The sequence below is a fragment of the Pagrus major genome, chromosome 3, assembly GCF_040436345.1.
Source record: "Pagrus major chromosome 3, Pma_NU_1.0".
Classification (NCBI taxonomy): domain Eukaryota; kingdom Metazoa; phylum Chordata; class Actinopteri; order Spariformes; family Sparidae; genus Pagrus; species Pagrus major.
This window is the reverse complement of record NC_133217.1, coordinates 17,755,736-17,827,824: the sequence shown is the minus strand read 5'-3', so window position 1 is coordinate 17,827,824 and position 72,089 is coordinate 17,755,736. Positions and strand designations below refer to the sequence as shown.

Sequence of the window (72,089 nt, the reverse complement as noted above, 5' to 3'; positions counted from 1 at the left end):
AATCAGGAGTGAAATGATTTAAACACCAAATAGCCACAATTTAGTTTTAAATGTCAGTTGTGAGACATGTTGACTTTGTGAAAATGAGAATTTCAATATATTCTATTGGATTTCCACAAGATTACATCATGTTTTATCATTATAAGGCTATGAAAAGCCACATATCTTGTGTTAATAAAGGGGGAGGAGGTTAGCCATACTTCGATATGAAGTAGCTACTCATTTGTTGTCTGTTAGCACTTAACATAGCCCATAGTGGACTATGAGCACCACATCAATTTATTTTGTAGGCAGTTTTGTTGAGTCAATGGATATTTCTCCACTCTCATATGTGTGAGTCATTATTTGATTATGTTATTATGTGATTACTGTGTTCATTATACGCAGCAAACTTGGTGTGAGCTCTATAATGGAATATGAACTCCAGTGTGGTTGCTGTGGGACTGGTTGTTTTATAGGGCTTTTCCACTCGCTCTCTCCGTTCTCCCTCCGTGTCTCTCTGCCTCGCTCGCTCATCGAGTCAAGGCGGGAGTTTACAGGAACAGCAGGCAGGCAGGGCCTTCTCACACCGCGGAACGACACAGGAATGTATTGTATGCGTTAGAAAGACAGGACAGCTGGGGCAAAATAGTGCACCAAGTTCCCCAAACCAGGCCTGCGCCAGTGAAAACGCATTATATTTACTAGCCCGTGAAAAGGCAATCAAAATGAACTATTACACGTTGTTTTGCGTGGCGTTATGCTGTACGTTACGTGTCGTTTTGTGCTGTAAAACAAGAGTCACATACACGCACACACAAGTGAACCGCGGAGGAATCCTTAAGGTTGCCAGTGAGTGCTGCGGCACTGAAAGCACACACAGTAAATTGAGGCTCCGGCTTCGTGGAAAACCCGGACTGGAGTTTGATTTTAATCTGAGGCAAAAACACATTTTAAAAGTGGAAAAACAGAAGAGGAAGGTATGATAGTGCTTTACCCTGCTTAACAAATAAATTATACCAAAGTGTGACTGTTAAATCTGTCATATTTCAACACATTTGACTGTTTTTAGCCCCTGTTTGCTAATGAAGTGCCTGTGCATTGGAGGGAGCGGTTGCTGTACTATGACCTCTATCTAGACTTGACTATCTGTGGCTCAACGGTGAGAGCGCCAGACACCAGCTACACAGGGAGTGGAACTGGTTATACTGGTGGTCAGTAAATGGGGACATCCTTGTGTCAAGAACGGTCCGTTAGCAGTCCACAAAATGCCCTCAGAAATAAAAATGGAGAGGTTTTTTTCTTGTCTGGATTCAGCATACGATGCAGCCCTGAAGCCTCTGCACCAGGGCAGACATGTTGAAATGCTGTGGGAAAGTTAGCAAGACGTTAGCCTCCATGCAGTCTACACATGTTTTGGCTAGTTTCTTCTTAAAAATATGTTGTGATAAATAGTCCTACCAACAGATATCTGGGCTACGTGTTAGCTAATCTTTAAGAAAAAATATATTTTTAAAAATAGCCTATAATAAACATTTATTCCTATAACTTCATGTAGTGCTTCAGATGTTTCTATACCAAACTGCATTGGAAAAAGTCTGAATTTAAAGTGAACATAATTTTCTTTAAATGTGTGAAAAAACCTTTTAAAATATCAGTACAGTCCTTGCACTAAAACATATAGTTATTCCTAATGATAAGATACCCTGTGTTATTTATTTGGAAATGCTTGTTTTATATTTCGAGTGCATGTTTATCACGCTGCCTTTACATAACAAATGCTACTGCGATTGGTGTCGCCTTTGCCCTTCATTTGTATCGTATTCTTTTTGCTACATTATGCTGCTGCAGCAATCTACTTTCATAAAAAGTATTTTACGGGCAAACAGAAGTGATAGTCATTAATTTTGCATGGTATAAACAAGTTTATATGGATGCCGCGCTGCTCTGGCAGGCATTCAACAAAATCACAGCCAGTTTGGCGAAAGAGCACGTTCAAGGCCAGTTTAGATCTACTGTATCTAGACGGTGGCCCTCATCCTGTACAATCTCTCCAGTCTGTCTGCCCTGGAATGCCGCCACTGACAGCGATTCTTCCCTGGAACAACAGGGAATTATTTGGAAAGGGTGGCAAAATCAACACACCGTCTGTCGATTATCCCCCTGCTATTCTGGGTCCTTTGGCTCCGCTGTGTGTTCAGAGCATCAAAGGCCCGTCAGAGATGTCGGCCTAAAGGGAGGCGATGCAGAGTTTAATCAAACATTTGGGTGCCTCTGTGTTCAGTGTCATGTGCCACCGTCTCAAAGAAATGACATATTAAGAAAAACAATGGGGAGAAATCACCCCCTTTGGCGCGAGGAGACTTGAAATCTATGAACATGTGCCTGTTCCAACTTTTTTTTTTTTTTTTTTAAGGCACAGGAATCTACATTGAGATGCATTTGGTTGAAATGCAACCAAGGACATTGTTGGGTGCACTTAAAAGGGACCAAATCCTCTCATCCATTTCTGCATCATAGAAAGCCATAATTACTGTTACCCCTGGGAAGAATTGTGATGCCAAGCCCAGAAAACATACTATTTTGGTTACATTATTTTCTAGATCACATTAAATGCTCCCGATGGCCCAGCACTTGTTATCAAGTGTCACACTGATACAGCATGTTACATGACATTTGATAAAGGATCTGGAGGAAATGTTAGTGCTGTTTTGATTCGGACTCCATCACTCAGTGTGTTTGTTTTGGGGGCTGTATGCCTCTGCCTGGCCTGATAATACCCTTTCTCTACCCAGGCCCTTTCTTGACTGTCACGTCTGGTTGACACAAAGTGCTGCCACACGGATGGGGGTTCACCCATCCCTTGAAAGCCCAGCTGTCAGTGGTTACATAATAGCAGAGCCTTGTTGGGCTCGCCGGACTGCTTTGTGCGCCTGTCACTGAATGTGATTGTGGGTAAGATTAAGCGGCGGGTGAGAAGCCACAGTTAAGGGGTTCCTACCTGGTCTCCAGCAGAGACGACAGAACAAACAGAATCAGAGGTTTTGGAGAGCGCTTTAATGTGGCTCAGCAAGAATCGTATCCCTTTTTCACAGCTCACATTGTGTCGATGAACAGTGCTTCTTGCTTACATGCTTGATGTTTTATGTATTGCCTAAGCGAAGACCTGCAAGGGAGAAGCTCAGCTGCATGGGTGGCTGATGAACTGAGCATCTAGAAGTGATATATTTAAACAAATGACATTAACCAAATGCTATTTTTACATGGATTTTGAGCTCCATTGCACCGATTCAGAAACCGAAGGCTGTGCTGAATTTCTGTTGCCCACAGCCACAATCAATAACTGCTTATGAAATATCATGTAATGTAATGAATTCACCCAAAAGGAAAAAGAAAACACATCTGAAATCCAGACTCAATAGCTGTGCAGCCAGGACAAGGACATGCACGTGATTCCAGTAAACATGATTTAATAATAAATGTGTTATTGAGCTTGAAACCATAAAAATCATGGATAGTGGGTGGGGGTATACGGGGGAGTTGCCAATTTATTGTAGAGAGACCTGATTTCCCCTGGGTCTATGTTGTTAATTCAGTGTATTATAGCACTGTTTATCCAAAGAGGGGGCAGGAGCCGCTTTAAAAGGGGTACCATCCTCTCTGAGAAGTCAGTCAGAAAGAAGACCCAGGACCGGTGATTTCTCCTGGACTGAATCCTCCTATAACTGCTCCATCAGCGGGTGAACCGTCATCCCTCAGGCCGCTTGATGAGACTCGGCTTCCTCTTCTCTCCATCGTCCTCTTCCTGCCAGTCCAGACCAGCTTTTTCCTCTCTCCGCTGCTTATAACAGAGCCAAGCCTTACATTAAATCTGTGTTTCTGCATAACCGGCCTTGTATGTTTTTTTTCTCTCTCTCAGTCTGCTGGGCCCTCTTCTGTCTCTCTCCTCTTTGCCTTGCAGTGGAACTAGCGCAAGCCAAGCCTCGCAGTGCCTCCCTATCAGCGCTTTCTGCACAACCTGAATTCTTCCAACACAACAGCAAATAAACAGTGTTGCAAAAAGGAAAGGGTGTGTGGGGGGGTGCCGTGTACAGCACGACAGTGCCATTTAAAACTGTGGCTATGGAAACCCCTCTGTCTTCCCCCTTAATATGTGTTTACGTTGCTGGGTTTGACTGACAGATAAAGGCTCACTGGGGGAAGAGCCTCTTTTAAAATGCATTGTCTTCAGCACCTCCTCCCTCCTCTTTTATTTTCTCTTAAAATAGGCCTCTCTGGCAGGTTAAAATGAGGCAGAATAAATTACTTTAGCTATATTTTACCCTTCTTTCCCTACTGTCTTGATTTGTACAGTTGCAGGACAGAAATTGCTCTCCTCAGTGCCTGAAATTAAACCTTGCTGTTGTCCCTGACTATGTTCCTAGAGCCCTTTTTATTGTAACAGTCTCAATGAGGATTGCGTATGTGGCGCCTGCTATCAAACGAGGGATATCGCAGGCATTCGGCCAAATCCTTCAGTAAGAAGGTTGATGGTGAAGACACTGAAGCAATAATGTCTGTTTAATGTAGTTTTATGTGCAATAGTGAGTATAAAAGTGAATCAACAATAAATATAGGTTATACTTATTCGCCCATTCACTGATGCTGTGAATCCATGTGATTAAAGCTGTTATTACTTATTGATTTTTCTTATGAGAATCCAATACAAACAGACAGCACAGGCTAAAGGAGACCACAACACATATGTTCCTCAATATTTTGCACCTTTTCTACATGTTTTGAATTGATCCTCATTCTTGCGCGTCTCGTCTCACGGAGAGACTGAGAGCTTTTTAATGAATCACTTTCAGTTTGTAATGCTTCTGTAACCTAATGCTAAGTTGTGTTTGGGCCAGTTGTCTGGAGGAGACAAGCCATACTACAGAGACACATGCCAAACAAAACCCTTGGTTGGCACTATGATGTGGGCATCATGCCTTTGCCAGCCTTCACTCTGTAGGGCCTGTGCCAACCTTTTATAAATGCCCTATTTGGCAAGAGCTGTGCCCAGCAGTGTCTCTTAAGGTTCTGGTTCAAATACCCTCTTCAAATGTGAACCTGATCCAAATCCTAAACGATCCAAATGATGCGTTCCAAATTGTAAGCTCTCATATCATATTCAGAGGAAACCGTGGATTATGTTTTATCAACTCGACTGGCAACAGATGGAGAAAAACTGGAAAGTCATATGCACAGCCTCGTTCTTCTTTATTGTCACACATTATAGTAGATTTTGTTCGTTAATCTCAGCATCCTCCTCCCTCTCTCCACGCATGGAGAAAAAGGTGGCAGCTGCAGCACATCAGTGTTCATGGTTTGTTTTCTTGGAGGTGTGTCACTCACGAAATCACCGCAAAAGAGTAATTACTGCTAAATGTCCTCTCTTTCATCTGCATTTCAATGCAAAGATTTGGAGATCCGACCCCCAGCCGGTACCACCCTTGTCTTCAACCTTACCCCGCAGCCTCAGGACGATAATCAGCCCCAAAGAATGGTTTCTGCCCTCAAAAGCCTTGTAGTCCCCTATCTCACAGGCTCCCCACAGAGTCAAGATAAAGTTTTGTTTTCACAGTTGACTGGTGGGTGGTGCTGGAGCCCCTCCGCCCCCCCACCCGCTGTCCTAGCGTGGATGCAAAAGGTCATTCCTGAAGTGTGCCGCCCCACATGGAGACAATTCCCATCACAACGGAGGGGCCCTTATATCGTCATCATGCCCGTATAGGTGCATTCACTTGGAGGCCCTGTCTCCCTAGATAGCTGCCTTCCCATCAAACCCATTCTGTCTCGATGCTGTCACCTTACAAAGATTATGTTTATATGCCAAACTCAACCCAAACCCATTTTACCACATCTTGTTTGAGTTCATCCCCCTTCAAAAAGAATTCTCTTGCTGTTTCAACATCGACTGCACCAGCTATCTCATATCAAACTGCTATGCTAATATATTCCCCTTTTTTTTCCAATTTCGCTTCATCGTTGCCCTTTGTAAGTTAAGGCACTCATGCTTGAAACAGCGCAAACATCAGCCCCCATAAGAGGGAAGAGTTCAGGCACAACAAAAGGCGCATCTGTAAACAATAGGCTAAAAGAGTGGGACAAGAAAATGATTCAGCTGGTAACAGCTGAAATACATCCAATTTCAATACATGAGAAGATTGGTCTCTTGAGCATCTCAGGGGCCCAGGGAGTGAATTACATCAGCCGTTTTTCAATATAATGCGTTGTACCAACACTCTGATATTACGCATAGAAAATGGTTTCTCCATAAAATGCTCCTTTGGTTTCTACACAGACTCTATTTTCTGTCCTGGATAAGTACAGCTGCTTGCAATTCTTTTTTTCACATCCATTCATTCGCGTCCAATTCATCTTCTCAGCCTGCCACAGTTCATATTGATATATGCTCAGGGGCTGTTCTGTAACAGGTAACTTAATCACTCCATCTTCAACATGTCAATTTCGTCCATCTCTCTGCCGGCCCACTCTGCTGTTCATCATGTCTACATTACAGTTAGCTATTTCACCTCAAAACAAACGCAGGTCCCCCGACTGCCACCATTGATTGCAAACCTATGGCTTCTGAATCACAAATTCAAACATGCATATTTGGTTCAATTATGGTTTTAAATATTCATAGCCTAGTCTATCGTTCTATCTTGGGTGTATTGCATGAGCAGGGGCCCAGTCTATCATCCACACATAAAAAAGGAGGGCAGTACCATAAACAACAGAATATCGCTTTTTATTTTCCCCCTGGATGGATACATTCTTTATTAACTAGTGATGCACAGCAGCTTAAGTTATTTTTGAAAGCATTTTGAAGAAATAAAATGCTTCTTATTTGGACTGTTGTATTTGAACACTAAACCATTCCACTATTATAATTTCACAATGTCAATTCCTGACGTTTTATAGGGCTAGGTAAGTTATGTGATTGGCTGCCCTATTTGTCTTGATTGACAAGACTTTGAAAAGAAAAGTGGCGTCATGAAAAATAAAAATATAGAAAAAGTAGTTGTGCAAACTTTGGAAAAGGGACATATATTCATTCGATTCATCGATGATTAAGGTTTATATGATATATTTCTGTTAATTCAGACTATTATTTATTTCATTATTTCTTATTTATTCATTTTGTCTGCCTTATGCAAAGTGATACTTTTGCAAACCTCTGAGTGAAGCCTCTGTAACACCACCATTTAAATCAGCTATATTTTGCTGGATAATCAATGAGAATTACGATCATTGGATTTGCCCACAGCAGTGAATTAAATCCAAATCAGCTGTGTCAAAATCCACTTTGGTCAACTTTGTCATGTAAAATTGTACTGATGGGTAACAGCAATCTGTCTCAACAGCGCTGACCTATAGAGTGCTGCAGGGATGACGTAGGCCTATTTTTGTAGGCTAACCCTGAAGCTAGCATTGCCCTGGTTCCCTCTGCAAAAAGCCTATGGGATTTTTGTGTTGGATTTTGGATTATTGCAGAATATACGCTCTGTGGCAAACACAAGTTTATGATACCTACATGTTTTATTTAATTTAATTTAATTTTTGAATTTCTGTCTTTATTTTTTTATTACTTTTGAAGCCTAAATGAAGCCGCCAGAAGTGAAAAGCTAACGTTAGGCTATAAATGAACTTAATAGCCTGGCGGTCGCATGACTTCGTCACCAATGCTAAACATCTAACAATGCTATAGTATGAACACTTTACAAACTGATCAATCTACACGTTGTAAAGTTAAAGTAGTAGAGTTAGAATATTTTGTAACTTTAGTCCACCTGTAAAGATGGACTAGTTTAGGAACTAGCTGAGGGAACAGGAAGTGCTAAAACTGGTTACTTATTTCCAGGATTTAGGATTCCTGTGGCAAATGGAGAACAGAGAGTCCAAAATGACGAAAGTTATCATCGCTTAGGCTTTGAGCCAGATTTCTGTACAACTGTGCATCTAATACATCTTTCGGATAACTCTGTGAACTTATTGTCTCATTGGCGACGGAGCAAGCTAGTTCACAATTTAAAGGTTAGGTAGCTCAGAGAGCTTTCTTTACCCTGAGAAGAAAATACCTAGGGTGAATAAACAGCAGAAAACAAAGAGAGCTTAGCTTAGACAGCTGCTGGCTGACTAATGCTAGCATGTTCCCAGCTTGCTAGCATGTTAGCTTGCCAGCAGCCATCTGCTTTGCGGACATATGGAGGGCTTCGTCTTTTTCTCGTGTGATTGACCCTAAAGACTTCTACAGAAATGACAAGAATATAGGTTTACAGACGATTTCTAGTTGTAAACCTGAGTGTGTTTTTGACTAGCTCTGCTTATGTTTTTCCCTGTAAGACCACTGCAAAGTATTTTTCTCCTCTTTATTTTGGCCCTACCGCGCAGCTGAAATGCTGACAAGATGCTCTGTGTGATTTATAGGGATGGGACTGTTTGTCAGTCGTGTAGAAGCTCACATACTGGGCTCTGTGACCCACAATGGAGCAGTTCCCAGTATGCTCATAGTGATGAGTTCCTTTACTAGAGATGATTCCCTGCACGGTTTCCTTTCATCCCGCCTGAAAAGAGAGTGAGCACTTCTCTGTCCTTGCAGGGTGGACACCGTAATTTTGAGTGCTCTTAACCTTGCCTGGCTTTGTTGAGATCAGGGGTCCTTCCTTCACTTCACTGGAACACACTGCGAGAAATTGGAGTGTTTAGAATTCAGCGGCGGCGCCCGTGTGACTGTGTGGATCTCATGAATTCAGAGATTTCCCCCCCCAAAAAATGCCCCCTAGCAAATTATCACCCCCCACACAAAAATGGTAGATAAAAGTACCCCAGTGTAACCTGAGTAAGTCCTATCAGCTTTGATTTGAAAGCCTGTCGTGGGTCATTGAGGTCCCCCAGTCTATTTTCACCTGAGGAACAGAGAGGATTTCACTGCTTGGGAGAGAATAATACAAGGAGAGAGGAGCAACTGATTGAATGTCTGCTAAGCAGTTCAGGGTGAGCTGTGGCTCCTGAAAAGTTTGATCCCATTTGATCAAATCAGGTAAGAACAATGGCTGAAAGATTAATCTGAAGTATGACCTTATAAGGCAGCAGAATAATTCCACAAGTGCTTTTTAATATCTTTTCATCTATCAGAGCTGTATGTTTGGATTAAATGTATACTGAGGCCCCGAAGAGAGACTGTGGTCTTTTAAAGCTAATATGAAACTGATTGTCCACATCTATTAAAGAACCCTGGAGGAAACCATGCCAGGCTTTATAGTGCACATTCCTTATCCCTGCGCTGTTTACAAAGTGGTGGGTGTGTGTTTGTCAGGTGTAAGTTTAAGCGGCAGGTTCCACACACAGCGTCTGGGAACGAGCCGGATGCCCATTGCACTTCGCAAAGTGGCACTTCCTTCCTCTACACACTCCAGACTATGCGTTGAACTGCTGCCTGGCAACCATCTGGACAGGGCCCAAGTGTTGTGATTGTGTGTGTGTTGTTTTAGTGTGTGTATAGCCAGGACAACGTCACCGCGGGATTACCGCCGATGTTTGCCGCAGGTATGCATTAATGACGGACTCTTGACGGCCATAAATTCCCAGTGTGTACATTATTGTCAGGTGCGAGCTGTGTTTGGCTGTTGCACACGTGGGTGTGTGCAGTGCGTCCGTGTGTGTGTGTGTGTGTGTGTGTGTGTGTGTCTCCGAATTCAACTCCACTCTTGTTAGGAAATTCCACGCCACATTATTGGGTTGTCTTGGTGATTGTATGGCTCCATTCCCAGACTGGATCCCAAGGGATTAAAGTAAAAGAAAAACTCCTGAATGATCAGTCATCAGTTAACTCGCTCAACAAGAGTGACACTTTTACTGTTCAAAGCTGAGATTAATTGAAGAAAGTTACTACATTAAAAATGCATATTTAAGAATATCAAAGGCTTACATAAATTAACAAAAATAGAATATTTTAGCTGAGATAAGTTGGTAAAATATTTATGACCCTAGCCTGTCCACTGAAATTTCTGTTTTGCCTTTATAACTAGATTTGATGACATGAATAATGAACTTCCTCTAACTCTTTGCATCTTTAAAAGTGGATTTTCACCACAGCTTTCATTGTTACTCTCTTTTCCCTCCTACTAATCAGCCCCTGATATCAATGTAATAATGATTACAAGAGAAAAGGCCCAATGGATGAAGTCCAAGCTGCTGCCTTTGTGACAGCCGGGGAAGCCGTGGCGTCAGGCCGGAGGTGATGCATCACGGTCATCCTCGCAGGGAGGCGGTGGCAGGGCACAAGTAAACACTCTTAAATCATCATCCTGGGACAGATGGGGGGTGTCACATGACCCCCCCTGCCATCCCCTCTGCCTGTCACTCTACACACACTGTCAACAGTCAGAGCAAAGAGACAAATGTGACACAGTCCAGACATTCTAGCATTTTAAACTAAATTCTGATTTTCTTATTTTATTTGAGCAGATTGAACAGCACAGATTATCTGGTAATGTGAGGGGTTTACAGATCCAGCCTTAGAGGTGCACTATGTGGTTCTGGGATAGAAATTTTAATCAGAAGGGAAAGAACTTCATTTACTTTTGTTTTTATGCCAAAACAAATTAAATAATATTTTGTTGGACCCTGCCACCTTTTTAGCTTCAAACAGTGTTCTGGGGACCTTATTTTCCTCTGAGAACAGAACATTACCCCATTAATATTGAAAATATTCAAATTTTGAGTTTTTTCTTCAAGTAATTTCTTCTCCAAAACTACATAGGGCCCCTTTAAGCCTCCGGAACTGCTCACAGACTGACTGGGGCCGCCCGATAATATCATACATGTTTGATATTTATGATTTAAAGTCTGGATTTGGATTGAATCCCTGAGCAGCTGCTTTCTAGCAATGGTAAATAATTCTAGCTCTTGTGGCTAACGTTAGCTAGCATACTACTGCTGACAGAAACATAAAATCTCACCTCCAGTTCTCGCTAGAGAATAGAAAACCTTTGTTGATGGCGCCTCCCCACTCATACAGACTAGTTTAACATTCTGCTTTTGTTTTTTCCCACTGCAACGCGTTACTACAGCAAGTTGTTGCACCACGCAAATCTCGAATTTGGTTTATGTCTGCTTCCCCATGAGATCACATGAGAGAGATCATGTTTGAGCCCAGCTTCAGTTACCATAGGTACGAACCCAGAAGTTGAAGCCGCGCCCCGCTGCTGCACAGAGCAGTGTTCACTGTTTATTCAAAGTGTAGGGTATTACTATTGAACGTGCCTCATGTCCAAATTGCACCAAATTTGGCACTGCACTTCCTTGTGTCCTCAGCAACAAACCTGCCAGGTATGAAGTAGATTGGATTAGCGGTTCTCGAGCTATGCGAATAACATACAGACAGACAGACCGATCCTTGCTTTATAGCTAGTTGACGCTCAGTTGACAAAAGACAAGACATGGGGCACAACATAAAGAGATCATGTGGGAAATGTGAATCTTACGCTATATGAGCCACGCAAGATTATGCACAGACAGCCAAGGGTTTTCGTGTTAACACCTTTTCGTCAAGTCATTCTATGTCTGTGGGTGGTAACAGCTGTAGAACAGTGACTTCACTTAAACTAGATGCTTCTGTCTGATTCAACTTCTGTATTTCAGAATAAAGACTACTTTCCAAGTCATATCAATTCCAACCACCATAGTGTCCCTATTAATTCTGTGTTAAGGAGGTCCTCATGCCTGCTGTGGTGCTTGTCTGGACAGGCAACATGGCATTTTAGAGAACACCATATCCTTGTAAAACAAGAATCACATAAATAAATGCATGACACTTAGCTGCACAGGAGGTCTTTAGCATCATGTTGTTGCTCTCCCACAGAGATTTAACATACCATATGATCTTAGAGCTTTTAAGTCACTTTGCAGCTGCACAGAGCCACACAGACAGGCTGAACAACAGATAAATATTTTTCAAGGTGAGTGCTGAAAATACAGCACATTTTTGAAGACACTTCTAAAATAAGACCAGGGAAGCAGAGCACAGAAAGCAGATTATAGTGCTCTTTTTAAACATATGAAACAGGGAAGAAGAAAGACTGCACCCCCTGATAATAAACAGCAAGTTTATGCTAAAAAGAAAAAGAAGCTCCCTACCCCCTCCTCCCTTACAGCCTAGTCTCTGCGCTTTCTGCTAACACATACACACACGCGCGCACACACACACACACCTCCCTTAGCCTATATAAGCAGACAGCAGCTGAGCTGACCCCCTCCACCCTGCATACTCTCTCTTTATTAAACATACAAAAGCTGTATTTGCAGCTCTAAAATACATGTGGATATTTTTGTTGGTTTCTGAGTAAAAGTTCAAGTAAAAGAGGATCTCTTTTTCCACGGACAGAGTGAGCAATGTGAGCAGAAAGCCCCGCATTGTAGAGAGAAAGGGCTGAGCAGAGCAGAGAGCTGCTGCTTCCCATCCCCCACATTCACATAGCAAAGTTCTGCTGCTTTTGCAAGCGGCGATGCTGCGTTCACGTGCTCCACCCGAGGCTCGTGAACGCACAATGTCGCAGCACTCTGGTTAGAAAGAATACACTTTATACCGTTACATAAGTGGGGATATGTTTTCACAGCTTGCTACTTATTTTTTTTGTGAATCTCAGATAAATTACAAGCAGATAATATGTGTATTACATTGCCCTAGATAAGAAAATTAAAAATCAAACATATAAAAGAACAAAATAGCACACTATCTTTCCGTATGAGCCCATAAACACAATACTTTAAATGCCTATATGATGTTATTTCCTCTTATTAGTCAAGAACTGGGTGACTATGGTGTTGAATTACTAAAAGAGAAGATATTTAATACTTTAATTATAATAATAATACCACATTTTCACATGATCTTATTTGAAACATGTCAGTTTTGACTATAACACTATTTTACTGCCCTACATCCATATAGTTATCTATATTCTTTATAATCTTCATTATTCCATGATTGCTTCCTGTTAAAGTAGATAATACCCCTGTATACCAATGTGTCTGGTGTCATTTATGCGTTTTGTGTATATATAACAGCGCTTTCACACACTGTAATGGATGTAGGGGTAATAAGGGAGGCTGTGGTAGGACATGTCAGACTTTCCTTCGACATTCAATCCTTTAATTTCGCACTGCACGAGTCGTTCATTTCGATCTCAAGGCGTGATTCCGAAAATTCCGACAGCACGGAAAGGCAGCATGAAGGCTGCTGCTGCTAGGAGAGCGCGAGGCAGGCAGGCAGAGAGCACGAAGAAAGGGGGTGGGGAGAGAGAGAGAGAGTGGTGGAGAGACATAGGATGTCTGTTCTTATTAATTGTATAGGGCGACTGTATGGTTTTCACCAAATCTCTTCTCGCTCTCGTGTGTGTTGGCGTGAGATTTGACTTTTTTAACAGATAACATGTGATGTGCTGTATTTCACTGGCCTATACACTGTCACTTTTCCACCACCACTGTTTCTCTTTTTGTATCTTCACTTCCTGCTCTGTGACTGGCTCCCTCCATCCCCCATCCTTCTTCCTTTTCTATCCTCTCTCTCACTCTCTTTCAATCTCTCTCTCCCTCTCGCTCACACACACACACACACACACACATGCAAACACGCATACGCTGCACACACACACACACACGCACAGGTTGTGATTTCATGCTTTCCTCTACTTTCCCCTGCTGTACTCACTTCTCTCATTTGCCGCCGCCGACACAAGGAAGCAGTATGGAGGCAGTCACTTCGACCCATTAGGCCACTCAAACAGAAGAAGCCTATTTTGTTCCACTCCTTTAACGAGCTAATAAGATAAAGTGCACGGAATGAACGTAACAAAGAGCAACACACAGCTCATGCATGAAGCAATTTTTCTAATCAGAATGGTTGAATAGTTAGGGTTGACTTCAAGGCAGAGCAACATGGTAAAGGAAAGGGCATCTTAATTGTTTAATACTGGAAAAGCTTTTGAATTCATATTTGTGCTTAAGTTAAATATGCCAGACTGGTCATTGTTGAGGGAAGGGATGTAAAGCTACTGAAATACTGTTCAGCCTACTTATTAGCACAGCAACATTTTTAGTTTATAGAATAGCAAATAGCATCAATAGGATGTACTAGCATTCAAGCAGACATTATAGACACTAACCCTGTATAGCTGTGTAGGTCCTCCAAATACAATAATGTAACTGATAAAGAGCACGTTTTGTAAAATAAATGAAAGAAAATATATATCTTCGACTCTTAAAACTCCCCTTTACTTACTATGTCAGACAGCCCACTGCTGTGAATCACCATTAGCATAAGCTTTTCACCTATATGCAACACTTAATTAGTCTCAGAATGACCAGTGTTTTATGCTAACAAACAGTGCTTCTCGAACACGTCGACATTTTTATGTATGAGCTCAGTTTAAAGCGCATTAGACCCACAATAATGGCTCTTCTTGGGTATAAACAATGTTGTTATTAGACAGTCAGCCCAGTCCGGATCCAGTTTTCTCTGTGGATTCCGCTCCGGGTTTTCATTTTCTCGCGACAGCTCGGTAAGATGGCTGTGTCTCGCGGAGCCTCGTGCTGGTTTGGTTGATTTCTAGCTCGCGCTCTCGTTCTGTAACAGAAGCCCCCCCTCCAACACACACACACTCACTAGTGTCGGTGAAATTCATTTCCCTGGCTCTGTATTTATATATTTTTTCTTTCACAAACTTTCCCCTCTCTGTTTTAACTTTAAACGGAGTCGCGGTGGATTACCGGATACCGGTCCGGGCGGAGGGCAAAGGGGGGAATGAACCTGGACGACGGGTACGTTGTTATAAATATAATTGTATTTATATTCAATGGTTATTCGGAGTTTGATTGTGAGTGAGTCGCCGTGCTGAGAGAGAGAGGTAGAGAAAGAGTGGGGGAGAGAGAGAGAGGGATATCATGGCCGCTCAGGTTGCCAGCGTCGCCACTCTCAACACTAGCCCGCCATCCGAACTCAAAAAGCCGGATCGGGACCCACAGGAGGAGTCGGTACCGGGAGAGAAACAGCATGAAAATAAGGAACCGGGACCTGACGGCGGATCTCCTGGCCAGAAGGAGCTGCAGGACGGGACCGATGCTGGAAATGCTGGGGGAGGAGGGGATCCTGACATGAAGAACGGCAACGGGAATTTGCCCAGGGTAAATAATAATAGCAGTAATCAGAATGATTCAGGCGGGCCCGAAGGGAATAACCATCCCGGGATGGGACACCACCACCCGGGCCCCTTTCCTCCACCTCCTTACGGTTACAACCAGCACTACAGCCGGGCCCCTTTTCATCAACATGGCGGACAACAAAGCCCTGGCATGGCAGCTGCATCGGGGCCGGGCATGATGGACCCTTACCCCCCTAATTCACACGAACACGGCTACCCTAACCATTATAACAACTACAGCCCGTTCCAGAACAGGACTTCTTATCAGGGCCAAGGATACGGGGCCATGAATTCCCCGCGTAACAACCAGCCTCCGGCGGCTGGGGGGCAGCCAGGCAAGCAACAGCCAGCAGGAGGAACCACAGCTATGGCTGCCTCTTACAATAATCAGAGGTATAACATGGGAAACCAACAACCTACGTCTACGCCAACTTTAAATCAGCTTTTGACATCCCCAAGCTCTGCCAGGAGCTACCCGAGTTACCCCCAAGGAGACTATAACAATCAGGAAGGGGCCAATAAGGGACCAGGAGATATGGGCAGCAGTCAGTATGGTGGGGTCCATCCGGGTTGGCAACAAAGGACCCACCATCCGCCTCCCATGAGCCCGGGAAACACTGGACAGCCTCCAAACAGAAATCAGGTAAACTCCACTTACTGCTCTGACACACTTTGACATAGTTAAAGTCAGTCACTAGCTCAGAGAAAGCACTGTAGAGTTGTATATTGCATTGGACCAGCCATTGTCTATGTAGCAAGAGCTCTAAAATGGCTGCCTCTCTCTTTCTCCCAATACCACCCCCTGCAATAGTGTTTAGACTGAGAAAGAAGCCGCATATTCCGTTAGAAACAACTTTCTGAGTCGTGGGTATTAGTGTGTGTCCCTGCTGGGTACAGGGCAAGAGTTTGACTAAGTAGAGCAAGAGTTTGTCAGGAGAAAGTGTGTGTGCGTGCACAGGGAGATAAGGTGATATTTCTTCGCAGTGCTCCTTCAGCCTCATTGTAGATTTAAGAGCTGTAACCTCTGTTATCTGTGCGAGAATCCGCGGACAGAGAGCTCCTTTTTGGTGTCGTGCTCCCACCGGTGCTATCAAAGTTGTGTCAGAGGCTGTCAGGGCAATAAACAAGATGCAAATGACAGCGATAGCCGTTAAATAAAATTTGCATAATCATTAAGAAAAGAGCCCGCTGTCGGTTAAAAAGCCGCTTGCACAGTCAAGTGGAGATGTGTCTCACAGTCCAGTGAATGGCAACAATTACATCCGCTAAGTGTTTGCTCGGATCAAAGTGTGATTGTGACCGCGATTGATTCATCTTGACGGAGGGTTTCATTCATTGTGGGTTCGGTTCGACTCCGTTCGCCTCTTTTTTTCGGTCTGCGTTTCTCCTCCATGTGCCGCCTTGTAAACACGGCCCCGCTGGTTGGAGTTGGCAAAGTGCAGATTGCCTTTGCTTTGGGATTTGAATTATGGAGGTAAAATCCTGCTGTCAGAGCCAGGAGACAGTTGGTCTTAGGTTGACATGCGAGCCGAGATCTGATTGGCTCCCCATCCCTCTGCTCTCGGCCATTTATAATTGCATCTAATGGAAGGCTGCAGAAAAACAGCCCCCTCTGCCCGCTTCTATCCTCCATCGTGTCAGGACATCGTAGTCCCAGTGTCTTTTTTTGTCTTTTTATTCATTTTTAACAATTTTTCACGTTGTCTGAAAATATGTATATTTTTTTATAAATAAAAATATTTCAGAATCCTCTCTCATATTAACAGAAATACACAAGAAACCATAATATTAATTTAAAAAGCCCATCTTTCTCATTGTTTTTATTTATTGAAAGCATTTTAAGAACACAGTTTGTTCACTTCCTCCCGCTGCAGTAATTTGCATGATGACTGTACTCCTGTAGCTCCAGCAATGTTTTGATTTGTTTCATCAAACCTTAAGGAGCTCACATGTGCTGAGTCACATTTCCACTGTCATTTTTAGCTGCTGACCTCAGAGGTGCACCTGAAGTTTTTTTTCTTTTCTTTTTTTTTTTTTCCTAGCTCTTGGGTACACTGTGTGCACTGGCTGTTCAAGTGGGCTGACTCTGGTACAGCAGATAGAGTAGGTGTGGTCATGTAGCCCCGTTGTACAACTGTTCTCCACTGTTTCCAGATCAGGAGTTGAGGAGACTTGTGTGCCAGCAGGTCTCGTGGCCACGTGAGAGAGTCGGACTGGCTACAGTTGTGTTTACAAGCGAGCCAAGGCGTCAGCCCAGTGTCACAGCGTGTTTTTATTTTCTGTTTTGTTTTTCAGCAGGTTTACAGTTGTCTAATTAACTTCCACATGCACAGAGTGTAACCATGTCAACAGTGCTTACCTACATCTCCGTCTCCAGCGATAACAGCCACATGTGTCGTGTTTTTACTAGACAGTTGGTGTCATATGTGTCAAAGGCATCATACCTAAAGAGTGTAGCTCTACCTTTACAGCAAATTTAGAATGTTTATCTTTGCTTTTCATTTATTTAGCATGAAACCTTCTGCAAATGACAATATTTTGAATGCATTTTCTCCAAAAATTCAAATAGATTGAGAACTGCATGCTCCCACCTTTATTTTCTTTAACATATGGCATCTACTAATCAAATGTTATGGACATAATGGCAAAGGTCATGCTGTATCTGTGTTGGTGTATTGGTTAATGTCTTCAAGAAGGTGCGCTGTGTTTTACTACTTTATTTCCAGCAAAAGAGTGGTCATTAGGGACAGACTGCTCACCTGGTGGAGGGATGGCACCACTTGTTGCTTGACCCTTTTAGGTGCAAGCTCTTCACACATTTTGATTGCCCCTCTGCTGCATGACAACAGGGTCAGTTGTAGACACTTACAGCTGCACAGTGCAACTTTGTACATTCAAAGTTCTGTCTAAATGTCAGCAAAATGATTCTGTTCGAAATGTTTTAATTCTTGACATCAGCAGCTGCAGACGTCATGGTCATGTTCATGTTCATCAGCTGGGATGATCTGTGATTCTTTATAAGAATGTACCTAAAGCGCCGGGGGATGTCATGCTGATGAGTCTGTCTGTTTCTGTAGTACTGCACACTGTTGTTTAAGGGAAATTTTGGATTTCCCTTTTTCGTTTCAGTTTGTCACTTCCTGCATGCAGAGAAGTGCCCTTACCCAAGGCCAGCAGTGAATTGACAGCATCTCAGTTAGTGTGGATGAGCTGATTTTCTCAGCTGAAGCTCCTTTTTGGCCATCAATGAGTGTTAAATCAAGCTGTAAACAAGTATTTTCATGCTTTAGAGTTGCCTTTTTTATATCACTGACAATATTACACCTCTTTCAGGCCATGATTCTAGTGAGACTAATGAGATGACCACAGGGTTATGTTCTTATTTATCAAAATTGCCTTCTAGTGAATAGCTCAATCTACAATTAATTATTTGAATTATTTTACAACCCAAAGATAGTCAGTCAGGGAACTTGTAATGGGCATTAGGGGGCTGCAACTGACGCTTTTTTTCATTGTTGGTTATTTTTAGAGCCCGACCAATATGTGATTTTTGGGGCCGATGTTGGGAAGCAAAACATTTCTCTTATTGATACATTGCCTGATAAACACATTTTTTTTGTAAATTATCCCTTAAAATGTATCTCTCAAACACTGTCACTGTGTCAAAGATATGAAACAGAGGCATGATATTTTCAATTTGACAATAAAATGTATTCGCTAAAATGACCCCAGTGCATTCAACTTAATGGGAAATTAGTAATTATAAAATCAAAGCATCTTTTTCTGCATTTATAATCTTGATCAAGAAGAGTTATTAAATCTTGGCTTGTTGGGCAACATTAATGCAGATACTGATATACAGGACTCCAGACTAACTTTTTATACTGGTTGCACTGGTGAGCTTAACTTTATCATTTAGGTGCACCAGCACATAAATTATGCGCACCCAGTAATACATTCTCATTTATTTTCTTAACACATTAGCTAAATGATTGTAAACAGGAGTAAAGGTAAAATATTTGAATCACAGCATGTGCAACAAGAAATAACAATAACAGTAGTTTAAGAACCAAATTGCTAAATTTCAGGAGCCACTGGTGTGACCATTAACAATGTTAAGTCACACTTGGACGATTTTTGGATGCATGTGTGACCACAACGCCATGTATTTATCTGTGATAGACCAATATCGGTCACTTTAATCGGCCAACTGATACATTGGATGGGCCCTAATTATTATCTCAATTACTAGATTATTTTAAACAGATTTTAGTTAGGAGAAGAATTGCTTTAGAAGAATTGTTTTAGTTTATGTAATATCTTAACTGGGATTGGGCCACACTCTGTAACACTCATCTCACTGAATTCGTGCATCAGCTCTGTCTAGTTTGAATCTTTATTTCTGGTTGTGTTGTCAGCTAAACAAAGACTGAAAGTGTCAAATTAGAGTTATGAACTCCAGAATAAGTGTCTTATCTTTGCTGTAACATCTTAATGTCTCAGAGTGCAAAGAAACCGGCTGCCACTTTTCTTGAATTTATGGTTATAATACTTGCTGTAGGTGACAGTTACATTATGTTAGTGACAGCACTGTATTACCATTAAAGCAAGCGCACAAGTAAGTGTGAAAATATTGTTAGAGTAGTTTGAATTGAAATTTGTTTGTGCTCATATCCTCCCAATATCTTAAGCAAACACACTGACACCTGTCCCAACAGTCTTAACACTTTTTCATCACTAGATTGACTTCCATGCAGGTTTTTTCATATGGGCTATGTGCTTGCAGAGCAGCTCTTTGCTAAAGAAGCCTGGGTTCATTCTAACTGTGCAAGTGGAGGAAGAGTGTCTGGGATGGTAATTGACCATTTTGGTTGTTAAGCAGAGTTAAAGGCAGCAGAAACTGTATTTTTGCAGAAGGCAAACAGGCTGTGTCAAACTCTCATTAGTGTCAGTAAATCTGGAAGAGTTGGAATCACTTCAAACTTTTGCAGGAGTTTTTTTGTCCTGGTGTCAGTGGTGTAGGTGCACAGAACACATTATCTTAATAGATGTAATCTCCGGTATGGTACCTGGAGGACAACGCCTCTCACAAGGGCAAAAATGAAAGATTAAATGAATAGTTTCTGGTTTTGGAACTGTTGTCAAATCACAGCATGGAGATGTCACATGAGGCCACATCATGTTCACTCAGAGAACTTGTGTGTTTGATGTGGCAGCTAGTAGACTTAAGTTCATGTAATGAGTCTATCCTCTGCAGTAGAGCTGTCCATGATAAGTGCTGTAGGCTGTACGTTAGCAGAGTTTATGAAATGCTTTCACTCTCCATTCATTAACAGAGCCACAATTGGGTTTTTAATTTGCGGATATCGCCGGTAATGATTGGATGGGTGATTTATTTATTTATTTCTTTTATGGGGCCACTCCGCCCGCCTTTGGCCACCTGCAGAAGATGAATTAATGCGTTAATTGAGTGGTGGGTGAAGGCTAATATTATGGGTTTTCATTATGCCTCACACACAAACAAATTGTGTGAAGTGGATTGTAGTGGGGTTGTTTTGGATAGTATAACGCCAGGTGTTTCCCTCCGTCTAACACATGGGAGCGAGCCATTGGGGATGCCCTCGGCTCTGCAAGGCTGACTTCCCATATTGAGTTAGAATTAAATCATAATCGAAGACACTTTGTAAATATTTCTTTGAGAAAGTCCCACAGTTGAAAACATAATGAAAAAACTCCAAAGCCAGGGTGTTAAATTGACTGCTGCTAATAGACGCACCGTTCTGCTGCTGATGTACAAGGGAAGCCCCGCTGCAAATTGGAAAGTAGCGTACAAATAAACAGTTTCATGGCAGCTTTACTGTGTCAAAAACACTCAAGAAATGAAGATGGAATATATTTAATATTTAACAGAGCAAATGTCTTGCCTGGTTCTGCATTGTTTTCCAAAGTAAAACTAATTAAAGCATTAAAAAGGCCAGTTTGCTCTTATTTAGCACACTAGAGCTGTGCTAAGTGTGTCATTTGTTTGAGGATAGACTAGGAATCTTACCAAGATCATACTGGAAATTTGAAAATACAATGGTTCTTCACATGGAGACACTTTCAAAGTCATTAAATGCATTTTCTGATATGAGATTTAAAGTGATCGCCAAACATAAACATAAGCAACTAATGATTATTTTTTGTTATTGGTCGATCAGCAGGTCTATAACTGTTAGTAAATACTGAAAGAAATCTCTTAATCACAGTTCCCTAAAGCATATTGTGAAGCCTTGTTTGTCCGCCAACAGTCCCAAACCCAAAGACATTTAGTTTACGATCACATAAATGAAAGAAAAGCAGGAAATTATCACATTATTGAAGCTACAGAATTGGCCATTTTTTGCCTGAAAATGACTAATTGACTGTTTCAGCTCTACTGCCAAATATTGTGTTTATGTTTGTAATATAAGTAGTTGTTTAAGCAAAATGCCAAAAATCAAGTGTTCCAGCTTCTCAAAAATAAACATTTCCATTTTTCTTTAGTTTTCTCTGAGCGTAAACTGTATCTGAAATATTTTTTTAGCTGTTTGCTGACATTTGATAGACCTAGCAATGAATCGATTATTCAGGAAAACAATTGGCAGATTAGTAATTAGTTATAGTTGCAGCTGTAATTATGACAAAAAACTCACTTACACTTATCTATTTGAAACGATACAGAAATAACTATTCAGTTTAAGATGAAGACGATTGTGACTTGAGTTGAAACTATTTCAAAATTATTAACTCAATCATGATTGATAAGAGCTTTTTTGATATTTTCAGGCAAAAATATCAAACATCTGCTGATTTTAGCTTCTCAATTATGTGGGTTTAATGCTTTCTCCTGATGTATCTGATAATAAACTAGGTAAACATCTAAAGGTTTGAACACAAGCCATTTTAAGGTGTCATGTGGGTCAGGGAAGTTTTAATAGGCATATATTGCTATTTCCTGGCGCTCTATCAGGGTTGCACCTAATGATTATTTCCTCTGTTGATTCATCTGTGTATTATGTTCCTGAATAATCGAGTAGTTGTGAAAAATGTTGATCAGTGTTTTTGAAAAAGCCCAAGATGATGTTCTCAAATGTCTTGTTATGTCCACAACCCAAAGATATTCAGTCTACTGTCACAGAGAAGGAAAGAAACAAGAAGATATTCACATTTACGAAGCTGGAATCAGAATTTTGACTCTTTTCATAATAGCTGGAGATTAATTTGATAGTTGACAATAGTCTTTGCTGCATTACATTCTATGGATCAAATGATTGAGAAATTAATCTGTAGATTAATGGATTATAAAAATAATTGATTCAATCGCTAATTTATGTAAATATTACCAAGTTTAGCACTACAGCCAAATGCCAAAATTCTTGCTGGCTTCCCTTTCTCTGATGTGAGGATTTGTTGTTTTTCTTTGTCAGACATAAAAGTAAACTGAATACCTCCTGACATTTGACCTTCCAATTGTTTTCATTCATTTGACTGACTAAATGGTTAATTTCTTGAAAATAAATAAGAATAATTGATAGTTGCAGCTGTACCTGGCAATTTGTTGTATTTGAAATTATAAATAATTCTTAATTAAACTGTACCTTTTTAGATGGATGTGTGTTGCGTCACTGGACAGTCCACTGAGTATCAACCTGTACACAATCACTAAAAGGTGATATGCAGTTCTGTGACAGCGGGCCCGACACTTTCTGAATTGTTCCGGTTCACACAGCACAATACATGTTTCTAAGAAAACACACAGAACAACTTCCAGCTACTGTTGGGACTGCTTTCTGTGGGGGTTGGTGCCATGGAGAAGAGGAAGCCCGAGCCTTCAAAAAGGAAGTTCACTCTCGGCTCTTTAGTCTGCACTGCTGAGTAATGATTCTCCACAGGCCACATGGACAGCATGCTGCCTCCCGGCAACTCCGTCCGTGTGTGTGTGTGTGTGTGTGTGTGTGTGAGAGAGAGACTGGATGGTGTGTGTGTGTGCATGAGGGAGAAACGGTGTCAGTGACACCCAGGGGAGGGGGGGTGGGTGTTTTGTGAATGATCTTCGTCTGCCCCTGACAGCTGTGTGTATTTGTGTCTAAAGTGCGGCAGTTACTTGGTGGTCATTGGGAGTGTGTGTGTGTGTGTGTGTGTGTGTGTGTGTGTGTGTGTGTGTGTGTGTGTGTGTGTGTGTTTTTGTTTTTGCCGCTGCCTCAGGATCCTCTCTGACCTGGTCTAACTCCACGTGTCACCAGCTATCCGTCGTTCTTCGGTAACATCGGCCCTTTTCATCCCGCTGACGGCATCAGACAGTGTTACATTTTCCAATTCAGCCTTTTGTTTTTTTTTCTTGGTTGCATCATTCATAAGACCCTATGAGTCTTTGATACAAAGCACTTCAGGAAAAAATGACAAAACAACAGCGTACAGCGCTGACCATCATGCAGATGCTTATAGATTTGACTGAACATTTCCATGTTTATTGACTTCCACAAGCTATAGAAAGGTATCTTGGGAAAATTATTAATCAGAATAATTGTACGCCCAGAGTTACACATTGAAAATAAACTGTGAAAAAGTAGTTCCTCCATGGACAAATGTCAAACTTGGGCTGTAGCATCAGGGCATGCTGGAATGTAAAGGTAATTCATTTCTTTTGACATTTAGCTTCTAAAATGCTCCATATTAGCATAGTAATATCCTTCTCCGAGCCTGTGTGAGACTACAGACTTCATTTACATGACGTATGGTGTGTGTGTGTGTTTTTATGGAATAAAGTGGTTAACCTTTAAATTGGTGCAGTTGTTGATGCTAGAAGGTAGAGAATGATACTTCCTTCCAGCTCTCAGGCAGCCCTCACCTTTGCTCTCTGCAGGAAAGAAGCCAAAGGCTCATATACTGTATGTTGTATATAGAGATGGAAAAGACAACATAAGCACACAGGGAACAGTTGGTTTTCTCTTTTTATGTCTTTTCTGGAGCTCGATCTTAACGTCTGTTTTTGTGGATTGTGCCCCCCGGTCAAATCCTTGCTTTCTGTTTTGCCTAATGTGGTATGTACTGTTTCAGCCTTTTTTTTTTTTTGGGCTAATAAAACCAAAGCTGTGCAGGGCACTTAAGGAAAGCGGGAGCTGGTAAAAAGCCTGTGCAGACTGAAGTAATCTTACAAAACCAGTGATGGATCAATACACAAATCTTGAATCCAGTGCAAGCCTCACACACTATATCTTTGAGGAATAGGAAAGAAGCAACAGAGTGCTGAAGTGATAAGTCAATTAATCATTTGATAGAATAACAATGTTTGTAATTGTTAAGGTTGTTCTATGAACAAAAATACAAAGTTTTTGCTGCTTCTGGCTTCTTAAATGTGAGACGTTGCTGCTTTTACACACCTGAAATAATTATATTAATGAATTAGCTGATAACTAACAACTAGCAATTATTTTCATTATTGACACATGGGCTGTACAAAACAAAATTATAAGAGATAGAATTTGGACTAATTTGTATAGCCTTGGACTTGGACAGTCTGTCTTGGACTTCAAAATAAATGTTTCGACTCTTTAAAAAAGTACTGTACATGTGCCACTTCTTATTTTTAACTGGCCTCAATAATTAATGTACATTTTTCATAGAAAGAGGCCAATGTTTACACAAGTTTAAATGCCACCTCTCTGTACAGCAGTGCAGCAGGCAGCCTGTTTGATACAGAGCCATTGTTTTGTTTTGATTTGATCGGCTCGTGGGTAAAATAAAGAGCAGCCAGTGGTCAGCAGGGACACAGTTGTACAGACAAAAGCAACAGCAGAAAGGCTGTTTGGTGTCATTGTTTGTGGCTTGTGTGGCAGGTGACTGTGATTTATGCACCAAAGACACATTTGAACAGTGTTTGGTGCCTGGCTGATGCCAAGTTTGTGGCTCTGGTTGTGATACTTGAAAGTGTGGCGGTGCAGCTGTTATTGGCATGCTCCGCTCACAACCTGAAGATTTGCATGGCCATGCCAGATCTGTTTTGTCAAGGGGAGAGTGCAAATTAACAATCCTAACGTTCTCTCTGGTCCACTTGTTTTTAAGCAAGGCCTGAAACATATTGGACACAGTCGTTTAATGCTACCTGCAGGCTATTATTTAAAAGTGGACAGCTCTGCTACAAGGCAAAAACTCAATATTGCTATTAAATTACTAGTCTGTGATTCAGATTATGACAGAGCATGTTTTCCTCTGGTGAGAGTGTGTGACGTCAGTGTCAGAGTTGTGACTCTGACCATGAGGCAGGCAGTGACCCAGCCAGGTCCTTAAGTGGCTTCGCCTCATTCAGTAGCCAGGGTATTTTTGGCATAGTAGTGAGTGACACACTTATCGTAATGGGTCGTCCAGGGTGCCAATGGTCAGCCTGAATAAGCATCCTTCTCGGCAGCCGAGTCAAGCCTCGGCAACGTGATGTAACCGATCGCTGTCTTGCCTCCGATGCAGTCTGAGGAGTCGCTGCCCGCTAACGCATCAGGTGTGTTATCGGTGAGCAGGAGAGGAGGGGAGAGCAGAGACCGCTGTTTCTACCCTGAGTGCTCGTGTAACCTGAGTAGACCGCCATTCTTACACTGTACTCACGTTGTGGCCTTAAATAAGCCACACTGCCATCTATTATGGAATGTCAGTCGACCGTAACTGTAAACACTCACAGCAAAGGTAAGCATTTAAATAGTGATTTGTTAAGCATTACTGTGTAACCGTTTCATTCCACTTCAAAAGGTTTAATAGTTTATAGTTGAAAAATAGATTTGTGAGTCATATTGAAAAGGATGTCAAACAGAAATAAACAGTCATTCATAAGGCTGGATATCATTTGAGATGTTTTAATATGACACCTGAGTTTGGTACCAAAACAACACTTTTTTCTATACCTTTTTGAGAAATTGAATCAAACCTTTTTTTTAAGCTTCATAGCATACACAATATATATATCTCTACATTGTGAAACCTCCTCAAAAGCACAGTCTGGTTAGTTCAGAAAATGACGTCACTTAACTGTAATGCAGCCTTAAAAGCCAGGAAAAGACAACACTTATGCTGTATCACAATATAAAAGGATTCAGAATTTTAAGACGACATATAGTCTCATGTCACAATTACTGTATCAAATCCTATATATTACCCACCATGAGTTCAGTATAACGCACAAACACAGCTGTCTAAACTAAAACATGCAGAAATTTGCCTCCAAAAATGATTTTAAAACTGGTGAAATTTTTATATGAATCTGGTTCAGGCTTATTCAATAATAAGTTGATGCAAGTACGAATCTACAACATTTAGGCCCAGCTTTCAGTTGTTGACATTTTTAAATACTCTGAGCTATTACAGCTGCAACAATGAATTGATTATGAATTAAAATATGGGTTTAGTCATTTTTTAAGCAAAAATGTCAAACATTTGCTTGTTCCAGTTGGAACAAATTTAGAAGCGTATCTATCTCTCCAAAGGTTTTCCAAAATGGTGATTTTTTTTCTCCAGATTTTGAACATTCATCACCTTCTTCACCAACAGTGGAGCAGATAAAACTGTCTGCAGGTGCAATATTCATCACTTGGAGTTTACTATTACTCCACTGCTAAACGATAAACATCTGGTTTGGCCTCAACCATTTCCCACCACCATGTGCACCGTACCCACTGGCATTGCGCTCAGCCTCTCTGAGCTCCCAGTCCAAACACCCCTCACCTCGTTTCGCTCCTGAGAATCAGCCGCTGTCACCTGGAAATATAAGTTTGGCCTGACAGGTTGACAGCCGGCAGTCAGGGCGAATGTTCACTCTCTTGTAGCTCCGACCTCAACATCACACTGACAGGCCAGGCAGCAGCAGGCAGCTCTCTTTGTTTTCTTTTATTTTTTTTTATCAGGCAATAACTGAACGGTCTCAGCAAGCTGCTCTGATCCACCTAACAGAGCACGCTGGGCCCATTAGTACAGTACTGGGAACCAGTTAACACCAAGCAACTATGCTGTTATCTATTTACCAGTCATCATTTACTCAATACGACTGCTCAATTGAGTGATCTGTGTCTGCTAAATGAATCACATCACCTTTTGAATTCTTACATCATCACTTGGTGACGATATATTCCAGGAGTTTAACTTTTAATTTAAAGTGCTAGTCCGGCAACTTAAGATGGCCATAAAGAGACAATGGCCAAAATGGAGGCAGTGGAGGCCAATATGTTCTGACTTTGAGACCCTGATATGAGTCAAACAGCACAAATGCTAAATCCTACATTACCCATAATGCAACCAACAGCTTCTTTTCATCAGACCTATCCTTGTCTTTCAAAATCCAAACTCCACTTCCAGTTTGATCTCTGCTGGATGATGGTGCCAGGGTTATCTCAAATCTAACGCCACACTTAATAAAGCTCATTCCAGAGCCATAAAAAACATTCACCAGTCTTAAGTTGCAAGACATGGGAACTTGGCTTGGGTCTTGAGGAGTTGTAGTATTACTCACCCATAAATACCCTAAACTGTAAACACACTGCACTGCTGTGTTCACAGCTATTATGTTACAGCTAACTTCATGCACTGTCAAGCCGTTCTCTCTTTCTCAAAAGCACACTTGCTAACATTCCACATGCAACCTCTGCTTCAGTTATTCGTGAAAGGAGTTCACAACTTGTATAACACATAGTTTTAAAAACATCTTCAACATAGAATTGATACAAATATTTCCCTGATTCTTAGGCCCAGACCCAAGGTCCACTTACTAGCTGTTTGTGGAACTTTCTGCCAGAGTTTCTAATGGAATTTGCTTAGTTCTCGTGGAAATAGCTCACATAATGACAAATTGTGTTTAACTTTAATCACAGGAGAGCATATTTTTAATTTTGTCAATCTGAGTTGACGGTCTGATTGCTGAAGTAAGTGTAAAATGAAGCTTATCAAAATTCCTCTAATATATATATTTATATAACTAATATATGTGTCATCTACCTTTTGGTTGCTCAGAAATACAGGGGCCTATTTCTGCAGCAGTGTTTTCCACCTTTAAATCATGCAGGTGCAGAGTATTGTTGTTTTATAACTCCCGTCTACATGTTGTTGTTGTTTCTGTTGTTCCTATGAACCTCAAATAGGCCTGGAAAGGCTTTGTTTTCCCGCTCATCTCTCAGAGATGTGAAAGCCGACTTTGTCATGTGTCAAGCGTGCAAGTAACCTTCTTCCTCTCCTCCCTGAACATCTTTTGAATTCCTCGGAACAGCTGGATGAACACCTGGGTGAGTGGGGCGCTGCTGCCTCTGCTCGGTGTAGATGATAGCACCAGCAGGCGCAGGCTGCCACCCCCCCACTCTTCCAAACCCAAGTCCTCCTTGCTTTCATCCAGAGTCATGCAGCGGTCAGTTCAAAGTTAGTACTTCTCAGGTTGATGCAGTGGGAAGGCAGACTAATTGCTTAATTGAGAACATTGCCTTTTAAGTTGTTTTTTTTCCTGTAGTTTCTTGGTCTCTTGTTTACTCTCTTCTCAGGTACTTTCCTCAGCTATTTACGCACACCAGTTGGCTGTAGTCCAGCTTTCCTTAAAAGTTCATTTTAACAAGTAGTCTAGATTGTTTTAATGCTTTACGGCTGCTGGAGGAGTACCTGACTGCTGTTGGTGCTGAGACCAGCTGTTTGTTTGCCCTGTGTGTTCTGTGTATTTATTAAAAAGGGAAATACACACACAATGTGTAGCTCCCTATATGAATTCTTAAACTTATAGGGATTTTTATAATAGAGTTGAACAGTGTAAAAATGTGTATGTCGTATTTTGATGCCATCAGTATCTAAAGAGTAACGCTTGCAGTTGAATTTGGTTAAGATTAAAGTCGGTCAGTATTAAAGTGTAGCTTTCAGGGGGGGCAGTCAATAAGTTTTGCACACACCTCCTGTAAGGGATGGTTAACATTTAAAAGAATTCAGTACTAGTGCTGCCACTATGGCACCTGAGATTTGGTACCAAAACAATACTTCATTTTGAGGAATCGCAATGTTTGTGCTCAGATGTTGCCTAAACATTGATATAAAGATCAGTTAGAATTCAAATTCAGTTAATTTCAATCAGCTATACAAGAACCTTTCCTAAAAGTAAAATACCGACCAAAACAGGAACATTTTGACCGAAATCAGGAACCGTTGAAATCAATCCAAAGAAAATTGGTGTTTTGATAACTAAATAATCATTTAAGTCAGTTTTAAGTCATTTTCAAGTAAAAAATGTAAATGTCTTATGGTTCAAGCTTGTCAGTTGTGTGACTTTGATAAACCTTTTCTTGTTTTAAAGAGTTGTGCACTAAATATTTTGTTTTTTTAGACTATTGGATGGACAAACAAGAAATTTGATAGTCACTGTTGGTTCGTATTAATTGTGATGGGTAATTTTCATTTTTCTGGTTAGCATTTTACTGACGTTAGTCCAATCAATTGATCAATTTATCAAGAAAGTGTTCTGTTCTGCTGTTCTAAACAGTTCAACTGTTAAGAGACATAGAGGGTTAACGGCTCTAGTTCTTGTTATCTCTAATCTTAAAATGAATGTAGAGGTAGATACACTTCAGTCTGCTTTTAAGTCCTGAAGTATAGTCAGTGGAGAAAGTGGATGAGGGAACACTGTCGCCTGGCCTGGAGCAAAGTACTTAACCCTTCACTTCTGCAGTGGAAGTGCTCAGTGCTTAAAGACTGGTCATATTAGACCGCTCCCACTGTGAAAGTGGATCACAGCATTAATGTGGAGTAAGCAAAGTTCACTGGACTTGCTCTTAATATGAGCCTAAAAGTTGACATTGCTGTTAAGGTGTTGGTTATCCTGCTCTTTTTGACATGGGATGTTTGTGCTACCATATGAGGGCGGCCTTAGCCGGCGTGTGTTAGTGCTGTTGTGTTGCGTGTCGAAGGGCTTTAACACAGAACAATGGTGTGTGTGCCGAGCCGAGGCCATGTGGCCGTGTGGCGGATTAAATTAGCAGCAGTTGTTTATCGTCTGTCCCCCCCGGTCCATCTGCTCCACTCGGCCCCGTAGACTCCAGCTCTGCTCTCAGGCACTGCTCCAGACCCCCCACCCCCACCCTCCATCCCACCCTCCCCAACCCCTTACAAATCCCTATCCCCATCCTCATGTCGCACACACAAACACACAGTTTTGAATAGTTGCAATATCCACCAGCAGCCCAGTCATGACACAATATACTCAGTGCAACCTCTTCTGCCAAGAGTGCTCTGGCTTTCCTCTATGCAGATTAGCCATGTGCTAATTGTGCTTATTTATTTATTTATTTATTTTGTGGAAGAGAGGAAAAAAAAGGGAGGGGAAGAGATTCCTGCAGAAATTGATTAGATGACTGAGCAGAAAAAAGAGACAGTGCCGTGCTGTGAGTTGAGTTGCCATCCAGTGTGCATGTTTGAGACATAGCTTCTGTTTGTGGAAGGTTTGCTCTAAATCTTTGAGCTGTGTGGAGCAGTGAAGACATGTCAGCAATATTCTGGTCTTTCAGTGAAAAGCACATTTTAGTAAAAGGCCGTTTAGCCCTGAGTTGATCCTGATGAGAGGTTTTAATAGATGATGATAAGTGAGTTAATTGTTATAACCTTGGTTTAAATGAGACTTCAGTAATCTGCCTTTAAAATCTGTTTTGTAACTGAAAACTCATACCATTTTACGTTTATAATTTGCTTTTTTTTTACGTGGCCAAAATAAGAAATCAAGCAATTTGTTCAATACTTGTTTAAATCAACACTGTGTAACCTGAATGATAATATACTGTATATCTTATCTATCAAAATATACCATTGACCTTTTGGAATGAAAATGAGCCCTTTAGATAGTTTCAGAAACAAACGAGTGGGTTGCTGCTGCAAAGCTTTTTCATCCGCCTTGCGATCTGTGTGTGTTAGGGAATCTCCCTACTTGTCATTTTTGTAGTCACAGAAATGTTACGTACAAAAAAAGGTAATATTCATATTCTGGATATACTTGTATTCTTTTTAGGGCTGAATGAGTCTGGGCCCAGAATAGACCCCATTAACTTTTGGTGCGGTTCCAGAGAAAGGCACAGATCCAGACATTTTTTCTAACTTTCTGTAAAATGGCAAGATGGAGCGTTTTTCAACATTTTTCTTATTGTCCTGGGGAATAATGCATGGATCTTGATTAAAAAATCAGGTGTATTTAGATGGCTGGTATCTATGAGTGAGAACAATTTGATGTGGATCCCAGATCCAGTGAGCTTAAATTATCATGAAGCAGTTATGGGTGATTTAAAATTTAGAGTGATAGATTGTTATGGAGTTTAATATTGGATGAGGCTTGATTGAATTAAAAGAGACTGTTGGACAAACACAATGTACCATGGTGGCCCAACATAAGTGTAATACAATGCTTTGGACTGAGACGACATACACATGTATGTGGGGACGTTGATGCTTAAATGACGTGTTGCAGATTTTTAGCCCATAACCGTAACTTTACATATTGGATCAAACTTTATCAGCATATGGCAATTGGCAGGTCAGTGTATCACACTGTTATTGTAGTTATTTGTGTTTCAACGTAACAGGACGCAAACTTAGTATCTACTCAGTAGTGTTGCATGCCTTTTCGTCTTTCCACTGTGTCTATCTTGCCCTCACACCCTCCAAACCACGATGTTCTCCTTGGACACATCAGAAATGAATCACCTTCAGTGTCAGACCCTGAACAGTGAACATCCTTTTTAAAAACAAAGTTTGACCATTTTAGTTTTATCAATGTGGGAAAATCTACAGAATCTTCATATTTAATGTAACATTTTGGCTCGCATGTTATTTTACCTTGAAATATGTACTCGATTTAATAAGACCAAATTCTAAGTGCCTACGCACGTCATTCCCTCTGGCATTTTTTCTCAGCCTTGTGCATGTAATATTTAAAGTAATACTAGTTTTAATCATAGTTTGGTTATGATGAAATTCTCAACTCAGACTCTAAAACGTGGGAAAATAAATTCAGATGCTCAAGGTCTTTACTCAACAGCAGCAGTGCTCCAGCCTGGGTGTCGGCTTCTAAAGAGCCACTCATTCTATAACTAAGAGAAAGAGGAACAGAGCCTTTTATGGCTGGCACTGACCTCCTATACACAAAGATGCAGTAGAGGCTGTGTAGTGTGGTTAAAGCACACACACACACACACTCACACATACACTCACAAAGGCCTCAGCCAAAGCTCTCTGGGATCTTGGAGGATGTATAATAGTGTGTCAGATGTGAACAACTTAAGCAATGCGAGGAGGAAAATGCTGGTAAACAGATCAATGAAGGGCCGAGCAGCAGACTGGCCACAGCTCTCTCCCAGCGTGCAGCGCACAGATGTGTTAACATGATCGAATGAGGCTGAGGAGTAAAAAAACAAGACATCTCGAGCAGGTTTAACATCGTGGATTCCCCAGGTACATACTGGACTGCAGACCACATACCTTTAAAGCCATTAAGACAAGTCCTGAATGTCATGGCATAGTATTGTGTATGGTTTAGGCAGAAGTCACAGCCATTTGTTGTGCATGAATCAGCATGGTTTTGCAGATTTTTATCCACAGTTCTGGTTTGAAAATTGTAGTTTCATTGATAAAGCTTGCAAAAAAGTAGGTGTGGCCACACCTTTAAGGATTATTTCTCTTGGGGCTGAGCTATACATTGTATACTATGAAATGGCGCAAGTGTTGTCTTTTCCTGGTTTAAAAGTCTCAATACAGTAAAGTGATGTCATTTCTGAACTTACCAGACAGTTCTACTTTTTCTAATACTTGCCTTTAACGACGTAGTCATTATATAGACCTTACTGATGATAATTGAGCAAAAATCTATTTGTGTTAATATTTTGTAGAATATTAGAATATTCTTTCAATGTCAATATTGAGATATCAGGTTAAAAACATCATGATATTTGATTTTGACGCCCAGTCCTAGCATTAATGAAGTGCTTTTGGTCAGAATTAAAAAGTCTGAGATCTATATTGTGTATCTATCTAAAAATAAATTTGATATAACTGGGGTTATCTCAAAGGATCTGTTAAACCAACTAAATAAAATGTGCAGCTCAAGACACTGGTATCCAATATAATACAGTTATTCAACATATCTTGACCTGTTAGGCAAATCTCAATGTGGCCAATTGCAATATCCAAATTGCTGAAGCTGCAGTGTTTAAATAAAGGTAAAATGTGTGACAAAACAGCGTTACAGTGAAGTACTGTAGTGCTGCAGAGATGCCCTGGCCTACTAATCTTATTCTCTAGATGTAAGAAAACATGTTTGTTCGGTACAAACGCCAACGAATGTCACATTATCATGATCTTAATAGTTTTATTTTAATTCATTTTTTCCCCCCCATTGGCTTTTCATTCTGTTTTCCTCCAGGAAACACTGAATTATTACAGTTTGTTTTAATGTTTGGCATGAAAATTGCCAAAATATGTTCATACTGCTACATCACATTATCTGTGATTATATTTGTACAAAGGATTGTCAGCTGTTCCATTTAAAAATACAGTTTAGATTTCTGTAAGGTACATGTTGGTCCAACACTTGTGAGCACTTGAGTGCACACTTATCTCTGCTATCTGATCACCTGGTTAAATGACCACTATCTCCATCTGTAAAGTGGCTGTTAAATGAAATATGAGAGAGGAAGAGAGACCAACACATGTTTTGTTTTGAGGACGTCAGCACTGATTCTCCACGTGGCTCAGGGAGCTGGAAACCCTGATTGTAGTTGAGCTGTACTTTTCCAGCTCTCTCTCCCTGCTGAGCCGGGGCCTGAGCTGTCAGGCTTCTTAATGGAAAAGCGGGTACACAAGCTGGTGTAGAAATATTCTCACCGCCAGCGGAATATCGACCGAAATCGGTGAGGAAAAAGGTTGATTGTTTTATGGCCCTGGTCATTGCTGGGAGATTTTGTCTAAATGAGAAATAGATTTTACCTTTAGTGTTGCTGCTCTGTAGTTTGTTAGCATACTAGTCATTTTTCTTGTGGCTTGGAGGACGTTAGCAGGTGATTCAGGCCTCGGTGGCACACTTTACAAGTGACACAAGAGGCTCTGTCTAACTGCTTAAGCAGCTCATTAGGAAAGATCTACAGCATATTTCTATCTCGTGTAAGAACTCTCTCCAGCTTTGTTAGTGGAAATGTGAAGATTTTTTATTATTTGCCATAATTGGACAAATCCACTTGTCTGAAATGGATCGAAGGTGGTGCCAGCTTCAGTATTTTCCACTAGTCATCTTTAGTCTGAGCAGTGTGTGTTGCGCATCATCATAGCGTCAGGTGGGGGGGAGGGAGGTATGCTGTCCATCCTGGCAGACCAGACTGGGGTTAAAAGTGCATTAGAGGTCATAGGAGAGTGCCTACCGGGACCTGTTACCTCTTCCCCCCACGGTGCGGTCGGTAATGACCCTGGGGAGCGTAGTAACACTCCTCCCCTCCCTTCCTCCACACACACAAAACATAACACACATACAAACTCTCCTGAACCTGGAGGAGCTCAGGAGAGTGTGGCCTGGGGGAGGCTAGAGGGAAAACCTGGAGTGGAATATGTTATCTCGGGTAATGTTGGTTGACCATCCTGACAGCCTGTTGATCCCCCCCCCCATCCTACACCTACAGAATCCCCCCAACACACACACATACATATATTATCACACACACACCAGTCTCCTGCTGAGGCACCCCCCACCTGACCTCGTCTTTCTCATTGCAGCTCTGTCATTCATAGAGTGCCAAAGCCTGCTGCTTTATTAAAACCCAGGAAGAGCAAGGCCTGGCCCAGGTTCAAACAGCAGTGCAGCTGGGACCTGTTACATTTTCGGCAGACTGCCCTCTCCGTCTCGCTGGCTATAAATAGCCTCGGTGGTTGTCTCCCTTAACCAAGGAAAAGAGGTTTTTGGGGGAGGAAAAACACACACACACACAGATTAATAACCGTGGGAAGCAATGAAAGCTTTGTGTCTGCTGCCTGAGGTCAGCAGGCCAGGAGGTGTTGCTACTTCAAAGCCCCCATTGTGGCTCGTACTTTCAGACGCTGCTGCAGTGGGTTTGATGGGAACACACAGGGGCTGCCAGCGGTATGATGAGTTGATGGCACTGGATTGCGCCAACCAGGCGGATACTCACACAGGCCCTGGTGTGAATGTAGTTTTTCAGATATTCAGGGGATGACCAGCTCATTTATAGTTCAGTGGAATTCCATTTTTTTTTAATTGTATTTATTTTTCGTTGCACTGGAGGAGTGTTGTGTTTGGGGGGATTCCACCAGGCTCATCTCTTATGTACACAAACACAGCATCAGACACTTTATGACCTTGGCTCCAGCTGTTGACAGGCGAGGCTACCTCATTACAAGCCCCCCCTTCTCTTCCTCCGTTTCCCTCCCTGGATCTCCAGCCAGAAAAGGCCGTCTGGCCCAGTAACATTGCCTGCCCGGGCCATGTGGATCTCCCCGAGTCCAAGCCGGCCAAGGTCAGCCCCCTCCACCACCACCGCCACCCCGGCCTCCGTCCTGACGTGGCTCCAGCTGAGGGGTGGGCCCAGCTCCAGCCACCGCAGACACTTCCACTTCCTTAAGCTTATTTTCATAGAAACCCTCCCCGACGTCTCCGCCGTAACAGTATCCACCCACTGGCACAATGATCTCCTGGGCAGGGAAACGCTCCTGGCGGATATAGTGGGCTCATTCATTCATTCATGGCCAATTTTTTCCCTTTTCTAGTAGGAAAGTAAATCCACTACTGTTTTTCCCTCCCCCTCCTGCTTTTTGTTCTATATCTGCTTGATTATACTGTGACTGGTTTATGAGATGATGCATTGCAATGGCAGAGTTATCATTTGTGTTCATTGCTGAGTAATGCTTTGTCAAGAAAACCCACTGAAAGGTTCCAAAATAGCTCAGACTATATTTGAACTGTCACATCACTGGATTCTGAACAATCAGTTGCATCATTATGCTTGTTACAGCTTGTTAGGGTGTGTGTCTGCACAGTAGACACACCATAACCATCAACCCCAAACCCATGAGTGAATGACAGGCAATTATTTCTGAAGTCAAACCTTTTTCAGACAGTTTTGATGCCAGAACTGCCACACCATCCATCCATCCATCCATCCACTGTGTCAGCTAATTGAAACGTTCTCTCTGTACGTCCTCCAGCCTCCAAGCCCAATGGACCAGGTAGGGAAGATGCGTAGCCAGCCATATGGAGGACCCAACCCCTACTCTCAGCAGCAGCAAGGGCCTCCCACAGGGCCTGGACCCCAGCAGGGAGGCTCTTACCCAGGGCAGGGCTACGGACCTCCAGGCCCTCAGAGGTATCCTATGGGGATGCAGAGCCGAACACCAGGCACTATGGGCAGCATGCAGTACGGACAGCAGGTCAGTTGTTATTGACTCTTCATTGTAACTTTGCATGTCTCTCTGAAGTTACAGTTGGATTTGAAAAGCCAAATATGATTTATGATTGAAGGAATTTCTACCCACAGTATTCAATAAAAGCTCAACCCAGTGAATTGAGTTGAACTTCTCCAGTCTTTGCACCACCTGGATCAGTGTGGTGATCAGAAGTTCTTGTAGGTTTCTTTCAACTTGTAGGTTTCCTTTTAAAAAAACATTGACTGCAAGAAGAACAAATACTGGTATTTTCTTATCTGTATTTAGGACAATGCATTTACAATGAGAGATGTGGGAATCTTCAAAATGCAGCATGTGACTAGGGCTATGTCTGGGTCCAGAGACATGTAGACCAGGGTTAAAAGTCAAAGTCAAACCTATCTGAACAATCATCAACGTGAGTGTTGAAATCACCAAACATTAAGTCACTGTCTCGTGGATGTGAACTCAGAGAAAAGGCTACTGTTTGGGTTGGGAGGGCAGCGCATAAATACACAGTAAACGTCAGAGAGGGTGGTTCTGTTTTTTTTTTTTTAAAAGAAGCTCCAAACCACGACCACAACCTGTGGTGCTGCTGGCTTAGCTGAGAACACACCACATATCTGTTAGTGAATCGTCAAACCCAGATAAAACCAATAAGTGATTAAAAATGAAATGCCTCCTATCTTAGGAGTGAACATATAACAGTGCCATTTTGAGTACTTGTGGTACTTAGCTATTGTGCAGCACGTGGTTTGATGTCTGGACCACAAGTTAATAAGTTTTTTACATTCCTGTTAGCAGAGGTAGTTAAGCGTTTATTTGGTCTGTGACTTACTAGATAAACCAACCCTAGGTAGGGTTGATACTTTAAAGTGGTGAAACTTTATGTTGCTGCACTTAACCACTAATGGCCTTAGTTTAGCAATACGTTAAGACTGGAAGCAGGGGCAAACGGCTACCCTGACTCTATACAAAGGTGTTTCTCCTGGCCAAGAAATAGTCCCACAAAAAATCCTTTAGACTACCACATTTTTTTTTTGTATTTTATGTATGGATTAATTTTTAAAAATCTATTTTGTTACTTTCCAACAACAACTTTTCCTGAATCAATTAGTTGATTATCCAAATAGCTGGCATTTGATTCGATCGATTCATCGTTGCAGCTGTTATTGATGATGTTCATAGATGATCTGACCAACAAAATTGGAAATTGGAAAGCTCAAAGAAACCAAATTCTAGTCCAAAACTGAACCAAAGAAAAAAGCTCTGAGAGGAACAGACTCAAAGAGAGCAATCCATAATTTTTTCACTGTCTGGTTTATTTTCATGCTCGAAAGCAAAAGTTGAGGAAAATTCAAGTTGTGTGTATGGGCACAGTGGGCAGCGTTTTCTGACAGCGTCGTCCAATTGAAAACAGCAAACATCCAGTTTGTCATAGCTACTTACACATAGCGAGGAGTAAGACTCTTCTTGAACTCTCTCACTCAGGCAGTCCGTCTTAACAGAGAAATGCATGCAGGGAAATCCCGTAGAGTGAAGCCTTTTCTTCCACGTCCGCTGTCTGTGGTCTTGTGCCCATTGTGTGGTGTGATTATCTCATACAGTCCTGCCTGGTGGCTGACCGTGGACTCGATAAGTGCCCTGCAGAGAAGAAAACGGCTTCCCTCCCTTTGTCAGACAGATACAATATAGCCACTTCATGTTGTTTTAAATGTGGCAATTCTTTACTATCTCTTATTTTCTTTGAATTCTCAAGTAGCTGAGAAGCCTCCCAAAACAATACGTGGCCTGTATTCTTCTCCTCTCGTTTTTATTACTGTGCTTCCTCACAAGGTCAGGGTTTTCTCCTTCCATGCTCCTTGAGGGTAATGAAACGAAAACGCTGTATTGAAAGGCTCTCTGCACGCAGGATCGGGTAGAATATGAAAAAGCCTCACATTGAAGTTCAAGGAGATGAAGTCAAAACTCAATTTTTATTTTCACGGCTGTAATTTAAAGCGATACACGGCTGAGCACTTAGATGGTTTTTCTTATGTGCTTTGGCTGATCAGTTTATTGCAAGGAACACGCTCCTCTCTCTCACAGACACAGAGAACAGTTGTCTTTCCCTTTTAATCTGTGGGAAAGATGAAGAGATGCTCTGATTACTCTGCTGAGAATGAATGGTTAAAAAAAAAAAAAAATCAAAGAGGTGACTGGATATTTGGTTATTTTTATATATTTCTACAGCTTTAGAAAGGATTCTGTCAGTGCACCGACACTATTCGGGTGGTGATTTATATTCCACAGAGAGGCTCTGGATAGTAAACCTGTGTAAAAAATTAAGTTCAACTGAATAAAGCTGTTTATGTTCACAAATAGTTCAGATGTGCTCAATTGTATTTACTGACATATCTGAGAGTTCTTCCCCTTTTAAAGCTGAACTATTCTTGACCTAACCAATCGTGTTCCTGTCTAGATGTCAGCCTATGGACAACAGGGGCCAGGTGGCTACAGCCAGCAGAGCCAGAGTTACTATGGTCAACACGCCCCCCCTCCTCACCCTGGCCAGCAGCCGCAACAGCAGCAGCAGCAGCAGCAGCCGCAGCAACAGCAGCCGCAGCCGCAGCAGCAGCAGCAGCAGCAGCAGCAGCAGCCTCCATATGCGGGCCAACCCCAGGGCACCTCTGGAACCCCCTACCCCCAGCAGGGCCACCCTTCACAGCCTCCTGGCCAACACGGGCAGTCAGGACCGCCCTACCAACAATCCCAAGGTCCCCACGGCCCTACTCCAGGTCAGCCTCCATATAACCAGCCCCCACAGTCTCAGCCAGGACAGCCACCCTACGTCCCTCCCCAGCAGCAGCAGCCTCAGCAGCAGCAGCAGCAGGGACCAGGTCCTCAAAGTCAGCAGGGCCCTCAGGGCCAGCCAGGCTACCCACAACCCACAGGATCAGGGCAGCCACCACAGCAGCAAACCCCTCAGCAGCAGCAACCGCAGCAGCAGCAAGGGCCCCCACAACAACAGCAACAACAACAACAACAACAACAACAGCAACAGCAGCAGCAGCAACAACAACAACAACAACCAGGAGGTCCACCTCCTCAAACCCAGCAACCTCCGGGTCATGGCCAGCAGGGTCAACCATCACCTTACTCCCAGACACCCCCCTTGCAGCAGCCACCACAGCAGCAGCAACAGCAGTCACCATATCAGAGGTTCCCACCTCCTCCACAGGTAATAACACTACACAGAACTCTGTTAACACACTTCAGTTATACTGTGATGTGCCGTGTCAGGCCTGTTTGTGTTTCCATTACTGTTTGCAGCAGGAGATTGCTGAGCTGACACAGGCTCTTTATGTGTGCTGTGATACAGTCCATGCCTCCCTTACAAACTGTCTGCAGCTCCTTCACAGTAAACACCTTCCTGTCCTTGTTTCATGACTTTTGGCCGTATTTGACTTTGTTATGTATATGGCTGCAACTAAAGATAATTTTCATTATCGATTAATCGTTTAGTCTATAAAATGTCAAAAAAATAAGTGAAAAATACTTATTACAATATTTCAGAGACGAAAGTGGCGTCTTCCAATTGCTGTCTTTTGTCCAACCAACAGTCCAAAACCCAAAGACTCCTCATTTACTATCATAAATGATGAAGAAATGCAGCAAATCCTTATGTTTAAGAAGCTGGAACCAGCAAATGTTTGACATTTTTGCTTGAAAAATGACTGAAGACAATGAATCGCTTATCAGAATAATTGGCAATTCATTTTCTTTCAATCGGGTAATCAATAAAATGATTAACTGTTGCAGTTGTAGTTGTGTAACAGACAGTTAAAATTAATAGAATGATATGTCCTTAGTTTTCCTTAACATACCTGGTGCAAAAATGGTGTGAATATGTGTAAGACTTTAACTGTCAGTAGCTGTCAGGAGGGTTTGAATGAACCTTTGATGTAAGCCATGAAGGGCTAACTTGTTGCTTAATTAAACTTTAATTATTTACTTAATGAAAGAGGCTCTTGTCTGTTCAATGAATAGTAAGGACAAGAGGATTTATAACACACAACACAACAGCTCCAACATTACACAGGAGCAAAGCTCTGCTGTTCAATTAAGGTTGTTGGTAAAAACACTGCTTGGATAAATTAAGGATGGCAAAGAGCTGTGCAGTAAGCGATGACTTTTCCGTGTCATGTGGTGACACAGACATGTTGTACAGTAAGTATTCAAATCACAGTTGCTCCTGGCACAGCACTGCCCAGTGGAGATCTGTTATTTGTATCGGTGTGTCAGCGGATGAATTGCTGTACATTACAAAGAGTTGATAAGCAGTAACAAGAAGCTTGATTTTGGCATATTTTTCTACATGTGTGGAATCTTTAGTATGATCTTCTTCTTCAGGAACTCTCCCAGGATTCCTTCAGCTCGCAGTCCAGCGCTCCTCCTTCCAACCAGCCCATGGCTTCCAACAAGAGCAGTCAGGAAGACAGCATGCAAGGCCGGCCATCTAGTCTGCCGGTGAGTCCTCCATCTTTTCATATAACAACTGACTTGTACTTGTTGTTGAAAAAGAAAGATATTTCTGTGTAGTTTTTAATTTAATGACCAAAGTCAGTCTAGTGCTGTCCTGCAGCTGTGGCCAGAAAAGACTAGTAACTAGTAATGTTGCACTGCAAGTAGCTTTTTTATAAAAAACTAAACTGAATAAGGCACTTAACTTAGATTCTGAATTCCTAGACCCATTCATTTGTCAAAATTCTGATACCCAGCATGTGATAGAAGTACCCTTGAAAATCATCCAACGACAAGTATCATTACGGCCAGCTTCTCTGCCCTTCCACTACACACTGATGGTATGGCTGTTTGAGTAGAATATGTAAATTTTATACCTGATTTCTTGAGCTGCACCTAGGTTCATTAAAATAGTCGGTTTTACCATGTATGGAGGAAAACTGCCCATGGATTTGGATTTAACTGCTTATGCAAACTTAATCATTAGTAACTCCCCCCCCCATGCCAGTCTGAATTCAACTACAGTGAAGGACCACTAAGTACATAGTTAATACGGGTGGGAGCATCTGGGATTCCCACGATTTTATTCTGATTCATGATGTTACTATTGCATTCAGAATCTATCCTTGATTCCAAACTGATTCTCAATTGAATATTGATAAAGGAAGACATTTTTAGGATGTTTCTCTACTGAAAAGCAAAGTGAAACATATCTGGCACATAAGCTACATGGTTGTGATAAATAACTATATAACTGGCAGCAAAACTGTACACAAACATTTTTACTTCATAAATTTGGAACATCTTATAATTTTCTCCCTTTATGAAAATGATGGGGAAATATCTTTTTAAAATGCTGAAAAATTACCAGCCACTCAATAGTAAATCATTTTTGGTTGTCTGAAACCTACCAGCCACTTTCAATATCACTGGTTAAATGTTTACTGTGAGTCGATTTCTTCCCTCCAACCTGAACAGTTGGCACCTGCTGTCCACCCTTTTCAATATCCCAAACTATTAAACATAGCTGGGTTTAAAGCTTATAAAAAAGAGCAAATTGTGCAGTTAATTTTCCAAACTGTCGCATAACCAACATCACCTGGCACCTGGCTTTATTTTACTGTATAATTCAGCAATTATCACCCTACAACAAATAGAGTTAACCAGAGTTTTAGGCACAGTCATAAACCTTAGTTTTTTTAGTGTGACAACAGCACTGCTCTCGCTGAGTAAGGGAAATACACAGAAATGTGGGATGAATATCAGACTTTTGGGCCCACTGTACAATCGATTGACTAGCAAACTCTCAAACTGAGCTGCACCCATCTTTTCAGAGCAATGTGATGGACATTTTATGCTTTTTCAGAGTTATAACTATTTTGGGTATTGCATGCTTTACTGGACTAGGTCAATATTCAGTACTTTGGACTGCTGACGCTGGTGGATTCCCAGGTTTGTTTACTGCTTTCTGTTGACATGTCTGCTAAATTACTGACATTCAGATACTGAAGTCTGTAAAGTTCCAACTTTAGCCAACACAAACTGTTTTCCCTATTCGGCATATATACATTTATTTATTTTTTTACCCAATATCTGAATATTATTGACAGTAATGAGAAATTTGGGGCTTAACTGAGCTTTTAAATATCAGAGGCAGGGGTAACGAGTAAAAATCTGCATTCCTACTGCCATCCTTTGAATTTAGATCCCTTTTCTGCTGCCTCTGACTTCAACATTCACAAAGCACACAACAACAAGCAGGTGCCAAGAGTGAGTAAAGCGTGTTCGAGCAGTGTAGGTTGTAAGACACAAAATTCTGAGAGGGCATAAAAACATTTCTGCCAGGAAAAGGATTGTTGAAAGTGAAGCAAATCTGGCGCTTGATAGCCCTCTGGCTAAGATAAAGGTGAGAGAACCCCCTTCCCTCCCCACGTCTCTCCCCCCCATCTTCCCCGTTAAGGAGGTGTCTCGCTGTAACACGTTGCAGTTTCCATGGCAGTGTTTATAGGTCAGACTGCGGAGCTAACCTCATTCTGGGCCTCAGGGAAGGAGAGTGAGAAATGAGATCATTAATGAGAGAGAATGAAAGTGAGAGAGCGGAGTCGGCGGCGAGGGGAGGGGGATGGGGGGTGGATTGAGGGAGTGCAAGCAAATAACTTCAAATAGTGTGAGTGATTGGTTGGAGAGGGAGATGCTGAGAGGGAGGGAGGGAGGGATGAGAGGCAGTGCTGTCTATGCCAGTAGGGGATGCCCTCAGGATGTGTTTCCCTCCTCTTTTATTTATTTCTCTTATTTATTTATACATCTCTCTGCGGGCTCAGCCATTGGCCGGGCAGGCCAGGCCAGGGCTATTTTTATTTATTTCTCTCCGACTTCTCGGGGATTCCCTATCGGTGCTTTGTGATTGGCTGTGTGAGACTTTAATCCAGCTAAGTTAGAAATGAACTGATCCCCTTTCTCTTCGTCTGCCTCCTCTGCACCCCTGTGGAGTGCACATGACACTGTGCAGATTAGAGCATGAGAGTGTAACCCTGACAGCCTGTGTCAAAACAGCTGAATAGACTCCTACAGGTGTTATGAGTAGATATACACCAGGGCATCTGTTGTACCTGGAGATGAAGTTATTTTGAAAACCAGACTTGCACAAAATGTTTCTGATTTCCTGAAATTCTGTTTGTTGAAATTATTTTGAAGAGGATCCATCGCTATGAAAGCCCTGTCGATGTACTCTGAATTAGCAGTAGGTCTCAGTGTCGCAGCCCAGTACCTTTGTGGTACCAACTGAAATTTGACTGTCGGGTATAAAAAGTTGGCATCGAATTCTTGGCCACATGCTTACCCCAAAGTAACAAAACGATTTAAAGTAACAAGACAGCAGCACTACTGAGGCATCTCATATAAACATCACAGTTTTTAAATAAATACGTGACAGAAATTTAATAGACAAAAATAGTTAATTTAATTAATTTATTAAAATTTTCCTGCCCACTGTGGCTGTAAGGTGCCAGTATTCTCCATCATAACTGCTTGTTGGACTGTCAGAGAGGTTCAGAAACCCAGCTGCTCAACTCATTTGTAACACTGTAGTTGGAGAGGACATGTCTAATAATTTCTGTAGCTTTTTTTTAAAGCTCAAATGATGGCTGGCCTTTCACTCTGCCTTCCAAAGTGGCTGTTTGGAACATGGACAGACAATTTGCCATATGAACCAGTTGTTTTCTAACAAAACCCAGCCCATAGTGAATCCAGAAAACCCTCAGGTTTTGATAGAAAACTTCACATCACTATGCTTCACTAAATGGTCAGAAAAATAGACTCTGAGAGCAACGAAACATAAGGCATAGCACCTAAATTTGCAGTCACGCACGTGTGTCGTGGAGATCAATGTGGAATGTTACATTTGTTAATATGGAAGCATTTCTGTGCCATGACAGAGTCCAAAAACGCTCCAGAAATGCTTTTAAAAAATGTCTGATTTGGATAGCCTTAAGTCTTGATGATGTATTCTTCAGTATAAATAAATCAAAGTTTTGGCCATTTTAGCCTATTTTACTAGACAAAGTTCTTGTATTACTTTTTTGTTTTAAAACCAAATTAGATACTAATGCATGTGCATAATGCATTTGTTTTGTTTAAGAAAAGGTACAAATTGTTACATAAAAGTAGGGAATAAAAGTAGGGAATTGGTAGGTATTGTCAAAAAAGTATCACATATACCATATCAGCAGTGTTATTGAAATATTTCAAATAAAACCCAGCCATGATTAGTAGTTTTTTCGCTCACCAGAAAACTCCTTTTCTCTTTAAATAAAAAGTGCATCACAAAAAACAACTTTATTGTATTGTACATCAGGTATCATACTTTCTTTTATTACTTATTTTTCATTTACCATTCATTGGTGCATCACCACACACAGTAGATGCAGTTGTTCCTGTGGTTGATTGAGATTAGGTGATCACTACTCATATGTTTACAAAGAAAGGTTGGAGTTGTCTAATCTTGAACTAATTTGTATCATGTTAAACAAAGAAGTATTTTCTTCTAATTAAAATATGTTAGGTACAGATTACAGATCAACAGGTTTAATTTGGTCGAGAAAGGTGTTTATTTTGTAAGAACCTGCAGTGATTTGTACAGACGTATTTGTTTTAATCTGCCTCAGAACGTGTTTGAATCCCAATCCGACAGCGGCTGAGGTGTAAGCGCCATTTAGCTACTTTAGTAGCTTTCTCACAGAGCCAGCCAGACATCACCTCATCCAGAGCACAGATGGGTCTGTTTGAGCCAGGTGCTAAAAACCCAGCGTCTGTTAGGCCGCCGTTGAGGTGGGAATAAAGGAGTACAGGAGGCTCAGCGCCTGCTGGAAGGCGCAGGTAGGAAAGCAACAGTCAGTTAGAGAAAAGGGTTGTGGATAAGAGGTGGAGGAAGAGGGAGGGGGAAAACAGGCAGTCATAGTGGAACTAGCTGAGCAGGTCGAGCTGGTTCCTGGCTCCAGGACACACTAGCACAGTTTAACTGTTGAGTATTTACCACGCTGTCGGTTCCCTGGAACTGGTGTCTTCAGTGAACACTGCACTACACTGCACTTTTACAGTGTAGCTGATGTGAATCTAAAAACAACTTGCAGTGAGTACAGAATAACAAGCAATACAAGTGGAAATTTAAAATGTTCCTGTGACCTGATAACAATAAAGTAATTTCCTAAATGAATTAAGAGCTCAGAGGAGGCAAGAGGAGCAGTTTTTTCTGTTTTTCTTTATCAAATGTGTCACATTGTCTATAATGAAACGCCATATTGGCTGATTACAGGGGCACTCCACCAATTTTACACATGAACGACTATACTCTTCACAAGCAGTATTGCACAGCTTATAAAAACTGTTGTATTGTGTCTTCTGTTGGTCAGCACATCACTTTCAACATTTTAAAAAAGAAAAAAAACAGCAGTAATCATGTCATCATTGTGATGACATTAGGGCAATCTCAGTTTGAGATTGGGACTGGAAATTTTCAGCATAAAGTCTGTGGTGAAACTGGAGGTGTGGAGCTCGAAAGATGTGGGCACTTAGGAAGCATGGAAGGTCTAATGGAGAGGCTAAGGCCCTCCACTGCTGGTTTCCCTGACGGAACCTTATTTCAGAAAAATTATGTGTAATAGTCAATGGCAAGAGTCAAACAATTTTTTTTTCCTGTTTGAATTGTGCTGATGTTTTTCAATTTAAAAGATAATTTTTCAAATCATGAAAGTTGCAGTTTGTTGTAAAGATGGTAAAATATTATTGCATTACATCGTCTCAAAAATATATATCACCAACACCAACATAGCCGTCACCTTGGTAAAGGTAAAAATCACAACAAGTCTGACCATATTGACAGATGCAGCTATGTAAAAGGAAAATGATACAGTTTTGTGAGCTAGCTAATGTACAAGGTTTGCAGTGAGTGTTAAAACGACATCATTTAAGCAATTGTTGGGAGTTTAGTCTTTCTAATTCGGTATTTTCACAGACTTTTACAACAATTTGATGACAAACTGCAACTCCATAAAACTTGAAAATGTATCTTAAATTCACAAATATATTTGTAATTCAAACAGGATAATAAAAATTACTGTCATTCACCATTAACTACTGTCGATATTGTTTCTGAAATAAGGTCCCTGTGTTGGTAGAGCTTGACTCATGCTAAGGGCTAACAGTCATGATATCTCAGCATATGCTGCTTTAATCTTTAATCCATTTTTTAGTAATCCATCCATCACAAGTCACAAACTTTAAATCACCAAAGTCCTCCTTTGTTGACCACAATAGCTGCTCACATTCCAAACTCCTCAGGTTTTTGGTGCCGACATTCTGAGTCATGTTTTGAAGAAATATTCTGTGCAAGAATAGGCTCCAGTGTCTTTATTTAGGAAAGCATTTCTAGCATCCTTCATGTTATGAAAGCTCCTTGCTAATACAAAAGCCCACCTGCTCCAGATCAAGTCTCCCGCAGAAGTGAAGCAGGCCAGAGCTGTGCTGTAACTGTCCCTGGAAGTGACACTTCCTCTCTAAGTCAACCCATGGGAATGAGAATAACTACCAGACCACCACCAACGTCCCTCCCTCCCACCTTGCTCCCTCTTTTTTTTTTTTTTTTTTTTTGTTGTAAATCTCCTTGTCCTCTCCCATGTCTTTTGTACACCCTTTCTCCACTGTGGGACTAATCCCACTCAGGACCGCCCACCAGTCGTGATGCTCCTCTTTTCTGATGTGTCTGAATGTGCTCCAGACTTGAGAGGAAGGTCACATGTTGGTCACACACCCGCGCTTGAGTTTGTTTTTTCTTTCCTTCATCTTCCTGTTGCTCTTGCCTTTCCAAATAAGAGCATTCATGTGGAGTGGAGTGGTTTTATCTTGAAGAAAGGGCCATGAGGGTTTACATTGTCTAACGTGTGTCAGGGGTGTATATTTGCCTATTAACAGCGGTGGACTTAGTGTCATTATTCAGTCCTACTTGAAATTCACAACTTAAGTATTATATATGATAGATAAGGAGTATTTTTTTTAAGTGATGAAACCCATACATGACTTGACATTATTATTATTTTTTCTTTCTGGAGGTCCTAGTTTTCCCACCTTTTAAATTGATCACTACATCAATGCCTATTACGACCCCACCCTTGAATGAATTCAGTCTTATGCACTGCATTTGCAAAGCTCAAGGACCACCCACATCAACCCCCCCTCCACGCCCCCCTCCTTAATGACCTTTAATGTTATGTGCCGAGCCTCCTGATCTGGAACTGAGGGATCTTCCAGTCTTGATCAACTCTGAGTCCCCCTCCTGCAATCCTCCTTCCCCGCTCAGCCCAGCCCAGCTCTGCTCTCCTCCTGCAGCTAAGCTTGTTTTTGCGACATAGCTCTGGAGCAATCAGCCTGACAAGGCCGGCCCACTTTTTTCCTCTCCTCTCCTCTCCTACCCAGCCCAACCCCCCTCCCTGCCTTACACTATTACACTCTGTTTTTGCTGCATTTCTCCCTTTCTTTCTGTTTTTGTATATATATATATATATATTTCACTCTCTGCCGTTCCTCTTTCTATCTAAATTCTCGTTTTCTCTTTCCCTCGCCTGCGCCCTCCTCCCCTCCTCCTCCTCCTCTCCCCTTCCTCGTTCTCTCTCTTCTCTCAGTAAATCAGCTTTCATAACGCTGTGCAGCGCAGCCTTGTTTTGCGAGGCTCTGACGCTGACAGTATTCAGAGTCCGGGGCCAGTTTCCTGTTGCTATTCTGGGGCCCTTGCTTCCTGTGCGGACATGTCTTATTCAGATTCCAGGGTGCCTCTCACTCGCACTGCTCTCACCCGCCCTCCCTCCCTCCTCCGAGCTCGTCTGTTTCTCTCCCCTGCTCCCTCTCTGTCTCACCCCTTTCTTTCCTCTATGTGATTTTTAATTAATGTACTTGAGAAAATTCAATCTGCTGACAAAGTGTGTTGTTTTGCATTTGCCTCACTGAATTGTTTCTCAGCCTGCTTGCTAAAACCCCGAGCTCTGTTTTGCTCTTGTGAGCTTGCGCACACACACACACACACACTGGCAGAGCACTCTCCCTCTCCCTTTTTGCTCTCTCCGCTCACTCACACACTCTCACACTCTCACACACACTCTCCCATGCCCCTCCCCTCTGCCTCCATTTCTGCTGGGCTGAGCTAGTTTTGCAGCACAAAGACTGTGGCTGACTGCAGCACTGTCTGTGCTCGGCTCGCTCCTGCTCTCGCTGGAACAAGCTGCTGAGCCTGGATGGATGAAACCAGCCTCACAATGAAATTAACTCTCTCTCTCTCTCTCTCTCTCTCTCTCTCTCTCTCTCTCTCTCTCTCTCTCTCTCTCTCTCTCTCTCTCTCTCTCTCTCTCTCTCTCTCTCTCTCTCTCTATACGAAATAACCTCTGTATTATTTCCCCCCCCACTCCCTCAGTTAATTCACTGCTGGTTGCTTTGGTAGCGCCCCCTAGACATGCTATGTGTGAGTGTGACAGTAGGAGGGGAGGGGCGTTGGTGCTCTGGAGAGCAGGCAGACTGGCTGTAGGGGTCTGGAGCCTCCCCCCCAACCAGCTCACCCTGAGGCCCCTCCAGCCCCCTCGCCCTCCGTATCCCGGCACCCCTCACCTCGGGCTGGGCAGCTGCCTGTCTCACTTGGGCATCTGTGCGCTGCCCTGGGACTCCCTGCTACTATTGTGATCTCTACAAAAGGCCCCCCACGCACACACCATCTCCCCATTATTCACAGCAATCAGACCCCCCTCCTCCCCATCGCCCTCCTCCCCTCCACCACCTCCCTTCATCTACTCTGTGTTAGCTACACACAGGCTGCTGCAGTGTTTGTGTGCCTTGCACACCCCCTTTTTTGTTACCCCCACAGAGAAGCTCAATTAGGCAAATGTGGAGCGTTTAAAAAAGAACTCCCTTCTCATTGATTAAGATTCATAGTTGGCCTTTATTTTCTTTTTTTTCTTACTGCAAGCCTGTATCACACAGGAATGTTAAAGCAGTATTGATCAGTGTCAAATGAACTGTATTTTTTACGCCTTAGCGGTACAAGACTTTTTTTCTGAATTGTGCTGCTTCACTCTTTCATCTCGTACTTTTTCTGTCCGTGTTGTTATCCTTCCCACGTGGCTGCTGGTGATAAAGTGTAATGGTGATCTCTGGGGAGCTGGAGGTAGTAGACAATGTGTCTGTGGCACTGATACTCCAGACGAGATATCTAACCCCAGCAGGGTGCTCCCAGGCTCCGAGCATCGTGTTCGTTATCCATGTTTGTTGTTTGCCTACATATAAGAGAAATGAAATAACAGAACTTATACATGTTAAATTCATCCATGGATTTGTCTTTGAACCACCTGCTCAACAGCTCTCGTCTATATCATCGTGTGGATTGGCTAAGAGTTGCCTGGTGCATCTATAGGTTGCTCCAACAGTGTATAGAGAGTTTCTCGTCAGCCTGTGCTGTATGTGAAACCCTGTAATGGCTGCTGCTGCTGTATGAGGCAGGGGCCTTGCTTCTCCTCCTTTCTCCAGTTCTTCCCTCATAGTGGGATGGGAGTGCCCCCTTATGGTTGAGCTCAGCCCTGCAAACCTGGAGCTGGGGCTGGAGCTGCCTCTCTCCAAGCCTTCCATGGACTTCCAGAAGCTCCTCATAGCTCGGCACAACTCTTAGATGCAGGTGGGACCCTCTGGGCAGGTGGCTGAGGCATCAGCAACACCCACCTGTCTGTCGTCTTGTTCAACACCTGAACATTTCCTGCTGTGATCTCATGCTACTGCAGCACGGAGTCGTCACAGGTGGTTTAATAGCCGAGACAGGCTACATTTTATTTAGTCTGAGCGCCTGCAGTCTATCTGTCATCTGTGTGCGCAGATAGAAGCGCTGTGATTGTGGTCTGAAGATAATCTGCTTCTGGGCTCAGACGAGTCGGCACGTTCTGGGGCTGAGCTGGGAGAAAGAGAAGAGAAACTCCTTTAGAAAATATGCTCAGAAATGTTCACTTGATCTTAAGCTTAAAAGGGAATAGATGACTTTTCCCATGACCCTGTTCGGATATCAAAAGCCCACTTTGCCCCTGAATGAGTGCTAAATGCGCAGCGCTGGAGTGTTCTCACTGACGAGGTCGCCGGCATATAAACATAAACATCAGGGACTCAGGAGAGACAGCGAAGAAGTTCAAGGTTCTGTTGTTTAGTGTTTGTCCACTCTATGTGTATGTGCGTGTCTCCCAGGCCTCCTCAGCGTGAAAGGCCTGGAGGCTGAGTGTGTAATTAAAGCGGTGGCGGTGGTGGAGGGGGGGGAGGAACACGGCTTTGGTGCGTCTGCGTTTCCTGTAACAATGACGGGCTGCTTCTTTTGTAGTAGCTGACTGCACCGTGACCCTGCCAGGCACGCAGGGAGGCCGCCGAGAGAGAGAGAGAGGGATGGCAGCAACAGGGGGAGGGACTGTGTCGGCTCTAATGTGTCAACCACGTGGATCACAGTAACCATGGCAGCCCTTGAGATGCAGCCATTTTTTTCCCTCTACCACTCCTCTATCTCTCCCCCTCCTTCCTACTCTCTCTTCCTCAGCTATCGCCTCACCACAGAGGATGTGTGAGTGTGTGTGCGTGCAAGTCTGGAGCGAGTGAGATTTTCTCTTCTTTTCTTTTTTTTTTTGTTCTCCCTGTATATTGTGTTTAGCATCTGGAGGCCTGAGAAAGAGAAAGCCTGCCAACTAGGCGGTTGGTGAAAGCCTGAGGTCTGAGAATGACAGAGAAGAGTGGGTCAGGGAGAGTGTGTGACTGAGGGATGAACTCTGCCCCCACCTCCTCTACCACCACCACCAGATCTGGTTACACACTAGTGGCCAGGGTCACACAATCCAGATATGTTTCATTAGCTCAGGGCTGCTACGCTACCTACTTTCTGTTTCTCATAACCTACAAAAAAAGGAAAAAGAAGAAGAAGAAGAAATCGGCTGGCTTGGCAGACTAATGGCTCTGGTCGGGCTTGATTGATTCAGTGAAGTAATCTGCAAATGGAATACATTAGGATGGCAGAGAGGAGAGCAGAGCAGATGACTCAGAGACAGCACACTCAGAGGAGCAGTGGAGAATATGGGAATAATAGGAGCAGTAAAGACTTTCTGCCATTTTCCACATTCAAGAACAATTATTGCATTAAAATAAATTTTCTTATTATTTTCTAGGATTTTTTAGTGCATTTTCATCACCTCTTTTGTTATAAATCTGTGTTTTTGCCTCAAACATTGTGAACACTGTTGTGCAGTTCTCAGCTCTGAAGTTCCATGTTAGGCAGTGCTGGGAAAAACACAAAATGGCTGCCATAGAGAGGAGCTTGAAGCTCCACAGAAAGAGCTGCAGCTCTGTGCTTCTCTCCACAACACAGCTCACATATATCCCCCTTTTCTGCATACAGAAAACTAGCATGTAATTGATGATTTTCATGTAATCAGCTGTTATTATTGTCATGGATAATACTGCTGTAACCTTCGTCAGAGCTCACAAACCCCCACACTCAAACTTAGCCGCCCCACCGTCCCTCAACTCCTCCTCATGCTTCATCCACGTCCTCTTCATCATTTGCCTTCTAATAATGAGCGTGTTGAATAGCAGAGCCACAGCAGCATCAGTATCAGCGACCTCCCCCTCCCCCTCCTCCTCCACCACCACTACCTCCTCCTCCTCCTCCTCCTTCCTCTCCTCTCCTCTCGCTGTCCGGCTTGTGCAGTCAGCAGAACAGGCTGGTGCTGTGCAGTATTGAGCCGGGAAAAATCAATGACTGCAGAGTGGGAGTAGGTAGGAGCTTGTGTGTGTGTGTGTGTGGTGTGTGTGTGTGTGTGCGTGTGTGTGCGTGTGTGCGCCTGTGCAATGCTTCTGCCTATCCAGGCTGAGGGATCAGAGCTGTCAGTTGTCAGATATTTACAGAAGAGCTCGCCCTCTGTGCTGCATACGTTCCAGTATAGAAAGTGCATATGTGAATGTTTTTATAGATTTGTATTTAATTTTTTTGTACCTTTTGAATTATGGCCAATAAACATTTTGATGAGATTTGGTCATAAGAAACACAATTCAGGAATATTTTTGTTAATCCTATTGTATTATGGTTTAATATTATCATAATTTTTCTACAAAGCCCCCTTCTTGCATTTAACAAAATGAGCCAGACTTCTCAAAGCATTCTTAAAGAGTTAAGTAACACTAGATCCAGTTTTTTTAAGGTAATTAATACAAACAGCCACTTTATTATTCTGTCAGTGGATTGAGGATGCAGTCTTTAGTGTTCGACCCGGTGGCTGTTCTTTGTTTCCAGTGAAATTCTGTTCCACAGGTCTGGTACAAGAAAATCTGAGGGAGAAAAATTAGGAAAATCTCAATCCAGTTCTGAATCCCAATCCAAATCGTAACCCTTGTCAAATCTGTTCTGGGGACCTGTGCTACTGCTGTAGCAATAAACCTGAATGGCGTTTAGTAGAGCGCATACCTCCGCCACAGGCTGAATAGTCCCATTTAATTCAATCTAGTCTAATCCAATATCAAACTTGACAGCTCTGTATCACTCTAAATTTAAACCACCGTAATCAACCATCATAATCTCCATTGTGTTGCTGAAGAATAATAGACCTTTATTAGGATATGCATCAACTTGTGCTCACTCATAGACACTAAGTACCTAAATACGCCATATTTTTTCATCATGATGCATCAATTATTCCCTGAGAAATTAACAAAGATTTTGAAAAATGACCTACCTAGCAATCTTATAGGAATTAAGAAAAAAATATTGGATAAACAATTAATGGGGTATATTCTGGGCTGAGACCCATCCTCCCTCCAAGTTTCATGGGAATCTGTTCAGTAGTTTTTGTGTAATGCTGCTAACAAACCAACCAACCAACAAATAAATGGACACGAGTGAAAACATAACCTGAAACCACACAGTGGAAATATTAATCCTTCTGTACCATTCAGCAACTATCAAGTAAATCACAATTTGTTATGCTTGTAATTTTACTGATTTCTTGTCGGGTTGTTCTGATACTAATACCAGTAATGTAAATCCTTCCGATGCTTTGTACGATGCTGGAATCCGTATTTGGCAAGTACACAAGTGTTTGTACATCTGATACCAATCTGCTACTTCCCAGCAGCGACTGGTGCACCTTAATTCAGCTGAACACATTTGTTACTGCACAAATAGCCAATAATAGTAGTTATAAATGGCAAGTGAGATGTGTAACTTCAAGCTCAGCCATAACATCCATACAGTGTTAATAGTATACTGCTAAAATATTAATATTACTAAAAATGGCAATGAAACCTCTTAGTTCAGGTAGATGTTTACCCAACTGATCTGCATTCTGCTTATATGCACGCAAGGGACCCCAGAGTACCTCAAATCCCACTTTTCAATGTTGGATTCTTTTGAGAGGATAGATCCTGCTTGATTAATGCTTTCTTGGTGTCTCTTTCTTTCTTGTGACTGAAGTGAGTAGGCCCGTGCAGCCGTCCACAGTGACCTCCTGCTCAGAGGTGACTCCTGGGCGTAACTCCAGGAACTGACCCCTGACCTTTTTGCCCTGTAGTCTGGGTCGGATGGGGGTGGAGGAGTTGGTGTAGGCGGGTTTTTGTGGCGGGGACACAACTCTGTTGTGATCTCTAATGCTCTGAGTGTGGCAGCTGCCGAGGTGGTCATCTTGGCGGCTGGCCCGGGGCCTTCAGACTGAGCCCTCTGTCAGATGACCAGTCTTGTGATGTCTGAGTGGAGGTGGGGTGGTGCTGGTTGGGAAGAGGGGGGGATGTAGGTCAGCTGACGATGCTGGCTGTTGGAAAAAGGATCCCGCCATGGTTGTTTAAGCAAAGAATGTCATGCTGTTTGATCTCTGCTCTTTAAGATCTCCCTGCTCTGTCGTTCACACAGCATGGCTCTGCCTTGTTCTGACCTGATTTTACATTTGTGAACATTAATTGGGTATCAGCCAATGAAAGTCTTAAGAGTGTGATTCTTGTACATAAAGCACTCCTGCTGCTTTTCGCATGGTTTTGTAGTTGTCACATCTTCTGTGCGGGTCAGAAAGGCCTGGGTTTGTTCAGTCAGTGAAGTGAGAGGAAGAGATGGAGGGAGGGCAGAGGGAATAGGGTGGGGGTGGATTGGAGGGGGGGTGGGGGGTGGATTCTGAATCAGCGTTCTGCTCCTGTCACTCCCTCTGGGGTTCCTCCATCAGGTCACGTCCCAAAAATAGCAACGGGCGCTGTTTCAAGTGCAAAACCACCGGCTTCGGGGCTGCAGCCAGCCTGCGAGTGTGAGATTTCTATGGGAATAGTTGGCCACCTTCCAATGAGTGCTTTTTTTTCCCTCCTCCTCCTCCCTCCCATTTTTTTTCCCTCCTCCGATGTGACTGGCAGATGAGCTTGCATTTCTGAGCGAGCACATGGGCTCCACGTGAGTGGCCAGTGTGTAAACATTCACCTTCCCACAAACATAATCATCGCCGGCTGCATTCCTACCTTCTTGCCCGCATGGCTGTCTTTGTGTCACAGCCAGCGAGGCTCAATAACAACACCACATGGCACCAGAGCCGGTGCCCAGCACCAATTATTTCAACTGCCTCCCAAGATGACTTGCTTCAAATATTTTTTCCCCCCACTTTCTCTTTGCAAGCCACACAAACGGAGTTCTCCTTGCCAAGATGGATCATTATCAGCATTATAGAAGTGATGTGGAGTATTTTTAAAAAGGTGGAGAAAGAAGTCATTGCACCTGAATGTGTGTTTGTGCCATAATAGAGCTGGCACTGTTGTGTGAGAGAATAACAGACACATCTTGGTGAGGGGAAAGATTGCTGTAACGCATTGGTGGCTGTTTGGATTTCCACTCACTTGATTTGACTTCACTTGACTTTGACATGACTCTGAAACCCTCCTCAGTGAAGTGTGTGCAGGAAAACACCTGAATTGGATTCACATTCCCCCAGATGCAGCAAATTGTCACATATTAGACTCTGAGACAAACTGGGCTTTAGTTACATCCCTCCTCACACACACCAACACACAGACTTTGATATCGTGTTTCAGGTTTTTCTACTTAATTTCTCTTTTACTCCATCATAATCCTGTTTAACCTATCCCAGTATACACTGCTGAAATGGTGCATTAAATAACATTTTAATCAGTTTTCATTAGAGCTGCAACTATCAGTCAATCAAAAGAAAATGTATTGCTCTTGCTATTTTGATAATTGATTAATTGCAATTTTCTTTTCTTTTTTAAGCAAAACTGTCAAACATTTGCTGGTTCCAGCATCTTAAATGTAAGGGTTTGCTGCTTTTCTTTATCATGTATGACAGTAAATGAAGAGTCTTTGAGTGTTGGACTGTTGGGCAAAAGAAGCAATTTGAAGACATCATTTTTCACTATTCTTTGACATTTTACAGACTAAACAGTTAATCGATTAATCGTGAAAATGAAGGGCAGATTAATCAATAATGAAAATAAAGGTTAGTTGTAGGCCTAGCTGCCATGGGTTACTGTAAAGTGAATGAATTGGGTTTTAAGAAACACATAAACCATTAAAAATGAGAAGTCATCAGCTGTGTTAGCCATATTTCATGGTTTTACCCACAGAAGTAAAAACAAATTGGCAAAGTTGGCAGAGCTCCCAGCTCAGTCTTTACAGTCGACAGATAGAAACCCAGAATGTATCAAAAGATTAGACTAACTTCATTTGCCCTGTACAAAATACATCATTAACCTGTGTTCCTCCTCTTGTTCCAGGACCTTTCGGGCTCCATCGATGACCTGCCCACTGGTACAGAGGGCGCCTTGAGCCCGGGTGTCAGCACCTCGGGGGTGTCCAGCAGTCAGGGCGAGCAGAGCAATCCTGCCCAGTCGCCCTTCTCTCCGCACACTTCGCCCCACCTGCCAGGCATACGTGGGCCCTCGCCATCACCTGTGGGTTCTCCTGCTAGCGTCACCCCCTCCCGCACTGGCCCTCTGTCCCCTGCTGCTGTGCCAGGTAAAAACAGACTAACACTTTTTGTCGTTGGAAAGATCTAAATCTAAAGCACTGTTGATGTGATTTTTGCTCATGTATGACAGAGTTTGGCAGATATTTGTTGCATGTTTTAAACAAGTTCACAGCTGTATCAAAACTACAATATGCAACTGAAATATATTCCCAAACACATTCTGTATTTCTTTACTGCATTATTTTGTTACATATAGTATTTTTTTATTTTTATAGTGTTATAGCAGTTAGGCCTGCTGAAAATAACTAACCAGGAAAATAACGTGAATACATTTTTCATACAGAGTTGGTGAGATGGTGTGTGAAACATCCTGTAACAATGAAAAAGATTTAGAGTTTTAATTCAACACTTGCTCACTCGCAGATACAAACAGACCACATTTGTAATTCATGAAGTGACTTGCCAGATGGGAACATTTCTTCCTAACATGATGCTAGTAAACCACCCAGACGCCGGAGAAAACAGCAGTTAGGATGCCACCTACAACTCTTAGTGGAGAGCAGTTTAACAGGCATCCAATAGGACGCTGTCATAGTGTTTCTATTTTTGAATTTGATTGGTCAGTTGATGGTCAATATTTTAAAAGTTGAACGACATGCAAAGACTGAAGATAACAAGATTTCTGAAGGTCTCAACCTTTCTGAGCCTTGTGTTGCTGTCCTGCAGGTAATCAGATGCCTCCCCGGCCACCCAGTGTCCAGTCGGACAGCATCATGCACTCTTCCATGAACCAGTCAGCCATGGGCCAGGACAGGGGTGAGTGTCGATACATAGAGTTTTGTGAAAAATACAGTAAGAAAAAAAATACTTAACTTCTCCTTAGCTCAGTGGCCAACAGTTAGAGAAAAGTGTGCCACCTTCTCAGCAGCTCTTAGGTGTGATTGTTTGCATTTGTATGCATTCCTTTCTCCTCTAAACGCTCCCCCAGGCTGTATCATTAAATTAGAATGTGCTTGTAATCTACTTGCCAGGTTGAATGAGAGTAACAGCAGAAAAAGACTCTTTACTGCTGTGTTTTTGTGCACATGCAGAGATTTCATATTTCGTGTTTTACAAATGAATTGTAATGACTTTTCCTCTCATCCTCTCCAGTGTACATGCGGAACCCTCAGATGCCCCCCTACGGGTCCCCTGGACAGCCTGGCTCCGCCTTATCTCCACGCCAGTCTTCAGGAGGCCAGATACATAGTGGGATGGGACCTTATCCCCAGAACAACTCCATGGGAAACTACGGGCCTCAGGGAGGGCAGTACGGTCCACAAGGTGAGGCCTCAGGGCAGAGGTGTAAGGCCCTCTACAGTGGTTAGTAAAGGAGAGAGGAGAGTACAGTGTTGAGTGGTGCTCTCTGCTCAGTCATATCACGCAGTTTTTTCCAATCCTAAAAATATTATGAATGAGTTTACAGTTGACGCCCTGCGACCATCACAGTTTCATAGATAGACCAGATTTTAAAAAAGACTTTGAAGTTTCCTCTCACTTCATATATTTATGAAATTCTATCACTTCACTTTGAAGTCTCAGATGGTTTCTGTGGGCTTTGAAGAAGTTCTGCTATGAGTCATAGCAGCGAGCAGCGAGGGCCAGATAAAGCCCGCTTCATCAGGCTGCTTGTCAGAACAGGCTGCGCGGAGGTAAATTTAGAGCTGGACTGCTGAAACTCTTTATCTCGGCAGGGACAGATGAGTAGAAGTCCTTCTGCAGATTTCTCTGTTTTAGCCCGAAACACAGTTTATAAACACAATTGGTTGGAATGAAACCCTATCAGATGTTTGGGTGTAGCAGGCTAGAAATGTAAGTTTCTGTCAATCTGTGACCCTTCCAGGTTACCCCAGGCAGCCTGGCTACACAGGGATGCCCAATGCCAACTACCCCCCCAGTGGTCCTGGCATGGGCGGCACCATGAACCCCATGCCTGGTCAGGGCAGCGGGGCTCCGTATGGAGCCATCCCGCCTGGCAGGATAGGCCCGGGGCAGATGGGTGCTCGGCCCTACGGTCCTGGGATGGCCTCAAACATGGCCGGCATGCCTCCTCAGGTGGCCTCTGGGATGTGTCCCCCTCCAGGCATGAACAGGAAGGACGGCGTCCCGGCCATGCACCACGGACCCACGAACTCCATACACAACAGGTGGGTGCTTCCAGCTGCTGACTGCATCACTGTCTCAATGACACATAAGAGAGCCGATGACGAGAGTCTGTTCGACTCATTGTATTACTCTTAAGCCTGAGTTTTTTTTGTTTTTTTCATCTTTTAGCTGAGTGTGTATGTGTGTGTGTCCTTCCTCATATGTGCTGGTTGTGTGACCATGAAAAATGATTGGTTCTTCCCACGTGCAAGCCGGTCTGTTGTGTGTTTTGGTGCCGGAGTGTGCTGCGGAGTAGATGGCAGTAGACCAAACACTTATCTCTGAGAGAAAAGGAAGAAGTGGAGAGAAATAGAGAGCAGGAGATGGTCTCTGACATCAGTGAATCACATCTCTCCCTGGCGTGGATGCCAGCTCAGCCTACTGAGAGGCACTCGTGGGCCTGGCTATTGCTAGAATCATATGACGTAAATTGATGTTTCCTACATAATAAGCTAAACCCAGTTAATGCAAGACAAGAAAAAAGCTTAGATTTGTTACAGGATCAAACAAAAGGCATGAAAAGGATGACTTTCAAATTAAAAACTTTTCCCAAGTGTTCTTTATTAACAAGCATTCTCTCCTCTAGGCCACCTGGCTACCCTAACATGTCCCAGGGCATGATGGGAACAGGCTCTCCATACGGCCCTGGCATGAACAGCATGCACGGTATGATGAACCAGGGAGGTCCAGGGCCGTACCCAATGGGAACAAATATGGCCAACAACACCCCTGGTGAGTAAAAGCTACACAGTCGCAGGAGAGTTGTGGGCCTGGATGTTTTGTCCATTAAAAGGTTGTTATAGAGTGGTTATGTTCTATTTTTCACCTTCGTCTTTTTACCACTGAACACCCAGGAATGGCTCCCAGTACGGAGTTTGGCATGGAGAAAATGGCCCCTGCACCGAAGATGAACAATAAAGTGGAGGGGACGCCCAAGCCTGAATCCAAAAAGGTAAGAATTCTAAATCCACACCACGAAATTATTGTTGCTCATTAGAGCTTTTTTTTCCTCAAACTCATGATTTTTTCCGTCATCCTGTAGAAGTCAAGCTCATCCACCATTACCAATGAGAAGATCACTCGTCTATACGAGCTCGGCCCAGAGCCAGAGAGGAAGATGTGGGTAGATCGATACCTGGCGTTTGCTGAAGAGAAGGCCATGGGCATGAACAACCTACCCGCAGTGGGACGCAAGCCTCTCGATCTCTTCAGACTCTACATTTCCGTCAAAGAGATCGGCGGCCTCACCCAGGTATGCCTGGATTCCACCTGAATTTGAATATCCAGCATTAAAACAGACAGCACTGTAATCCCTGTAAGGCTGTTGTGTGCTGCTCTCTGAGCCTCCTCCTTCATCTGTCGCCCACCAGGTGAACAAGAACAAGAAGTGGAGGGAGCTGGCCACCAACCTGAACGTGGGCACGTCGAGCAGCGCGGCCAGTTCGCTCAAGAAACAGTACATCCAGTGTTTGTACGCCTTCGAGTGCAAGATCGAGCGCGGCGAGGACCCGCCCCCGGACTTCTTCAACACGGACACCAAAAAGAACCAGCCCAAGATCCAGCCTCCCAGCCCAGGTGAGCACCCCATCGCCATGTCTGTAAATCACACTCGTATCCAATGAGTGAAAGCTTATTTCCTTTTAACTTTCTCCCTGAGGCACATTGTGGTTGCCATGCAATTCATCACATCCTCCTTGCTCTATTTGCCTCACATCATCTGCCCTATAAACCACCTTATTTTATTGTATCCTATTAATTGCACCGTTAAAAGCCGATCTCAGACCATCGTTTGTCATCTCCTGTACGAGGCTGCCATCCCCCATAAATCACTGCTATTTTGGCGTATATTGGAGGAGTTGTAAATGGCGACGGTGTAGCTATAAGTCACAGAAGTGCGGCGCATCCTCTGGACAGTTCCACGAAGACATCTCATGGGGGACTACTCCCTGGCATTTGCACAGGACATGACGAAAGACTTGTCCTTTCACACTTCCCTCCCGTTGGGTTATGCGCGAACAGCGATGCCACCAGAATGCCAAACCTTTCAATGAACTCTGAATGTTGGGGGGAAAAGTCAGTGTGTAAACTGGCAGTCAGTCAGAGGTTAAGGGGGATGCAGTGGGGTGGTCTCAGGACGACGTGTCGCCTGGAAGCTGTTTGTTTTGGAGGGCTTTAGCTGCCAGGGGCCAACCACACCAGGAGCGACCACGTGTTGCTTCAGTCTGGCCGAGACCCAGGCTGTCAGACACGGGGCACTGAGTCAGCGCCGGGGTGTTGTTACAGGAGACATCAGGGTGCTTGTCAGCTGGCATCAGCCCTCTAGTTAGTACGAAGGAAGAGATGGGAAGAGGGGGAGGGAGGGGGCGCGGGGCGGGAGGTGATTTGGCGATAGCGATGCCCCGTCAGTGGCGTGTCCTCGCTGCCTGGTGCCTGGCCCAGGGCTACAGAGGCAAGGCAACACTCCCTGGAGATTAGTGCTGAGCCAGAAATGATGAATGGGGGGAAGAGGCTTGAATGTGTGTGTATGTGTGTGCGTAAAAATCATGCACTTCTCTCTCTCTCTCTCTGACTCTGACTCTGTTTCTACCATGCTATTTTTTTTCTGTCCTCACGAGATCCTCCCCCTCCCCCCTCCCCTTTCCTCCCTTCATCTTTAGTAGAGGGAAATCCCTGCCCAGAGGGAGGAGGCGGGAGGGGGAGGACGAGGGGGTGGGGGAGTCGGCTAATGTGTGTGTATGTGTGTGAGAGTGAGAGAGGCGAGAGGGTGATGTGAGAAAATGTGAATAAATGTGACCTGCCAGTGACCCTGGTGTTGTGTGTGTGTGTATGTGTGTGTGTGTGCCAGTTTTAATGAATGGGAACCTGTGAGTCATCAGACTGGCGTGCTAATAGTGAGAAGTCCTGAGCTGAAGTTAAGGATGAGCGCTACTATGTCACACACACACACAACACAAACAATCACTCACTCACTCTCATGCACACACACACACACACACATCTTGCTGTCTGTACAGGTCAGGCAGTAATCTGTCAGAGTCAGGGTTTAGATCATTGTTTCCTGGTGACTCCGAGAGCCGGCGGTGGTTGAGGAGGAGGGTGATGGGAAGTGGGGGGGGTTGGCATGCTGTGATGAGCTGGAAGATTCAACATTTTCGCTGGCTGCGCACTCAAAAGCCAGTCAGCTTGACACAAACTGTGTTCCTCTGTGCAGCGCTCAGGAATTTCTTAATGGGATTTAGGATTGCCAAAAGCAGCATGTGTTCCTAAAAGCCCCCAGCAGTGCTCAGCCTATCCACAAGACTACCCCGCTTCACTATCAGCTATCGACTCTCGCCTTTATTCCTGGAGTGAAGAGAGGAGGAGGGGATGTGCTTTGAATTCTCTAGAATAAAATAAAAATGCGTTTTACAAACCCGAGGACTTTCTTGTCGTTTCTCAGTACTCAGTGTGTGTATCTTTGTTTTGCAGCTGGTTCTGGATCCCTGCAAGGACCCCAGACGCCTCAGTCCACCAGTAGTTCGATGGCAGAGGGGGGAGACCTGAAGCCCCCCACCCCAGCCTCCACCCCTCACACGCAAATGCCTCCAATGCCCGGCGTCAGGTACAAGTTAGAAGCCACAATATCATGTTTCTGTGATGTTAACAATATCAGGAGTCTTGACAGTGAAATGAAACTGATCCCTGTGGAGAAATTGGATCAGGAAATGGAAATGGAATACAACAAACAGGAAAATATGTTAAGATTATGTAATGGTAGATGATGTTAAGATAAACACACAGCCAACCAGCTTGTTACTGAGTGTGAAAGAGGAGTATTATAATGATAAAAGTATTAAAAAAAAATTGTTTAAACAATGTATTTGGGGTTTGGAAAATGACACTACTACTACTAACTAATTATATATAATGTAAAGAATAGTACTAGATCTACAACAATTAATCGATTAGTCATTAACGAATAAATTAATTGAGTTAATTAATTTAATTGATTAAATACGTTATGTCAAAAAGCGTCAAAATTCTAGTGTGTTGACGTGAATATTTTATGGTGTCTTTACTCCTCTCTGACTGAAAACTGAATGTCTTTGGGTTGTGGACAAAACAAGTAATTTGACAACGTCATCCTGGGAACTGACATTTCTTTTCGTATTTTCTGACATTTAGTAGACCAAACAACTAAGTGATTAATCGAGAAAACAATCGACAGATTAATCAACAATGAAAATAATCGTTACTTGCAGCCCTGAACAATATCAAGAATGCCACCCAAAAACTGCAAAATAAATAAAGTAGATGCATTCATTGCACACGATCTCCTATTTTGGAGATCAGTTTGTAGAGGCAGGACAAGAAGAATTACAAACCATTTAATTGTCCTGAATAAATTGGAAACTTAAAATATAATGTATTGAAAATAATATCTGTGAACCAAATAGTTTTCTTTTTCACAAAGAAGCCTCTTGTGGTCCTATAGGAGTAGCGTTAATCTGCAGGACCCCTTTGCCGATGGCGGCGACCCAGCGTTTTCCAGAAGGAACGCTATGACTCCTAACTCACAGGGCTACCAGCCTGGCATGGGTGGCCCAGAGATGATGGGCCGAATGGGTCCCTACGAGTCCAACAAAGACCCCTTCGGTGGCATGAGGAAAGGTAAGCAACAGCCAAACCAGCCAATCAGATGCTGTAGGAGTTCAATTAGAGCTGAAACTAACAATGACCTGTGTTTTTCTGTTTGAAGCTGGAGAGCAGTTCATGCAACCAGGCCCCAACAGTGGAATGGGAGAACAGTATAACAGAGGCCCTCCAGGCCCTATGGGCAACATGCAGATGGGCCAGAGGCAACAGTACCCTTACGGATATGACCGAAGGTAAACATACTGCATTAATCTCCAAGTGGTCAGCATGTTGTTCTACTTATATATTTATATGTATCTGTAAATCATGCATAAAAGTGTTACAAACTGCTTTACAATAATGAGATCAGGCCTGTACTAGTCAAATGTCCACCTCAATATCCATTTAAGTCAAATCAAACTGACGAGTGTTTGTTGGCTTTACAGACAGGAGCCAGGCATGGGACCTGATGGCACCATGGGACCAGGAGCTCCTCAGCCAAACATGATGCCTTCTGGAGCCGACACAGGGATGTACTCGCCCAGCCGCCCTCCACCACAGCAACGGTCAGTACCATTCACAGCAAAGATTGGTCTGTATGAAGGGTGAAATAGAGATGTTGTTGTTTTTAAGGCCAGTGTGATAATTTTAGAAAACAATAGGATTTTCAGCGTTGGAGTTTCTTACTACAACTGTTTGTGTATTTACTGTAAAGAAGAAATGTGAAATGTAGTGGTGTGAACTTTTGTTATTGTTTCCAGGCATGACTCCTATACCAATCAGTTCCCTGGCCAAGGAGCTCCCCCTGGTGGCCCTTACCCAAATCAACAGCCAGGAATGTATCCACAGCAGCAACCGGTAAGAACATTTTGTTCGGTGTTTGCCCTGCTCATACTGCAAATTGATTTCTTTCTTTTTAACGTTCCCATAATTAAAGATAGATTTTTAGCATATATCTATTAACAGTAAACTTTCCTATCTGTGCTGGGATCTGTTGAACAGAAGCAATTGTTAAGTATAACGCTGAAACTTGTCTTCTGACAGAACTACAAGCGTCCTGTAGATGGAGGGTATGGTCCTCCAGCCAAGCGCCATGAGGGAGAAATGTACAACGTACCCTACACTGGTCAGCAGCAGCCAGGACCCCAGTCCTCAGGACCCCAGGGCCAACAGGATATGTATAACCAGTATAATGCGTACCCTGGAGGGGAACGCAGACCACCAGGCCCACAGAACCAGTTCCCTTTCCCCTTTGGCCGGGACCGAGGACCGTCATCTGCAGGCCCCAATTCCCAGTCCCCAATGCCTCCCCAGATGATGGCGACACCCATGCCTTCAGGTCCTGATGGCCCCCAGGGCCCAATGTGGCAGGGTCGCAATGAGATGGGCTACCCCAACTATCCCAACCGACAGGGGCCTCCTGTACCCGGCCAGGGCCCCAGCTACCACGGCATGAACCGCTCGGAGGAGATGATGCCGTCAGACCAACGCATGAACCATGAGGGTCAGTGGCCTAGCCACGTCAACCAGCGACAGCCACCATTTGGCCCCGGTGGTTCCGGACCTCCCATGACCAGACCCCTGCCATCCACCTACCAGACTTCCCAGAACCACATTCCTCAGGTGTCAAGCCCAGCACCCATGCCCCGGCCCATGGAAAGCAGGACGTCACCCAGCAAGTCGCCCTATATGCATCCGGGCATTAAGGTGCAGAAAGCTGGACCCCCGGTACCCGCCTCACATATTGGCCAGGCCCCTGTGCAGCAACCCATGATCAGGCGAGATGTGGCCTTCCCTCCTGGCTCTGTGGAGGCCTCGCAACCCCACCTGAAGCCCCGCAGGCGACTCACCATGAAGGACATTGGTACAGAACTTTTATTTCATTCCTTGCTCTGTATTTTCAAAAGACATGCATATACAGTGAACAAAGTGCAGTTAAGACTAAAATAAAAGGCTGTATGAGAAGACATTTAAGACAAAGTTACTGAATCAAAAACTGCTCATTGAGAACGGACATAGACTGGAGTCTAAAGTGCTCTGTTTGACCTTTTCTCTAAATGAGTGGCCCCAGTACTAATCACCACCAAATATCTAATTAATGACCACCCGCCTGCCTGACCTGAATTTGCCATTTGATACCTCTGGCTGTGCTGTGGGCAATTTAATTGTGTAACAGATAAAAGCTGCTTGTAATAGGTGACATAAGTAATAAGGAGTTACATTAATACCAATCCTGATGGTACAGATGGACTAACACCTGTCATTCACAGTGGTTATAACTGATCATACTCAGGTTTGCTCATATTCTGTCTGTTCTTGTCTTTTCAGGCACTCCTGAGGCTTGGAGAGTGATGATGTCACTAAAGTCAGGCTTACTAGCTGAAAGCACCTGGGCCTTGGACACCATTAACATTTTACTGTATGATGACAATAGCATTTCTACTTTCAACTTGTGCCAGGTAAGCTACATCTGTTCAACTTACATTAACACAATAATCTGACATATCTTGTCACACATGTATTCATGAGTTGTTTATTGGATTGTTTTGGTGACTTTCTTCTTCTTCTCTTTCTCAGCTGCCTGGATTCTTGGAGCTGGTGGTGGAGTACTTCCGGCGCTGCCTCATCGAGATCTTTGGCATCTTAAAGGAGTACGAAGTAGGAGACCCCGGCCAGCGCACCCTCATAGACCCCAACGCTGCTGAGGACTCTGATGATGACATGCCCATGCCTGAAGGCGAGGACATGGACTTGGACGAAGACGACGAAGAGGATGAGGAAGTGGAGGAAACAAAGGCCAATCCTGACACCTCCTTGCTGGTCCAGGTGAAACAGGAGGATGAGAGCTCACAGAAACACAAGTCTTCAGAGGATGAGGAAGAGGAGAAGGAAAGGGAGTCTTCTATCAAGGAACCCAATACCTCTACCTCAGGGTCCTCCCAGGACCCCAACCTCCACATGGAGAAGCCCAAGCAGGCTAGCAAGTTTGATAAACTCCCCATCAAGGTGGTGAGGAAGAAGAACCCCTTCCTGTTGAACCACTCGTCCAAGCTTGGGCAGCGGCAAAGCTTTGACAGCGGCCTGATACACTGGAGCATTGGTGGTGGTGACACTACCGAACACATCCAGACCCACTTTGAGAGCCGGATGGACCTTCTGAAGCAGCGGAAACGCACGGCAACAGCCACTGAGAGCCGCAAGAAGGTCCAGGCGACTGAGACTGTGATGGATAACCCGGAGAAAGCCAAGTCCAATGGGGAGGACAAGCCTCGGCAGCAGCAACCCCAGTCTTCTGAACCGCAGAAGTCTCCAGCGGAGAAGACCCCTCCTCCTCTTCCCATTGGTGCACCGGTCACTGCCACCATCGATGATGTACTATCTGCCCGCCCAGGGTCGGTCACGGAGGAAGCGGTTCGTGGAGGTGCTGAAGAGCAGAAAGAGAATGGCAAATACCTCTTCAGCATCAACCCTGACCTCCAGAGCCGACGCAACATCAAGATCCTGGAGGACGAGCCTCACAGCAAGGACGAAACGCCGCTCAGCACCCTGTCATACTGGCAGGACTCGTTAGCTCGGCGCTGCATCTGCGTGTCCAACATTGTGCGAAGCCTCTCCTTCATTCCCGGAAATGACCAGGAGATGTCGAAACACCCAGGGCTCCTGCTGCTGTTGGGCCGCCTGGTGCTGCTCCACCACAGGCACCCCGAACGCAAACAGGCGCCCGTCACCTACGAGAAGGAAGAGGAGGAGGATGAAGGCGTGAGCTGCGAGAGAGATGAGTGGTGGTGGGATTGCCTCGAAGTGTTAAGGGAGAACTGCCTGGTCACTCTGGCGAACATCTCAGGCCAGCTGGACCTTTCTATCTACCCAGAGAGTATATGCCTGCCGCTGCTGGATGGCCTGCTCCACTGGGCCGTCTGCCCCTCAGCAGAGGCCCTGGACCCCTTCCCCACGCTGGGGCCCCACGGCTCACTTTCCCCCCAGAGACTGGTCCTCGAGACCCTCAGCAAGCTCAGCATCCAGGACAACAACGTCGACCTCATTCTGGCAACGCCACCGTTCAGCCGCTTGGAGAAGCTGTACGGCTCACTGGTGCGTCTGGTTGGTGAACGCAAGGTGGCCGTTTGTCGGGAAATGGCGGTCGTCCTGTTGGCTAACTTGGCCCAGGGTGACAGCCTAGCAGCGAGGTCTATCGCTGTGCAGAAAGGCAGCGTGGGTAACCTGCTGGGCTTCCTGGAGGACAGCCTAGCTGCCACACAGTACCAGCAGAGCCAGAGCTCTCTGCTACAAATGCAGGGCGCACCTCAGTTTGAGCCCACCAGTGTGGACATGATGCGGCGGGCAGCCCGGGCCCTGCACGCCCTGGCTAAGGTGGAGGAAAACCACTCGGAGTTCACTTTGTACGAGTCGCGGCTACTGGACATCTCAGTGTCTCCACTTATGAACTCTCTGGTGTCCCAAGTGATCTGTGACGTACTGTTTCTGATTGGCCAGTCATGACAGCCGTGGGGAGGTTTCAGCTCTGCCTCTTTCCGTTCCCAGTCACCCCACCCCCCCTTTTTTTTGTATGTGTGTGTGTCTGTTGCGTGTGAGTGAAAAGAGCAAAACTGACTGTCCTTTTTTTTTTTAATTTATGCAAAATCACCTCGGATTCCACTGTCTTTCTACCCCTGCTTCTCACTAAAGGAAGGAATATCATGAAGTAGCTGTGGATTTTAAACGTCTGAAATGGAAAGATACTGACAAACAAGAGCAGATTGGGACCCAGGCAAAGGACAGAGTGCGCTGCCCTGCGGAAAGGACTTGTTTTTTAATGAAAAGAAAAAATCTCCAGAAAAAAGAAGAAACTGTAACCAAAGTTGCTGTCTCGTTTACAGTGAGTTTGGGGGATACGTGTGCTCGCTTTCTCCCTCGGGGGGTCGGCAGGGGGAAGAGGGCACGGACTAAACAATATTATGGTTCATGTTTGGAGGCTTCATAGACTCACGGACTGTGGTGTGGTATAATTGCTGTAACTTTGGATGCTATATACTCAGCCCCACAGGAACCACATTATTGGCTGTGAACAGACATCTGTCATGGGAGGCCTGTGCAGTAGATTGTAGGACTTTTTTCTGTACTGTACACCTTAAAAACTGTAAACATACTGTAATAATACTGTTTCACACTGAGATACGCTGGCTTGGCAGCAAACTGTAGTTTTTAAAAACAGTTTTAGTTAATGTCGAGAGAGAAAACGGCTTTCCCCCCAAAGTATGGTGAACCTACAACACCCCGACCTCTTCTCTTTGTCCCTTGATTGTATGACTTGACCCTTATATTAAAAAGTCACCTCTTTAGGACTGGTCCTCAACTCTAGATGCAGTCCAAGCTGCAGTGTATATATGATGTTGTACATTACACTTCTCTCTCTTTCTCAACTTCTGTTGCTCTTCACCATTTTTAATCTTTGACGATTACAAGTTTCCCTGCATCAAGTACGCCATGTGATTACTTGACGCCCACCCTCTCCGTTACTTAGGCGCCTCACCCTGCTCGTATCGCGCTCCAGGGGGTGTTTAGCTGCTGTCCAATGCCACCCCCCCTCCCCCCAACAAACACAACTTCAAGTTTCAGTTTGTCTCCGGTCTGGGTGTAGAGAGTATAACAAAAATCATGTCTGCGGTTCCATTTGAGCTCCTTCATAAATGACAAACTAGACCTTGATGAAGAAACCATTTTAATTTTGTTTATTTTGTTTATTTTTTTTCCAGTGATGCGGATTCTGCATATTTGTATTTCAGATGATGTAGCTAAAAACTTGATGTAAATTCCTCTTTTTTCCTTTTTTTGGCTTAATGAATATCATTTATTCAGTATGAAATCTTTATACTATATGTTCCACGTGTTAAGAATAAATGTACATTAAATCTTCGTAAGACGTTTGCTGTGGATTTATTTATTATTCCCCTCACACAGCGTTGAGGCAGCAGTTAATAAAGTCCTGAATTTTTTAGCAGGCTCGCACCTCACCTGCACAGAGACGATTCATTACGTCTAAAGCAGTGTACAGCGTGTTCTGCTGATGCTTTTGATATTTGCACATGGATGCAGAGACACAACACACAGCCAGCTCTGTGGAGTACGCTGCTTATCAAATGCGCAGCCATGTTTTCCATCCGTGCATTGATTGACATCTCACCCAGATGTTGCACGGCTGCCCTTGTCCCCGGATCACACATGCTGGTATTTACATATATATTTACATTAGTGGGGGATTGTGAACAGGCTCTCTGCGTGATGCATACAGATAACCTCAGGAGGGTGAAAAACATTTCCCTCCAGAATATTGTCTCGAGATTTTTTCGAGAGAAGCTGCATTTTAAGCTGTGCGACTTTAAATAAACCCAACATTACCGAGGCAGCCAGTAAAACAAAAAGTCTGACATGCTTACAGTGATCTAATGTTAATTTAGGAGACACAAAGTTAAAAGAACAAAAAACATTTTAATTTTAACCCAATAGACAACATTTTAAAGTTTTGAAATATTTATTTCAATTCTAGTCCTCAATGGCGAGACAAAATAGCATCTGTAAAAACAGAACACAGTCAGCATGAGCTAAATGTGGCAACAACTACACTTTCAAAGGCCGCTGCTATCTCTTGAAGTGGTTTTTCCGTCGTTAAGCTTTATTTATTCAGGAAGTCTCATTGAGATCAAGATCTCTTACACAATAGAGACATGAAAGAAAAGTAATCCAAAGTGAAGTCCTCACTTCCTTTAGACAACACTGACTTTGTAAAATACACCGAGGCACATGAATCTGCAGAAATAAACCTGTGTGCACTGCTGAGATTGCCAGTCTGTTCATGAACAGATACGGTTTACAGATTATAACTAATCAAGGAGAACAATAACCGATTTATGAACCGATACTCATCTGCAGTAAAAAATGAAGCTCATAGTGTCAAAATATTGAATAACCAATGATGAAATGTAACTACAGTTTACTCAAGTACTGCACTTGAGTACAATTTTGAGGTACTTTGAGTATTTCCATGTTCTTCTTCATACTACTACTCCACTACATTTATTTGATAACTTTTGTTACTAGTTACTTTTATTCAGATCATTCAGGGTTGATAGGCTGTTACCAATGACGTGTAACCAATCAAAGCAGTGCTTTTTCAAATTAATTTATTTTATCAGCAACCTGCCAAATAATGCTATAAAATGCTGAATATCTGCCCTGATAATCAGCCAGATAGTAATCGGTCCATCCCTAATAAAGTTTTAAGTATACATTTATAAAGCTGAACTGAGCTAAACTGAAAATTAGTCAGCAGAAAATACTGTACTGAGTCACAGCAGTGCTTTGAGCTAAATGTGTGTTAGCGTGCCAATATTTAGTAGCTATAATGTTCACCATGTTCACCATCTGAGCTTAGCATGTAAGCATGCCATCATTTGCCAATGGCAGCACAAGTTAGGGTTTTTATGAAATGGGTCTTTACCAAATGTCATCTCATAGTGTGGGAAAATTTCAGTGCGGACCAAAGTGGTGAATTACTCGAGCCATGCTGCTCGTCTGGCTAAAATAGCAAAGGGATAGTTTATCAAGGAAAAGTTAGCCCTAATAAATAATAATTTATAAGATCATTATCTACTCACCTCATGCCGATGGAGAGTCAGTCTGTCCTCCACAAAACATTTCTGGAGCTTTATAGCAAAACAGCGCCACAGCATTCTCCTCAACAGCTGAAGCAGATGGGGACTTGTTTTTAAATCTACAAAAAAAAACAACTGAATAAAACATAAAATGGCTCCATACAGCTCAGCGTAATCCAAGTCTCTGGAAGCCCCGATCCCAAATTGATTTGACAAGATGATATTAACACCCTTGACGCTCGATTGAGCTTGTGCACCCACTTCAGACAGAGTGCGTGCTAACAGTTTTAGCTCAGCCGCTACAGTGAAGATTTCAGCTCAAAGGTCCTATTTGTAAGAAAAGTTGACTTTTTTGAGTTTCACTCTTAACTGACACTTTGGGATGCCGACTTGACCTACAATCCCTAAGAGTCAGGAATTGATGAGTTGGGAATGGGACTTAAAAATCAACTTTCTGACAAATTAGACCTTTTAAAGGTGTAAATAATCTCTTTTCAAATCATTTGGATCACGACGGACAAGCTGTATGGAGCCATTTATGTATTTTGTTGGGGGCTTTTTGGTTTGTTTTTACATTTTAAAACAAGTCCCCATCTACTTCAGTTGCTTAGGGAAATCCTGCAACACTATTTTGTGGTAAAACTCCAGAAATGTTTTGTGGACGACAAAACTTAACCTGACTGACCATCGTTATGGGGGTGAGTAGATAGTGACTAAATCTTCATTTTTAGATCACGTAGTACGAACAGATTCCATGTCAGAGCAGAACAAAAAAGTCAGTTGGATGCTTTCTAGCAGGAGCTTCAAAAACCGGTGCTGTTGATTTGAGTTAAATATTACAGACGATGCTTCATGATAGGTCTCAGGGAGTTAATTGTGGGACAGGAGAAGTTTTACAGCCTGTTTTCGTGTCCTTTAATACATTGTTGCGTACCAAATATTGATTTTAAGGTCACACACCAGTCCTCTTAACAGTGTTGTTTCCCATTGTCTGCCCCATTGCGCTCTCT

General features: G+C 43.2%; 1 protein-coding gene across 3 annotated transcripts; it reads left to right on the top strand.

Annotated features, from left to right (window-relative positions):
• Positions 1–14,618: 14,618 nt before the first annotated feature.
• arid1ab (AT-rich interactive domain 1Ab) lies at positions 14,619–69,343 on the top strand. 3 transcript variants are annotated; one of them, XM_073462927.1, is made up of 21 exons: positions 14,619–14,832; positions 36,420–36,641; positions 39,097–39,855; positions 41,028–41,144; positions 55,936–55,974; positions 56,439–56,679; positions 57,359–57,448; positions 57,785–57,955; positions 58,515–58,818; positions 59,403–59,548; positions 59,671–59,768; positions 59,859–60,068; positions 60,187–60,391; positions 62,285–62,417; positions 63,291–63,466; positions 63,555–63,684; positions 63,877–63,996; positions 64,192–64,288; positions 64,475–65,294; positions 65,759–65,889; positions 66,008–69,343. In XM_073462927.1, the coding sequence occupies exons 2-21, from the start codon at positions 36,432–36,434 to the stop codon at positions 67,928–67,930; spliced, it is 6,120 nt and encodes a 2,039-aa protein (XP_073319028.1). In that variant the 5' UTR covers positions 14,619–14,832; positions 36,420–36,431; the 3' UTR covers positions 67,931–69,343. The 3 variants fall into 3 exon arrangements, with proteins under 3 accessions (XP_073319028.1, XP_073319026.1, XP_073319027.1); XM_073462925.1 differs by having other exon boundaries at positions 14,619–15,855; XM_073462926.1 differs by lacking the exon at positions 55,936–55,974 and having other exon boundaries at positions 14,619–15,855.
• Positions 69,344–72,089: the final 2,746 nt, after the last annotated feature.

Bases quoted from the DNA above. Each gene is read 5' to 3' on its own strand.
- arid1ab (XM_073462925.1), top strand. From the start codon at position 14,956: ATGGCCGCTCAGGTTGCCAGCGTCGCCACTCTCAACACTAGCCCGCCA. The intron at 56,680-57,358 runs GTAAAAACAGAC...GCTGTCCTGCAG, and splicing joins GTCCCCTGCTGCTGTGCCAG to GTAATCAGATGCCTCCCCGG. The intron at 60,069-60,186 runs GTATGCCTGGAT...GTCGCCCACCAG, and splicing joins AGATCGGCGGCCTCACCCAG to GTGAACAAGAACAAGAAGTG.